Source organism: Mirounga leonina, unplaced genomic scaffold, assembly GCF_011800145.1.
Source record: "Mirounga leonina isolate KUSES-001 unplaced genomic scaffold, KU_Mleo_1.0 Mir_150, whole genome shotgun sequence".
Lineage (NCBI taxonomy): Eukaryota > Metazoa > Chordata > Mammalia > Carnivora > Phocidae > Mirounga > Mirounga leonina.
The window spans coordinates 25,227,196-25,294,304 of NW_023270374.1; the positions used below are offsets into that span (position 1 = coordinate 25,227,196).

Consider the following 67,109-nt stretch of genomic DNA (forward strand, 5'->3'; position numbering starts at 1 on the left):
TAGCTGTGTGTCCTTGGCAAGTGACTCAGCCTCCCTGTGCCTCAGTGTCCCCATCTGTAGCATGGGAATCACCACAACCCCTATCTCACAGAGTCATCATGAGGATTCCGGCAGACATGAAAGTGCTGTGCATGGCATCCTGTTCGCGCTCAATACAAGGGAGCCGCTCTTGCTATGACTCTAGTTTTCTCTTCCTTAGTCCCTGGCCTGACCCTTCTCTCTGTGCTGGTGGCCCAGGTGTGTCCTCTGATCGGTGAAATCCTCAGACAGCTGGACGTGAAACTGCTGAAGAGCCTCATGGGTGAGTGTCTGCATCCAGCCAGGGAGGAGGACTCAGGATTGGCAAATGGAAGCGGTGCCCCAGTGGAGCTCCCAGTGAGGCCTACTGAGGGGCGTCTGCATGTGCTCTGAGAACACTTAGAGGGGACCATATGATGATGACCATTCCTGTCCCCCGAGAGAGCTAGGACAGCAGAGGGCACCCCTACCAAGCAGGCTGTGCCCCGCGAAGTCACCCAAACCTCCAGATTACCAGATTACCACTCAGTCCTTTAGGGAGCACTGCCTCCGCCCCAAACCTGAGACCACCCACCATTTGCAGATAGATACAGTCCCCACCTTCACGGAGCTCACAGTCTAGTAAAAGGAAGAAGGATATAACTACTTATCATTTGGAAAGAATTTTAATGCAAGTGCCTCAGGCACTGGCCCTTGGCTGGCATGGATGGATGAGAGTCCCCTGCAGGGGCTGGACGGGCCGTCACCCTGGTGACTGATCCTGCCTCTTCTCCTTACAGAACAGGCTTCTGCTCATAAACTCAACCAACTATGAGTCCAGCCAACCCTCCGCGTACCAGACTTGAGCATCCTCCGGCTACCTACTGATCCAGAAGGAGATTTCACACCTTGGGACCTTAAGTCTTCCTTAGAGTAGGGTTTCCACTGCCCCCAAAAACCTTTACCATAGGCCCTGTGGAGTCTTTCCTGTTCCATAATAAACTCTAACTCTGAAGGGTACAGAGGCCCCCCTTCCTGGGCCCTGAGGTTAGGGTTCCAGAAGTCAGACTTGATGAAGGTCCATGCTAAGACTAAATATGCCTGGGTTTGCTCATCAGCCTAGAAATACCAGAGAAAACACTGTGTTTTCCTGTAATTTGCAGCCAGAAGCCCATCTCGAGATTTGCTCATCAATGCGGGGAAGGCCCTGTTGAGATTTCCCATTCCCTCATTCATTCGGCCCGTATTTGTTGAGTACCTACTATGTGCCAAGTGCTTTGCCAGGCTCCAAAGGAGTGCAGGGAAAGGATGACAGAGTCGAAAAGCATAAATGTTGGCACTGAACAGATCTGAGTTCAAATTCGAGTCAGCCCAATGAGAAGTCGCATGTGGGTATGAACCATGTACCTCAGAGTGGCTGCGGACCCCCTGGCCCCCATGGGCCCCCATGGGGCTGGCAGAGTGTGAGCTCAGCAAATGCCTGTTGTTGAGTGGTGGATGAATCTGGTTTGAGGACTCACTGGCTGTGTTGGGGACAAGGCACTTTACCTTCAAGTCTCCATCACCTGCAAAGTGGGGATAGAGGCCTTCCAGGATGTGGAGCAACAGGAGGCTTGACACGGCTGGTGGGAGGTAAGGTGCGCCGCCGCTTTACAAGTCTGGGTGGCGGCATCTACAAAAGCGCCACATAGGCCTGGCCTGTGCCCTATAGCAGCGCCATTCCCCAGCAGGCGCCCCACAGAAGCACGCGCCCGTGGACCCACCAGGAGATGTGGACGAGACTGCTCATAGCAGCAGTGGTCCTCATAGTCCCTGAGTAAAAACCCCAAATGCCCATCAAAAAAGTGGGTAAGGGGCGCCTGGGTGGCTCGGTCGTTACGCGTCAGCCTTCGGCTCAGGTCATGATCCCAGGGTCCTGGGATCGAGCCCCGCATCGGGCTCTTGGCTCGGCGGGGAGCCTGCTTCTCCCTCTCCCACTCCCCCTGCTTGTGTTCCCGCTCTCGCTGTGTCTCTCTCTGTCAAATAAATAAAGAAAATCTTAAAAAAAAAAAAAAGAGTGGGTAAATACTGTGGGACAGTCACCCAGGGGAATGCTCTACGGTCATGAAAATGACCTACAACAACACATGACCACGTGGGTGCATCTCAGGCACATAACAAAGCCAGGCATGGAAGAGCACACGCTGCATCTCCCATTTATATGAAGCTCAAAAACAGCAAAAGGAATCCATGCTGTCAGACATGAAGACCGTGGGTAGCCTTGAGGAGAGCGTTAGTGACTGGGAGGGGCTCCGGGCAGGCTTCTGGTTCTTGATCTGCATGCTGGGTGTGGGGAAGGTGTTTAATTTGTGAAAATTCACTGAGCTGTTCACTTATGTGCATTTTTCTTACATACGTTAGACTTTAGCACACATTTTTTAAATAAAAAATATTTACCACAGGGCGCCTGGGTGGCTCAGTTGGTTAAGCGACTGCCTTCGGCTCAGGTCATGATCCTGGAGTCCCTGGATCGAGTCCCGCATCGGGCTCCCTGCTCGGCAGGGAGTCTGCTTCTCCCTCTGACCCTCCCCCCTCTCATGTGCTCTCTCTCTCTCATTCTCTCTGTGTCAAATAAATAAATAAAATCTTTAAAAAAAAAAAAAAATATATATATATATATATATATTTACCACAGGACGCCTGGGCGGCTCAGTCAGTGAAGCGTCTGTCTTCAGCTCAGGTCATGATCCCAGGGTCCTGGGATCGAGCCCTGCATCTGGTTCTCTGCTCAGCAGGGAGCCTGCTTCTCCCTCTGCCTGCCACTCCCCCTGCTTGTGCTCTCTCTCTCTCTCTGACAAATAAATAAATAGAATCTTTTATTTTTTTATTTTTTAAAGATTTATTTCTTTTTATTTATTTGACAGAGAGACAGCGAGAGAGGGAACACAAGCAGGGGGAGTGGGAGAGGGAGAAGCAGGCTTCCCGCTGAGCAGGGGAGCCGGATGCGGGGCTCGATCCCAGGACCCTGGGATATGACCTGAGCCGAAGGCAGTTGCTTAACCAACTGAGCCACCCAGGCGCCCAGTAAATAGAATCTTTAAAAAAAATATATTTACCATGCAGGATGTTTGTAGGAGTATGTGAAAAAATATTTGCAATATGTTTAGCATGCACTAGGTCCATGGGAAATGCTTATGAAAAGTCATTTAAATCATTGTTACTTATCTGATTAATGACTATTCAGTTCTTAAATATTGATTCCCACCCTCTTCCCAAAGAGAGGCAAAGCATACTGAGAAATCAAGGGGAAATAACACATACATATTAATCGTAGTAGCACACACATATTAAGCACTTGGCATGTGCCAAGCTTGGTGCTCAGAGCTTCTATTCAGCGTCTCATCAAATCCTCACAGCAAATCCATGCAGGAGGACCCCGTGGCTCAGAGAGAAAAAGCCCCTAGCCCAACATCACACAGCAAGGAAATGATCAAGCCAACTGCGCTCAGGCAGCCAGACTCTAGAGCCCAGGCTTGGCCCCTGTGGATCCGCCCTCTGGTCCTCCCTCCCTTCCTCCTAACCCCCCTGCCCCCCCACACACACACACACTGAGGGGAAACCGGTGACAGAGGCCATCGGCTGGATTGACAAGTGCAAACAAGGAAGTGTCAACAGCTCAGAGATGAGAATAGGGCGAGAGAGCCTCCTGTCTCCTTTCAATTCAGACCGCCTAATCCGAAATGCTTCGTTGGGGATTTGCAACCCTAAACGCCCATGTTCTCACACACAGGATTCCCCTTGACAGCCTTGGGGGGGGGGGGCGGGCAGGGGTGGTGGTGGTTCTAGCTCATGATTCTAAGAGCAAACATAGGAGGGCTGGGCCCCATCCTCCAGTGAGGTTGCCTGGCCCCTTGCTGAAGGCAGCTTTTGTCTGCCTTCCTCCTGACCCTTCGGAGGGTGACTCGGGGCCTCCTTCCTCAAGGGGACTCCTTGGGTTTCTCAGAATTCTATTTTTGTTTTGAGGTTCATAGAGCCGCGGACTCATCATGTTTTCTCCCAGCAGAGCTTGTTACACAATGGGCTTCTATTATGATACCAGAGCTGGGGTCTGGGGGGGATTTAAGCAGAAATTCAGCCCCAAGTGCCCAAAAGCTTGCTCCAGGCCCCACCTGTCCGTGCCTTTTAACTTCCATGCCCTTCCTATAGGGAGTTCTGATTCTGCACCAGGCACTGGGCTGCAAGCTACATTTGTTTCCAGCTTAGCCCTCTCCACAGCCCCCGGGGTGGGTGCCATTAGCCCCACGTTGTAGGCAAGGGAATCGAGGCTGCAAGAGGGAAAAGTATCTTGCCGAGGCCTCAGCAGAGCCGGGCTTGGGACTCAGGGCAATCTGACGTCACAGCGGTGGGAAGGCTCCAGAGAACATGAGCAGGAACTTTCTGAAGATTCTGTGACATAAACTTGCAAAGTTAAGAGCACTGAAGCTGGACAGCCCGGGATGACGGTCTGACTTCACCTTTTCCTAGCTGGGCTGACCCTGGGCAGGTCACTGTCCTCCCTGAGCCTCAGTGCCCCCACAGGGTTGCTCTGCATGGTATAGAGAGGGTATAGAGCTCTAGGGTCTCATAAAAAACTAGTACTATCATTAGTTGCAAATGTAGGTGGGAAATTCATCTCCGAGGTAAATGGGACTTAAGCAAACTCTGCTTAAGAAAATATATTTTTTCTCTTGCCATTTGCAATGACATGGATGGAGCTAGAGGGTACTATGCTAAGCGAAGTAAGTCAGTCAGAGAAAGACAAATACCATATGATTTCACCCATATGTGGAATATAAGAAACAAAACAGATGAACAGAGGGAAAGGGAAGGAAAAATAAAATAAGATGAAAACAGAGAGGGAGACAAACCATATGAACTCTAGGAAACAAACTGAGGGTTGCTGGAGGGGAGTGGGGTGGGGGGATGGGGCAACTGGGTGATGGGCATTAAGAGGGGGGACGTGATGGAATGAGCAGTGGGTGTTGTGTGCAACTGATGAATCATTAAATTCTACCTCTGAAACTAATAAAAAAATCAAGAGAGTGCTGTGAATTGTGCAAGACTGTTGAATCACAGATCTGTACCTCTGAAACAAATAATGCAATATATGTTTAAGAAAAAGAAGAAGAAGAAGATAGCAGGAGGGGAAGAATGAAGGGGGGGGAAATCAGAGGGGGAGACGAACCATGAGAGACGATGGACTCTGAAAAACAAACAGGGTTCTAGAGGGGAGCAGGGTGGGAGGATGGGTTAGCCTGGTGATGGGTATTGGGGATGACACATTGTGCATGGAGCACTGGGTGTTATGCACAAACAATGAATCATGGAACACTACATCAAAAACTAATGATGTAATGTATGGTGATTAACATAACAATAAAAATTTTAAAAAAGAAAAGTAAGAACACTTCTTTTTCTTTTTTTTTTTTTTTAAAGATTTTATTTATTTGAGAGAGAGCACATGAGAGGGGGGAGGGTCAGAGGGAGAAGCAGACTCCCTGCCAAGCAGGGAGCCTGATGCGGGACTCGATCCAGGGACTCCAGGATCATGACCTGAGCCGAAGGCAGTCGCTTAACCAACTGAGCCACCCAGGTGCCCAAGAACACTTATTTTTCACACAAAAAAAAATCAAGAAAAAAACGAAAACTATTTTCTCATCAAAGTTGGGGCACCCAGCTCCCCGTGAACCCTTTTTGCCTCTGCCCTGCAACAAAACCCCTGGGGTTTCCAAGGCCACCTGAAGATCCCCCCACCAACGCAGCCCCCCAACCTGATCTTGCTCTCGGGCAACAGAACCCAGAACCAACACACCGCCGAGATATAGGACGCAAAGGCCCCCAAAACTAGAACATTCTCCATATTAGGTTGGGGGAGTGTGCAAGTCCAAGAGACACTGAAGAGAACATAGTTCCAGTAGGTCCTGAAAAGTGCCTGGTGCCCTTGCTACTCCCCAGGCAAAACTTGGCAGGAGAGGAGGGACATCAGAAACCCCAAGTCGGTGTGCTGGATTCAAGAACGAGGGCACCTATGCCCATGCCCCTTCCAGAGCCACGAGAGGTGGCAAGACCCCAGGGAGAGAATGCTAACTGGAGGGTCTAGGGGGTCCAGGGAGATGGGCTGGGGTCACCACAGTCCAGCCTGAGGCCCAAGGAATTGAGAAACAGCAGAACAATTCTGAGTCCAGCAAGTAGTAAAAAGTAAATGCTAAACCTAAGGGAGCCTTAGACAGGAGGGAGGCACAGTGAGTGTCCCGGCAATAAGGGGGGCCAGACAGCAAGCAGATGTCTCTCCATTTCCAGTCAAAATAGGGACAGGGCAGCCTCCTTTAGGTGCCTTGATACATTTGAAGCTTCTGGGACAGAACTAAAACCCCAGAGGAAAACGGGGAAGTTTCTGCTACCCAGCAAACTGGCGTTTGGAATGGTAACTAAGCTACAAATACATGAGAAAGAAAAACATAGACACTTAAGATTATGAACTGAGATTCATGCCTGCTCCCCAGACCTCATCCCCCCACAGCCCAGCGAGGTAGATATTTTCCTCCTATTGTACAGATGAGGAAACCAAAGTTCAAGGGATTAGAGTCACTTGCCCGGAGTCACAGGATTTGAATCAGGGCAATCTGCACCCAGACCCATCCCCTCTCTGCCATAATACACGTGCAGCCTCCTGGCTTCAAACCAGAGGCTGTGAGCTGTCCAGAAATTAGCTGCACAAACTTCAATCAGTCCCTCCACTTATCGGCCTCAGTTTCCCCACAAAGATAGTAGCAATCTGAACCAACCCGTAAGAGTTGTACCAAGGTAACAAAAAAAAAATGAGGCCCCTTTGAGGATGGCTGACAACACACAAGCTGTGGGAGTCTAGAGAGCGTTTCAACGGGTAAGTGAGTTCAAAGCCATGGCACGAGCCCCTTGGAGGCACCAGCCAGACTCCAACAGGGAGGAGAGCAGTCCCAGTGAAGGCCTGGCATGAGGGAGGGCAGCATGGCTCATCGATTACCTGGGCGTGAGACACAGAGGTGAGTTTTGACTCCACCATTCACTTCCTGTGTATCCCTGGGAAGATGTCCCCCTCTCTGAACCTCAGTCTCCACATCTGATATTTGAGGGGCAACAATACCAACCACTCCCAAAAAAGATGAGATTCAGATAGGGAGAGCACCTGGCACATAGTAGGTGCTCAATAAATATGCATCTCCTCCTCCTCTTTCTGCTTTTACTCAAAAGGTGTTAGGTTTAGCTGCTCTCGCCTGTCTAAGATCTTGACCTCTCCATGTCTCAATGGTTTCATCTGCAAAACGGATTCAAAGGCCCGAGCAGTGGGGACAAATGGCTTATTAATTACTTCATGTGGGGAAAGGAAGAAGAAAGGGTAAAATAGAGACCAGGATGCCACAGCATCCTTCAGGCCTGACAACCTGGAAAGACTTTTCCAGGGTATAAATGTGAAATTTCATGGGATCACGACATGCAAGAAAGCAAAATGGGCAGTCAGTGTACGGCGTGCAGGGTGTCTTCATGTCCCGGCACAGTGATTCGGAGAACAGACTGCAGGCACTGTGAAGGCATTGGGCCCAGGGCCGCGGTGCGCACCTGGACATGTCTACTTGCACCACAAGCCTCGGTTTTCCTCTTGTAAAAGAGGGGAACTCGTCCCCAGCCCACACCCCTGGGAGGATTCATGGGAATGCCGTCTGTGGCAAACAAAGCTGGGCTGGCATTTGGCAAGGGCTCAGCCAAGTGTTGGCCGTCGACAATGTTTCACTGTGATCGTCCAATGCGCGAAGTTCTGACTCTGCCCCATCTTGTGTCTTTGGGCACTTGCCCCGCTGTGCTCCGTGTCCTGTTCTGCAAAGGGGGAGAACAGCATGCCCTCCCTCCCAGGGTTCTGATGAGGATGGACAGCCCCCTGCACGCCGACTGTCCTGCAAGAGACACCCGATGTAGGAAAGTCAGAGGCAGTTTGAATCTTTTGACGCTTTGGGAGCAAGAATCCTCCAAATGGAGAAAAAGAATTGGACCAGGAATGGTAAAGAGCCTCAATACGAGACTGAGGCCCATTTCCGGGCTCCCACGGGCCACCTCTCCCCACATTCCGAACGTGATCTGCCCGGCCGCCTCGGAGCATAGGCCCCCGGCCTTGGCCCTGCTCAGGAAACCATGAAGTCTTTTTTTTTTTTTTTTAAAGATTTTATTTATTTATTAGACAGCAAGGGAGAGAGAAACAGCATGAGAAGGGAGAGGGTCAGAGGGAGAAGCAGGCCTCCCGCTGAGCAGGGAGCCCGACGTGGGACTCGATCCCAGGACTCCGGGATCATGACCGGAGCCAAAGGCAGTTGCTTAACCAACTGAGCCACCCAGGCGCCCAGGAAACCATGAAGTCTTGAGTAACATCCCCATCTCAAGTTTTTCTGTTTAATTTGTCCATCAAGTGGCTTAACTGTCCCACCTACTAATGTGATTGGCAATTATTTACTTTGGAGAGCCCTGAAAGACACCACCAGATCGCAGAATTCTGAATTATCTAGAAACCCATCACCCAATTGCACATTTCCTGATCTGCACACTATAAAAGACGTTAGCTCCTCGGCAGAAGCAAGCAGGAGAGGGAAGAGGCGAGCAGGAGAGCCACCAGGACCCTCTGAGAAGCCTAGGTGAGACCTGCCTGTCCCACGCCCGCTCTGCCGCCCTGGGTGGTAGGGCTGCTGAGCTCCTTGCTGTGGGGTGGGCACTGGCTGGCTGCATTTAGGATCGCTCATCGGGGGTCTTTTTCAGAGGGATTTTCGGGGGAAGGGGGAACGGCCGTTCACTCTGCTTCTCTGAGAGTCCAGGCGCCATGGCTATCAGGTTTGAATGCGGAAACATAGAAAAGGGGGTTTGCTGAGGATGGGGAGCATGAGGCTGCAGGTGCACACCGTGGAAATCCCATGTTAGGGTTCGCTCGTGAGCATGCTCTTCTTACCCTAAATCCAAATCTCTACGGTGGGAGTTTTAAGTTGAGGTTGCCATTTTGGATTCAGGCCATCATCCACAAACCTCCTAAAATCCACCCCGTTTTGTACATTTTGATGTATTTTTCTGGGATGAGGGTCCTTAGCTTCCATTGCACTCATACAAGGTCTGTTTCCCAAAAGAGATTCAGAGAACGCAATCTAAGTGTACCTCCCCAGGGAGGCCACAACTGGCTCTTTGTACCAAAAAGCCCTTTCAATCCCAGTCAGCCATAGCAGTGACAGTGGGGCTTTGGCTGAATCAGCCAGTTGATGGAATTTTGCCCAAAGAAGCTTTCAGCACCTTTGCTCCCTACCAAATAGACCTAGGAGAGGGTTGGTGATACCTGGGAGGGAACAGTGCAAAAGGTAGCCGGATGTCAGAGGTTGGCTCCCAAATTTTGTTCAAGTTAGCTTGAGGGAGAAGAGAAAGGTATAGAAAAGACAGTGTGTATGTCTGGAGGGGTCAGAGACTTATCTTCAACCACAACTCTACCATCAAGTTACTGTGTGACCTTGGGAAAGTCACTACCCCTCTCTGGCCCCCTGATCTTCTTATGCAATGAAGACTTTGAATGGCCCCAGGATTTCTCCAGCATTGGTCTGGATGAGATGGTGGCTATGGCCATCTGACCTCTAATCAAATCTGTGATTTAAAAGGGCTTCCACAAACCATCACAGGCTAGACCCAGGCCAAAAGACTTAATGGGGATAATGGCAAAACAGTTCAGTCCCTCAGCCTTTTCATTTGCTTTGTCTGAAGAGTGAAAATTAGGGGCAAGGATTCAGGCTATTGCAAGCAAGCCCAGATGAATGGAGAGTAAATGTGATGGTGACTTAATTAAACAGAGGCCTCTGGGTCAGACAGATCTGGCTTCAAATCCTATCCCTACTGTGTGCTTACAACCTTGGGGAAAGTCACTTAAACTCACTAGACTGCCCTTGCCTCACCTGTGCAATTCGGGTGATGAGTGCCCACATCTTAGGGGGCGGTTATGATGAAATCAGTTACTGATCATGGAGTGCTCGGCCTGATGCCTGACCCAGGGGAAATGCTGAGAAGCGTTAGCTATTGTTATGCACTCCCTGGAGTTCTGGAGGTCGGGGGCAGATGGTGGATGAATTCCTCTCTGATAGCCGTGCTACCCACGACTCTATCCACAGACACCGAGAGAGAAGATGTTTCAAATAGGGGGCCTCATTGTCTTCTGTGGGCTGCTGGGCCAGACCACAGCCCTGCTGGACACCTTGCCCTTGCCCCTGGACCAGACCCTGCTTTTGGATGGGACTCCAGCCCAGGACCTAAGCCCCACAGATCTTGCTGGAAGCTTAACGGATGGTAAGTGAGGGTCTGTGACAACCTCTTTCAGGTATGTGTGTGTGTGTCTCTATGTGTCCGCCCAACCGTTCAATGTGGGGAGGAGGCAGGGATGATTGGGGAGAGGGGCTGAGGATCTGGAATTATCAGATTTGACCCCCAAGGATCCACCCTTATACCCATTTTTAGCCCTCAGCAATGGCCTGCTCTCTGAGGGTCTGTTGGGCATTCTTGAAAACCTTCCACTCTTGAACATCCTGAAGACTGGAGGAGGCACTTCTGGTGGCCTGCTTGAGGGCCTGCTTGGCAAAGTGATTTCAGTGGTCCCTCTCCTGAACAATATCATTGAGTGAGTAGTCACAGGCCTTGGTACCCACCCCCACCACAGAACCTCTGATGGAGATCTGGGAGCCCCACACAGTGGCCCTGGAGGAGGGAGAGGGGTGGTCTGAACGGAGAGGGGTGGTCTGAACGGAGGCCAGGACTCAGTGTGAGACCCTTCCCACAGCCTGGCAAGGAACACCAGTCCTCTTGAACCAGTGATTGCCCCCAGTCCTGAAGCATATCTTGAAGCCCCAGCATCATCTATAATCCTCATGACAACCCTTTAAGGTGTAATTAATAATCTCCAATTTACAGATGGCAAAACTGAAGCACAGAAAGGTGCCTGTGCTCACACAACTAGAGTGATGCAGAGCCAGGGACCGAACTCTAATTTACTTAAGTCCAAAGCCAAGGCTTTTCCACCGCACCATGGTAATTCTGTTCTCCTCACCTGTGGAGAGCACAGGTGGCCTCTGATGTAAGCGAGAAAGTGTAAGCTGCTCTCCTCAATGACATCCTCAGTGTAATGGCCAGTGAAGGGTCTGATGTGGGATTTCCCATGAGACACCTGAGAGCTCTCTAAGCAAGTAGCAATTATAGGAAGCTTGATGCCAGGGAGCTGGCAAAGCCTAGGTCCTTGACAGGGCTGGATCAAAGCCATTTCCAAGGCTCCTACCCACCCAGGTGCTTGCCCCTGACTTGAAGACAGACAGATGGCCTTGAGTTTGATTTCCAAATGCACCGTGTACCTGCTGGGTGACAGGGCACAGGGCACTCAGTCTCTCTGGGCTTGGTTTCTCCATCTGTAAAATGGAGATCATGGTGCTCACAGAGAAAAACGATTGAGAGGACTGGAAGCAATGTAATCACCTGGCACAGTGGTTGTGAGGTCGGCTCATGGAAGAGGTTTGCTTCCATCCTCTCTCCATTCTCTCCTACTTCCTGCTCCTTGATCTCCATGGTAACCATTGTTGACTGACCTGCCACTGAAGGTTATGGCAGGATAACTGGTTCCTACCCATAAATGTTTGTGAGGGACTTACTCCACTTGCCCATACCTCATCCACTCATCCATCCCTCCATTTGTCCATCCTCTCTTCCATCTAACCAGTTACTCTCCCATACGTCTGCCTACCCACAAAGTCAACCAATATGGAGTAGGCCCCTTCTCTGAAAGACTCTGAGCTGGCATGCAGCATGCAAATATAGGCCAGACACAGCCTCCACCCTGGCATACCTCAGGGACTTGAGATGAGGAGAGGGCCAGGGTATATCAGGATCTGACCCAGTGCAGAGGTTGGGAAACACTGATGTGTGTTGCCACAAGACGCCCCTCCTGTCTCCCCCTTCCCACCTCATGGGTAGCTCCTCCTCTGGGATGAGTCGAGTTGGGTCAAAGGTGGTCTCTAGGTCTGGGGCTGAAAGAACTAATATTCCTCCCTCCAATGTTGCTCTGGGGGCAGTATCAAGATCACTAATGCCCAGCTGCTGGAACTGGGCCTTGTGCAGAGCTCCGAAGGTCATCGTCTCTATGTCACCATCCCTCTGGGCATAAACCTCAACGTGAATACGTGAGTGGGCCCCAAGGGGGGATGGGGGGTTGGCTCACCAAAGGAAACTCTGAGGACCATGCATAGCCATAAGGGGGGTGTTGGAGTCTGACAGACATGAGCCTTCAACTCAGATGCAGATGCAGCAAACTTTCCTCTGCAGGCTCCTGGTCGGACGTCTGTTAAAGCTGGCTGTGAAGCTAAACATCACTGCAGAAATTTTAGCTGTGAAAAATGAACAGGGGAAGATTCACCTGGTTCTTGGTGACTGCATTCACTCCCCTTGGAGCCTGCAAATCTCCCTGCTTAATGGGTGAGGCCAGAGGGGTGGCTTCTCCTGCCCAGAAACGGTATTAATGGGATGATGGATGGATGACTGGGAAGATGAAACAATGGGAGGATAGAAGGGTGGGAAGATGAATAGGAGGGAGGGAAGATGGATGGATGGATGGATGGATGGGTAAATGGATGGGTAAATAGCCACTATCTCTTCTTAGGCTGGGCTGACCAATTTTATGCTCCTAGGCCATAAAAAATCTGAGTTCAAGCCCACTGACCACAGGGGCATGTGGAAAGGTGGAGCGGTTCTTGTGTGAACTTGGGACAGTGCTTCCCCAGCTAGAGTCTCAGCTTACTCAGATTACTGTATTACGGAGATACATTGCATTCTTGAGTGAATTCACTAAGATAATAGGTGTGAAAGTGCTTTGTCCCAGTATGGGGTAAAATAGCTCTGCAGCCTACCTGGATTCCTTATTTCAGTTACCTGTCACAAGGGACAGTGAGTCACGCATAATATGTTGGAGTCATCCCATCATGTTTAATATTTACTCAATGCATATATTGTGCTTCACATGTATCATCTCGAGGCCTCATGACAACTACATACTAAGCATTGTTCAGCCATTTATAGATTCTACGAAGTCTCACTGAATACCTACTGTATACTGGAACGAAAGGTTTATTCTACACATACCCACAGTGTGCACTGCTGTGTAGGGCGCCTCTCCCTTTGGACAGGCCCCCTGGTGTTTGCCTGCATGGGGGGGTGGGTGGACAAGGCCCCATTTCAGTCATTTAGTACTGAGACTGATGTGGGCACAGTGGCCCCTCTGAAGGCTTCTCCATACCAACCCCAGGCCTCTGCACTGGCCCCTGGATATTCTCTTTCAGATTTGCTCCCCTCCCTGTTCAAAGCCTTGTCAACAGTCTCGGCAGCGTCTTGAACGAAGTCCTTCCTGAGCTGGTACAGGGCGAGGTAAGTGGGTAAACGTGGCAGCTCCTGATCCTTGGGTCTTAGAGCTTCTCAGGCTGAAAGAAGCCCCTGGAGTAAGCTTTTCTGAACCCCTCAGTTTGATACGTATATTCCATCTACCAGTCTATCTGTCCACTGATTCATCTATCCATGTTTCTTCTTTCCATCCTTCCAAATGCATTGATTGGGTCCTGCTCTGGGCCAGGCCCTGTGCATGTCCACCCTACAGCTGAAATGGATTGGACCCAGCCCCCAGAAGCTCCCAGTGCACCCCCACTATGGCTGTCGACAGGCGCTCTTCCAGCCTATGTGTGGGTGCCCCCTACACCCAGAAACTCACCCCTCCCAGAGCAGCTCACCCTATTCAGAAACAGGTGTCACATCCCACAGTGAACACTGGCTCGGTGTGTGATTGGGCACTTCACATACATGCCTTCCATTTCTCTGTCTGCCCCTGTCACTGTGTAAGCATCCATCTGTGATACTGCTTAGAACCAAACACGCTCAGACACAGAAGAATGATAGAAAATCTCCCCCAGAGAATCCTTCCGGGGGTTGCTGCTGCTCCCAGGGCCACCCTCCAGGTGCCGCTTTGCCCAGTACCTCTCTCTGCCCCTGGCTCAGGTGTGCCCTCTGGTCAATGGCGTTCTCAGCCAGTTGGATGTCACCTTGGTGCATTCCATTGCTGGTAAGTCCCCCCTCTCAGGGCCTCTCTCCCTCTTCAGAAGCAGGGATTTCCCCCAAGGAGCTCTGTCCCTGCAGCTCTCCCCATTTCGGGTTTCTTTTTTGCCTTGAATCATCCAGATAATGTTAAGGGCTGAGCCCTGCCTCCCCCACACCCCCATCAGCCCTGACACTGAGAACAGCTGAGCTGATTGGTGGAAGGAGGTCCTGCCCCTGCCAAGCTTCACCTGAGCTTAGCTGGATCACCAGAGTTCCCGTTCCCCAGCCCCCAGCCTCAGGGGGAGTGTGGGACATCCCTCAACTCCTGCACACTGATATCATCATTCTGGTCTGCATCTTCCAGACTTACTGATCCATGGGCTGGAATTTGTCATCAAGGTCTAAGCATTCCAGGAAAGGGACCCAGCCTCTGTTGAACTGGTGAGTGCTGTTCCCCAATTCCCAGGATTCGGGTGCTTCAGCTCTTCCCCTGGGAGGGGGCCGCAGAGGGCTTGGGACAGAGAGGGATAAACAGTCACAGAGACAGCGGCAGAGACACACGGAGAAGTCTACAGAAATGCTGACAGACGTGGAGAGACACAGGCAGCACCACCACCCAGCTACAAAGAGAACACACATGACTGTGGACACACACACACACACACACGGACACGGACGCGTGGATACAAAGACACACACTCAACTCAAACATATGCACAAAGAGCCCCCTGACCCCAGGCCTGGGCTTCCCTTGGGGCTGAGACAAGACCCCTAGCCTGAGGTCTCAGCCCCCTCCCCACCCTCTGGAGGGCAGGTTTGATGATGGGCCAATTACCAACAAGAGTCAGTGACCTCAAGGCTCCATTCTGATCGGGGGCTTCTCCCAACAGAACCATTTCCTGCTGCTCAATCCACTCTCTGCCCAGAAGGCGGACCCATGTCCTGGACAGTGACACGGCCACTATTTGGGGACCAGAGCGCCTTCCCTCCAAGGAAACTGCTCTCCCCCTTCTCCCAGCAGGCATGTGTTACAGTCCATGTTCCTCACCAAATAAAGTTGCTCTTTCTCTGCACAGGGCCCTTGTCATTCTTCACCCTCATTCAAGGGCTAATAGATCGGAAAGAGCCCTGGCCTGGATGGTTGGAGCCAGAGAATCGAGTTCTGACCTTACACTGTAGAACCTGATGGTCTTAAGCTGGATAGGGAGATGTTCAGATGAGTGGGCACTTCCGAGTGACTGCTCTGGGGTCCCTAGGAGGGGTGGACAAGGGCTTGGGGGTAGATGTAACCCTCTAGGCAGATGATGACATGCAAGTCCACCACATAAGAAGTGAAATGGCAGATCTGAGAGATGTTCAGGAGTGGACCTGGGCATAGGTGCGGGAGCAGGTGAGGTGCGAGAGGATGAGCTGATTCCAGCAGGAAGATGATGCCTTCGGCTGTGGCCATGCCGCGTGGAAGTACCCGGGAGGCCCAGGGGGAGACATCCAGGAATCGGATGGACACACAGGTCACCTGCCACTCCTCTTTTGCTCACTGGCATCCACTCAAACTGACTTCTGTTTTCTCAGCAAGAGGATGAGAAAGATGACAAAGAGGAAGTGTAGAAGGAAGGACAAACGGGTCCAAGGTGATCACTGCTCGCAGACATAGAGAAGGGTCAATGGAGAAGCATATGATAAGGTTACTGATGCCATGGGTGAGAGTCCTATTTTTGGAGGAAGATGCCTGATTTTTAGGAAGAGGAAGGGATGAAAGGAAGTTGAGACTGAATGCAAATAAGATTTATGAAAAATTGGAGACAAGAATAAAGAACAGGGCTATCCAAGCTGGGGGAGGTTGTCCCCTTGAATAAAAACTAAATATGCTATCATTGTTTGAGGCCCTTAGAGGACTAGCCCAACTGTTTCACTCTGCAAATGAGGGTACTGAGGCCTTGGGATATATATGTGAATGACTTGCACAAGTTATAGTATGACAAAAAGACAAATCAAGGACTGAAACATCCCAGACGTCACAGAAAGCCTTGTGCTCTGGGAGACCCCACTGACTTTGTGAGAATGAGCAGATTCAGGTTGGTGTTTCTCAACCCCTATCAAACATCTCTCATCCTGTCCAGACCTACCACCATCCCCACCTACTGGGGTCACCAGCCAACCTGGCATTGTGGGAAGACAGTCCCACAGTTCAGAACTGTGAGGTTTATTGCAGGAAACCAGCTCCTGAGTTCTGGTGAGGGGACAGAAGGAAGCACCTTCCACGTTCAGGAAGTGGAATATCTTTGGGCTCGGGAAGAATAGTTACATTTCATAAGCAGCTGAATGATCATCGTGAATGTCTGTCTACCTAGTCGGTGACCTGAAGCACAGAAGGGCCTTCCAGACTGGAAACCAACAATTAGGACGTGACTGGGTTTGAAGAGAGTCCAGGCATTAGGTCAATACTGAGTGTCCCCCTTGGCCTAGGTCCCAAGAATCAAGCTGAATAGGGACAGGCACACATGCCTCGTATCATCAGCCCCGGTCCTGCTGCCCTCTGACCGTGGCACCAAACTGCATTCCTGTCTGGACACACATCTACTGCCCGTCTCTGAGTACCATTTTCCCACTGCTTCCCTGAACTTCTTCCTATGGCCCACAGATGGGTCTTCCCCTCTGCTAACAACCTCAATTCCTAACTAATCTAAATACAAAATAGTCAGACAGGCAGCCAGGTCAATCAGAACACATTCATGGCTTTTAAACAGTGACAACATTTTCACATTTTAAAAACTCTCTAGAAGGATGTCAGTGACAATGGCAGATAAAAGACCTCTGAAAATTCTCTCCTACAGAAAAACAATGAGAAAACTGCCTCCCTAGAACTGTTAGAACCAGCTTTTTCAGAACTCTTGGAAATTCACCAAAGATTTGCAGCAATCTGGGGTGTGTTTATTCAATAAAATTGAATAAAAATTCAATAAAAATTGAATCTTGGTAAGAACAGAGAGCTTTGTGGTGTTTTTAGTTTACCCTAGTCCCATCCCCCACTCTCCACAGAAGACTTGAAAACCCAAAGCCCACACAGTCATGGTGAAAATCAGTAGCCTGGAAGCATCTGGAGACAGGCAGAAGAGTATTAGAACAACTTCAAAGCCTTGTTTCCAGAATACTGTCATTATTTGATCTGCCTTGTTAGTTTCCTGGAAGATCCTACTCTCGAGGCTGTCTTGACTTGACTCAGAGTTCACCTAGTATAAACAGCCTCTTCTCCAAGGATATCTGTCAAAACGATAGACAGAGCTTAAGACTGGGAGCTAGTCTATACTCAGGCTTCGGCAATTTGTCATAATTAAACTTTATGTGTTCTTACCCAGCAGCCTCTGCTTCCGGTAAGCTGATCTTGGCTGTAATTCTATGTGTTTACCTATCTCTCCAGACCTGCAGAAGATAGTTTGCCCTACAACCTCAATCCTCCGACAGGCCTAAGACAGTTGCTGATTGTCCATGTTGCACTCTTTTCTTGTTGTGAGGATGGAAGTGACAACCTCCAAGCTCTTTACATGTTGGTGCTGAGATGGAAAGTCTGGGTTTTTTATAGTTTTCACCAGTTATGTTTGTTTCCCTGGAGGACGGGCCCCCAGGGCTCCTCATACCACCATCTGGAAAGTGAGACTTCGTTGAAAGTCGTCAACCATTATTACTTCAAATTTATTTCCCATACCATTCTTCTCTCCTGAGACTCTCATGGCATGAATGCAGATCTCCTATTATAGTCCCACTGGTCCCTGAGGCTCTGTTCATTTCTTTCAGCTGTTCTTCCTCCTCTTACTCAGATCAGATCCATCTCCAATGTGTTGTTGCACCAGATGCTTTTAACATTATGTTATGAGACTCTGGATCCTGCTTAAATCCACTGCCTTTGAGTCCAGGATGAAAGATATGGGAGGGATAAAAACCCAGGAAACTCACCTGTGGATCACTCATTCTTTCAGTGATGACTTTCCTTCTCGGTCCACCTGCCACCATTTAGTTTTCAGCCTCCTCAAAGAGCCACCTCATTCGCTGTGTCCAGGGTTCTAGTTTCATTCTGGAGAAAAGACAAAGTAGAGTAAGCTTCCTCTATCCATCGCAACTCTCCAATCTGCCAAACCAGTGGCTTATGGCAGATGATGGTGGACTACCAGTAACTTAACCAAGTACCCTCCTGGTCATAGCAGCTTTACTAGAACAGTTGAATGCAGCCTCTGATGCTTGGTATGCAGTTATTTATCTGGAAAATGTGTTCTTCTCAATCCTCATCAGATAACCACTTAGGAGGCCATTTGCACTCACTTGGGATGGACGATGGCACACATTGTCTTGCCCCTGCTCTCTGTCACAAAATATAGTCTGAAGGGGTCACCTCATGTTCATGTTCTAGCTACTATTTCTGTGTCACAAACCACCCCAAGATTAAGTGGCTTACATAGCAATACTTATTTCATGATGTTCCATGGTTTCTGTGGGTCAGAAATTCAGGAAGGCTCAGGGTGAAGTTCTGGCTCATATCCTCTGCCACTGCAGCTTGACTTGTAATCGCTTCTTTAATCTTCCACACGGCCCTGTGAGGGAGGTACTGTCATGATTGGCCTCCCTTTGCAGAGGCACAGAGAAGTTGAATACAATCCCTGAGGCCACCAGCTGGGGGCAGGTGGGGCTGGGGCAGGAGCAAGGCAGCCAGACCCACAGAGGGGAGATCAGAGGAGCGGTCGCTCACTCCCCATCTACCTCCTCCTCCCACAGCCCACTCCGCTCCCCAACACGATCCCACGGCCCCCACAGGCATTGCAAGGAGAGGCAGGAAGAGTACCAGTGGGCTCGTATTGAGTCCCAACTCTGTGCCAGGCTCTGCTCTAAGCATTCACTGTAGATTAATTTCATTAATCCAATAGCCCTGGAGGGTTGTGTTGTTATTGCTGAACTTCACAGATGCAAAGCCTGAGACACAGAGATAGAGTCACTTGCCCAAGGACACGCAGCTGGTAAGCCTGGAGCCAGGATTCAAGCCCAGGCTGTCTAGCTCTGTAGGCTCTGTCTCGTGTCTAGATAAATTCGCCCTTGGGGAGAAGTAGGTCCCCTCTTAAAGGGAGCATCAAAGAATTTGTAGGGAGACAATTTAAAGGGGAACATTAAATAAATAGAGGTAATGGTGGCTCATATGTGGCAGAAGTTGTGGAGGTGAAATGTGAGTGACTGGAATCTAGGGAGCTTGGGGACCCGTCCTGCAGCGCCTGACTAACCTAGCTGCTGGATCCCCTGAAGGCCCCAGGATCCTAGCCTTGCACCTGCCCTCGCACACATGTCCTGTGGCCACTGGGAGACGCTGCTGCAAAGCAACCCAGCCGTCATCTTGAAGATTAACATTTACTTAGCACCTTGCTAAACCCTTTCAATGCAACATTTTATTTAATCCTCACAGAGATGGAACCTCTAAGGCCCAAGATCATAGAGCTTGTGAGCAGTGGATCCAAGACTCTAATCCCAGCAGTCGAACTCTAGAGCCCAATCCCTTTGCCAGGGGTTGCAAATTCACGAGCCTCCAGCCAAATCTGGTACGCTGTTTTTCACTTTTACTTTAAATTACTTTAAATGTTGATTTCTCTCCAACTGAGTGTGACTGTAAATGCATTCACCATTTCCCCGAACCCTGTCACACCAAACCGTCCTATGCTATTAAATGTGTGGTCCCTAAAGTAGGGTTGCCAGATTTACCAATATGGGGCATCTGGGTGGCTCAGTTGGTTGGACTGCCTTCGACTTGGGTCGTGATCCCAGGGCCCTGGGATGGAGCCCTGAGTCGGGCTCCCTGCTCAACAGGGGGCCTGCTTCGCCCTCTCCCTGTGCCACTCCCACTGCTTGTGCTCTCCTGCTCTCCCCCTGCCAAATAAATAATTAAAATCTTAAAAAAAAAAACAAAAAACAGGGCGCCTGGGTGGCTCAGTTGGTTGGGCGACTGCCTTCAGCTCAGGTCATGATCCTGGAGTCCCTGGATCGAGTCCCGCATCGGGCTCCCTGCTCGGCAGGGAGCCTGCTTCTCCCTCTGACCCTCCCCCCTCTCATGTGCTCTCTCTCATTCTCTCTCTCTCAAATAAATAAATAAAATATTAAAAAAAAAAACAACACTAGACACCTAGTTAAGTTTGAATTTCAGATAAACAATGAATAATTTTTATAAGCATATCCCAGATATTGCAAGAAATGTACTTAAACTAAAAAATTATTCATCTAAAATTCAAATTCAAATAAACTTGTATTTTTTTCTGGCCAAAATAATTAAATGGCTTCCTGTATTTTTTCTGGCAACCTCACCCTACAGGCACATGTCCTACAAATACCCTGAAGGCATTTCTAACTCCTGTCCTGTACTTCATTCCCCCACAGCAGGGAATTTATTGAGCATCTACTTCGTGCTAGCTTTGCGCAGGGTCTGGAGCAGTAACAGTCTCTGCCGCGGCTCCAGGCTGCGGTTCCAGCCGCACTACTGCTGGAACCATGTGATCGGCAGACTTCATGGTCCCAGAAGTGTCTGCGAGAGATAAAGATACCTCGCGGAGTTTCCGACAAACCCCAATACAGGAGTCACAGAGAAGATCGCTAGAATTCAGGGTCAAGGCCATGCCATCTTCAGTGCAATCTGTATACTATTAGAAGAACAGCTCCTGGCATGTTCCTGAGCCCTGGTAGAGAAGGGACATCACGTGACTGGGAGAACAGAACTGACCATGCCCTCAGCACGTTATCTACCAAGTCACAGAGTCAGGCAGGACCAACAGCCATCCATCATCAGATAGAAGGATAGAAGCAGTATGTCTAGTTTGGGCTTACAAAGATGCAGTGGGCACAAGTAAGCTGCATGAGCCACACCCCTCATGTCACCTGTGTCACCTCCTCGTGTTGCACCAACACTTCTCCCTCAGTTCACACCTCTGGCCATAGGGGCATTCCCCGTGACCCGCTGATGGGGGAGAGAAAAACCGGAGCTCACGACAGCTCCGCGCAGGGGGCCTTGGAAGAGCAATGAGAGGAAATCCAATGAAGGAAATCCCTTCCAAAGCCCTTGGACGAGCTGCAGGCTACACACTTGGTCATCCACTTTGAGAAAAGAGAAAAATGACTGAATATTTATAGTCTCATGGGCTGAGGCTAGTGACTTAACAGCTTAGTCAGGGACCTGGAAGAAATAAGATTTAAGGATCAGGGACACGGAGGCGGATCTAGTTAACTGCCACTGAATGCATGACCGGCCAATAACAGGGACCAACACTGAGCTCCGGATATGGTAGCGTCCATTCAGGTAACCAGCCAGCCACTTGGGCCAGTGGTAGGGCAATTTCGAACAGATAGGAGAGGAGGGGACTATGCGGAGAGGACTGACTATGTCGGTCAAGGCCTCTGAGCAGCAGTGGCAACGACAGGGCCTCTAGTTAGTATTGTTGAGTTTCCCCTGAGTGATGATTACCTCAGTCTGCTAGGGCAACCATAACAAAATACTACAGACTTGGGGGCCTAAACCACAAAATTCATTTTCTCAAGGTTCTGGAGGCTGGAAGTCCAAGATCAAGGCGCGGGCAGGACTGGTTTCCTCCCGAGGCCTCTCCCCTTGGCTTGGAGATGGCCACCTTCTTGTGGCTGCTTCACATGGTTGTCCTTCTGTGCACACGTGCCCCTGACACCTCTCTGTATGTCCTAATTACCTCTGCCACTAAGGACACCAGTCAGATGGGGTCAGGGCCACCCAATGGCCTCATTTTAACTTAATCACCTATCTAAAGGCATGGTCTCCAAATATAGGAGGAACACGATTTAGCCCATAACAGTGATCACCCAGAATCCTGGAGCAGCCATGCCTGGGTAGAGAGCACTTAGAATGACAATGCAAAACACAATGTCATCTGATTCTTCTACGATTATTGTAAAAGGAGAAGTTCTTTCTGGAAGGATAGACAAGGAAGTGTTTACAGTGAGTAAAGCTCCAGGGTAGAGTGGGTTGAGGGAGAGGAGAGTATATATCTGTGCTTCACTCAATATCCTTCTGTGCTGGTGGAATATTACCCTGTTCGTGTATGACTTTTCCCTCAACATTTCATTACTGTAAAAATATTCAAATGCTTGAAATTTGAAATAACTGCATAAGCACCTACATATCTACCACCTAGTTTCAATAATTAACAGTTTACTATGCTTGCCCTATCACCTGTCAGTCTATCTATCCTTCCATCCATCCAAGCATCTTACTTTTGATGCATTTCAAAGAAAATTGCAGATAGCAGTTCACTTTATCTTTCAACACTTCAGGCTTCATTTCATTAACTAGAGTTCAACATTTGCTTATGTTTTTTAACTTTAAGATAGAAGTTATATAGCATGAAATGCACAAATCTTTAAGTGTATCTATGTATCTTTTTTAATATCTGTTTCTTAATTTTTTTAAAAAAAAGAGTGCGGGTACTGGCCTCCATGATCCACTCTCAGTCAGCACTTATGGAGCCCCTCCTGTCTGCCCTGCAGTGTGGCAGTGTGCTGGGGCGACACAGCGTGACAAAGCTGCAGTTCCCATGAGCTCACCGTCCAGGGTGGGGGACAGACGATCAGCACATAAATGAATAAGGAAGAAGGATCATTGAAGGCTGTGATGGGGGCTCTGAAGGGCAGAAGGTGAGGGGATGTAATGGAGAGAGCTGGTGCTGTGGGTGGAGAGAGGAGGAAGAAAATGCAAGAAGGGGGCGCCTGGGTGGCTCAGTCGTTAAGCGTCTGCCTTCGGCTCAGGTCATGATCCCAGGGTCCTGGGATCGAGCCCGCGTCAGGCTCCCTGCTCGGCAGGAAGCCTGCTTCTCCCTCTCCCACTCCCCCTGCTTCTGTTCCCTCTCTCACTGTGTCTCTCTCTGTCAAATAAATAAATAAAATCTTAAAAAAAAAAAAAAAGGCCATTGGGAAGTCATCAGATGAGCAAGGGCAGGAGCACATTCAGGCTGAAGAGGCAGCCATGGGAAAGCAGAGAAAGCACGTGCTCAGGTGAACGTAGTAGGAAAACGAAAAGGGAGGCTGGACCGAGAGGGGCCGGACCTTGGAGGACTCAGAGCTGAGGCTGAGAGCCGGCCTTTCTCCCAAGAGCCATACCCAGCCAGCGACACGCTTTAGGAAGAGACGGTGTCGACACGCTCCCCAGAAAGACTGAAAGTGAAAGGACAGACGACACCACATGCTGGTGCCACGGTGGAGCTACCAGAACTCTCACACTGCAGGCAGAAATGTAAATGGTACAAATGTTACAGGGAGGCTACCTTGCAGACAGAAAATTTGAGGGGGCCAGGCCAAACCCGGGGAGGCCAGCGAGGAGGCTGCTGCAACTGCCCCAGGCAAGAAGTGATGGGGCCAGAGGTGAGGCCAGGCCAAGCAGGGGAGAGCAGGGAGGCCAGAGACACCGTTGGTGGGGGGACTCAGGAGGCAAGAGGTGGAGAATGAGCGGAAATAGGTCAGAAGCCAGGCCCTCTGTGCAAGGAAACTCTGGAGTAGCCTCTCCCAGGAGCAAAAAATGCTGCAGGTACAGAGAAGCAGGTGGGGGGTGGGGGGGTGCATCCTGAATATCCCTTCCAGTTCAGTGATGCCCCCACCTTCAGGCAGGTCTGCTGGTTCACCTTTCCCCTCTCCTGGAGACTGGGTGACTAAGTGAGTAAATATTAGCACAGGAACCTAATCCACGTGGGTGACTTCGAGCGAGGTGCCCTAAAGGTCCCCCTGCTCCCCCCCGGGCCCCAGGAAGTAGAGATAAGCAAAAAGCAAAATAAGTGAAGGGGATTAAGAGGGACAAACTTACAGTTATAAAATAAATAAGTCACGGAGATAAAAGATACAGCAAAAGGAAAGTAGTCAATAATCTTGTAATAACTTTGTATGGTGAGAGATGATAACTACACTTGTGGTGAGCATTGTGTAATGTAAAAAAATGTTGAATCACTATGTTGTACACCTGAAACTGATATTCTATGTTAACTCTACTTTCATTTTTAAGAAGTGAAAAAAATGTCCCATAGAGGGGCGCCTGGGTGGCTCAGTCGTTAAGCGTCTGCCTTCGGCTCAGGTCATGATCCCAGGGTCCTGGGATCGAGTCCCACATCGGGCTCCCTGCTCAGGGGGAAGCCTGCTTCTCCCTCTCCCACTCCCCCTGCTTGTGTTCCCTCTCTCGCTGTGTCTCTCTCTGTCAAATAAATAAAATCTTTTTTTTTTGAAGATTTATTTATTCATTTGAGAGAGCGAGAATGAGAGAGAGTACATGAGAGGGGGGAGGGTCAGAGGGAGAAGCAGGCTCCTCGCCGAGCAGGGAGCCCGATGCGGGACTCAATCCCGGGACTCCAGGATCATGACCTGAGCCGAAGGCAGTTGCTTAACCAACTGAGCCACCCAGGCGCCCTCAAATAAATAAAATCTTAAAAAAAAAAAAAAAATGTCCCATAGAAACGGTATTCATAATAATCCTGAACTGGAAACAGCTGAACAGGCGGGCGAAGGAATAAACAGGTGGCACACTCATACAGTCTTATTGCATCCGTAAAAAGGAATGGCTCGCCAACGGCTGCAACAGGTGGCTGAGTATCAGCAACGTTAGGCTGAGTGAGACACAGTAGAGGACACACTGTATGTTCCATTTACATGAAGACCAAGGACAGACAAAAGTAAGCTAAGGTGGTAAAAAAAAAAAAAAAAAAAAAATCAGAACCTACCCCCATGGGGGCTCAGGGGGAATTAGCTACAGGGCATAAGGGAAACTTTTGGGGTGATGGTGAAATTCTGTATAATGATAGCGGTTTGGGTTATACGGGTGTATGTAGTTGTCAAATCTCAGTAAATGAAGACTTAAGATCTCTGCTTTTCGTTATATGCTGAAATGTTTTCCACTGCAGCCCACAGACTGGGAAGTCCCCAGGATCTCTTTAATAATTCCAGAGAGTTATCTGGCTAACGGTTGGTGCCGCATCTGTTGGGCAATGTTGACAATCTAATCAAAAGTAATATTCCTATTGGGGCCCCTGGGTGGCTCAGTCTGTTACGCATCCAACTCTTGATTTCAGCTCAGGTCAGGATCTCAGGGTCGTGAGATTGAGCCCCACATCAGGCTCTGCACTGGGCATGAGCCTGATTAAGATTCTCTCTCTCCCTCTCCTTCTGCTGCTCCCCCTCTGCTTACATGCTCTCTCTCTCACTCTCAAAAAAAAAAGGTAACATTCCTATATACTTAATGTTTTTCTGCTTCTTTCTGTGTGTGTACGGTTCCTTGAGGGCTGTGATAATCGGGGCAGAGACAGAAGGTACCCCTCAGTCTGGGCCTGTCTGTTCTGAATAGTCAGTTCCACTGTAATCTTCAGACCCTTCTAGCCCCCAGCTCCCTCGGTGATGTGATCACCAACCTTTTTGGAGACAAACCCAGGGAGCCAATCTTGGGGCTAGCACAGATGTGACACCCATTTCCCCACCAGCACACAACTTCGATCTTGTTGGGTTGAACTTGGGCATCATGGAGGAAGCAGCAGGTGTTGGATGAACCCAGGTGCTGGACGGCCAAAGAAAGGAACACCTTGGCCTTCCTCCTAACTGAAAGCCCATGCACAAACAAACAATGGACTCCAGGTAATGATATACGTGCTGAATTACTTAGTGGGAAAGGGACTGACACCAGCAACTTATGAAATGCATCAAACAAATAAGATGGATGGGCAGGATTTACATGGTGTTACCTGTAAAACTAACTTTGCTAGGGCACCTGGGTGGCTCAGTCAGTTAAGCGTCTGCCTTCTGCCTTCAGCTCAGGTCATGATCCCAGGATCCTGGGATCAAGCCCCACTTCAGGTTCTCTGCTCAGTGGGAAGCCTGCTTCTCCCTCTCCCTCTGCCACTCCCCCTGCTTGTGCTCTCTCTCTGTCAAATAAATAAATAAAATCTTAAAAAAAAAAAGAAAGAAGAGAAAACTTTCATAAGAAAATGTTATGGGGAGGGAAGATGGGTCTGGCTATGGCTACCTTGCAGACAGAAAATTTGAGGGGGCCAGGCCGAACCTGGGGAGGCCAGCGAGGAGGCTGCTGCAACTGCCCCAGGCAAGAAATGATGGGGCCAGAGGTGAGGCCAGGCCGTGCAGGGAGACCAGAGACACCATTGGTGGGGGGACTCAGGAGGCAAGAGGAGGCAGTGAAGAATGAGTGGAAATAGGCCAGAAGCCTATTTGTGCAAGGAAACTGTGGAATGGCCTCTCCCGGGAGCAAAAAAAATGCTGCAAACATTGTTCAAATGTACAGAGAAGCAGGGTGGGAAGCAGGTGGGGGGAGTGCATCCTGAATATCCCTTTCCCATTCAGTAATACCCCCACCTTCAGGCAGGTCTGCTGGTTCACCTTTCCCCTCTCCTGGAGACTGGGTGACTAAGTGAGTAAATGTTAGCACAGGAACCTAATCCATGTGGGTGACTTCGACCGAGGTACCCGATGGGTCCCCCTGCTCTCCTCCCAGGCCCCAGGAAGTAGAGATAAGCAAAAAGCAAGACACTGTCAGTTCAGAGAGATTGTGAGTCCAGAAAAGGTGCAAAGATGTTCAAGAATTCACGTCGTTTGGCTTCTAGAGCCTCTCCTGGTACCAGTGGATATAACTGCCACATGGTAAGACATTTGTAATCTGGCTTGCCCACACTCAGAAAGCCCTCCAAAGCACTTCTTGATATGTGATCGATTGCTTGGTGCAGGTCTTCCCGAAGCTGGGCTGCCTCCCACACCATCAAAAGGAATGAGAAAGTCATTCACCTTCCTACTCTTTCTCAATCCTTCCAATACGAAGGGCTCAGCAGAATGCTAGAATGCCTTCAACACCTCTCCACTGGGCACTCTCTCCAGTTGCATTGAGCACTCTCTCCAGGTGCTGAGCAGGCAGCATGGCGAGCCAGAGTTCAACGTGTTTGTTTGTTTTCACTGTGACTTTAGAAAAAAATATGTCGCCTCTCTGAAGGGGACTCATCCAAACCTTATCCGAAAAATGAGGATAAAACAGTGCCCACCTGCGGGCATCGGTGTGGGGTTAAATTATTAAACTGGTTAATAATGCAAGCAAAGAGTGCATGAGTGCTCAATAAGCTTAACTATAGCCATTAATATCCTCTGTAGCCCTATCGTCGTGCTGTCACCTCCGATTTATGGGAAGCAGTGTTGCTTTTGCACTTTGGGTACTGTTATACAATTTCATGTCAGAAATAGAAAATCAAACGTGATTCCACTTACCAAAATGCATGTTGAGTAGACAGGAATCGTAGGCCTTGGCAGATACCGCACCATGTGAAGGCAGATGCGGCAGGCAGGTGAGGACAGGACACGGACAACAGGCGTGTGGGAGATGGTGGCGGAAAGATGGAGCACAAGTTCGTTGTCAGATGGACCAGAGATCAGATCCGGGCCTCTTGTCCTGCTAGCTGTGTGACCTTGAGCAAGTCACCCCACCTTCCTGCACCGCCATTTCCTTATCTGTCCAATGAGGGGAGTAGGAGTGATCGGGCTGGCTGGAGGCGCAGTCTGGAAGGGCGTGAGCACTCAGAAATGGGAGGGCCATGCCTATTCCATACCTCAGGCAGCCCCTCCTTCCATATATAATTAGGCCCCCAAGTTGTGTCCAAGGTCAAACACGTGAAATGTGGAAGCTGAACAAGGGGAGAGTTTCCTGGGGCGCATGTGCGCCTGCGTGTACGTGTGTGCGTGCGCGTGCGCGCGTGCGTGCGCGCGTTCATGCGCGCGGTGCTGAGAGAGGGCCTCGAGTTCCCAGGACACTAAAGCCGCTCAAACCCTCACGATGCTCTGTGGTAGAGTTCCAGCATTTATTTATTTTTTTTTTTTTAAAGATTTTATTTATTTATTTGACAGAGAGAGACACAGCGAGAGAGGGAACACAAGCAGGGGGAGAGGGAGAAGCAGGCTTCCCGCCGAGCAGGGAGCCCGATGCGGGGCTCGATCCCAAGACCCTGGGATCATGACCTGAGCCGAAGGCAGCCGCTGAACGACTGAGCCACCCAGGCGCCCCCAGCATTTATTTTTTATTCTCTGTCCTCGCGGCTGGGACAAGTGAGCGCTGTGTTTTTTACATTTCCTTGTCCGTTTCTGGCTCACGCTCTTTCTCCCCAGGAGAATGTGAGCCCCGGGAAGGCAGGGGGGCACTCTGTTTGCTCCCTGCTATGCCCAAAGCACCCAGAATTGTGTCCACACACAGAAGATGTGTAATACAGTTAGCTGCCGGCCAACTGACCTGCTGGCTGACTGCGTCTGTCTGTCCCGCCAGTCCTGCGCCAGTAAAGAGAGGGAGTCAGGAAGAAATATTGAGGACAGACCCCTAAACTGCACAGCCCCCTTCCCCCCCAGCAAGTCTTCAGCTGCAGGTGTAGGCGCCTCCCGGGGTCTGCCCCACCCTCCTGACCGGGCCACCCCTGAGACTCTGTCTCCGACGATGACCATTTGGGGAAAGAAAGGCTGAACCTCTGAGCCCCCCAAAGTGAGGCTCCCCTTTTGCATACTCAGCTGCTCCCGGAGGTCTGATTCAGGGCCCCCATCTCCCAGGCGAACCCTCATTTTCCAGCCTCCCCCCCACACACACACACAGCCAGACCCTGTTGCTAAGGACAGATGGAAATTCCAAAGGACAGTTCTCATAACATTCCCCAGCTTGTAAAACCACTCGGTTTTTCCTTTATCCAGGTATAGCTACACAGCGTCCATAATAACGACTACAATAATCCTAATAGAAAGCTTCGTGTTAAGAGCGCCCTCAGGCGGCCCTGGCTCTGCTTGAAGTAAGCGCTCGTCAAGCTGTCTCAGCTCAGCTTCCCAGCGGCACTGCGACGGGGCGGGCGGGGCGGGGGGAATTAACGGGGCTAGAGCAGGGCCTGGAAAGGGAGGGAGCGCTGATATGGTCGGCAGGGAGGGTGCCTTTCAACGTCCACAGCTGGCCAAGCTCGGTGCCGAGGGCAGGGCCCCTCTGGCCACACGCACATTGGGCCGAGGCCACACGTGTGTAGCGGGGTATCACCTCTCAAAGCGCCAACACCTGCGCTCTCCACAGGGCTCCCCCAGCGCCCCCCTGGGCCCCTGAGGTGGCACACAAGAGACGGACAAAGACAGAGGGAAGAGGACAGAAAAAAAGAGACAAAGACATACAGAAACCAACTTGGGTGTGTGAGAGAGAGAGAGGGAAGCCCCAGGACAGCTGGGGCCAGGGCGTTCAGACAAGCAGGGTCCCGGAGGCCTGATTTCGGAGCGCAGACCAGACTGGACCCCTGCCTGAGGTTGGCTCCACTGCAGCCTGCAGCATGCTGGGGCGTGCCAAGGGGCTACCAGGACCCCAGCACCACTTCACCTCCAACCGATGGTCAGGTTTCTGGTGCAAATGGCCCCAGCCCACTTCCCTGCCACCTACTCTCTGTTCCATCGCTTAGATGAGCCCCCAAACTCACCCTCCAAAACCCACCTCTTTCTTTTCCTCTCCTCCCAGAAAGCTTTCCTCTCCTAGCCCTCATTCTTAGCCTCTTACTCTTCTCCCTGGAGCCCAGATCAAATGTCACTCTTTCCATGAAGGCTTCTCTGATCTACCCTCCTTCCCAGTTAAATAGCACATGCCCTCTGGGCTATTGGCAACTGTCCCACACTAGGTGGGTGTGGACCCCCATTGCAGCGCCAATCACCTACCTGCTCTACCATTTGACGCCCTTTGCCTGTGTCCCACCCTCGGCCCTGATGACAAGCTCTGGGCTGACCTCCATCACAACACTTGCCCCAGCGGGCCTGGGTTCACCTCACTTACGGCACTATCATCATGGGCTGCCCCTTCTTAGAGCACTGACCAACATCTAGCTGACCTCCACCCTATCCCCTGCTGCCAGAGTCAGTGGGGGGGGGGCGGGGTGGAGGGTGGGGTGGAGGGTGAATCATTGTGCTTGGCCCTCTGCCTGCGTTGACCCTGATCATGACCCAAAGCCTGACCTCTCTGTCCCTCTAGGACACACACACAACCCCCACCTTGACTGTGAGCCCTACAAGGGCAGGGCATATCTGCTCTTTGTCTCCCGCAAAGAGCTAGATGTCTGGCCTAGCCAGTGCATGTTTGCACTGAATCTAACCTATTCCTGTCCCACAAAAGAGGGATTATGCTCAGGAGGCTGCGGTGGCAGTTCCGGGACCAGCATGACTGGGCTTTTGTTGCAGAAGTGCCCTCTCTGCCCATTTGCCGGCCAGCCTGCACCCTGCTTCCCTGGAACCCTGTGCAGCGGGGCCTGTGGGTGGCCCTGGGAAAGGAGTCCAGCGCTCTCCATAACCTTGTTCTCTGCCCAACCTTTATTTACTCATTTTCAAGCCATTTCATGGGGCTGTTTGCTGATCAAAAAATGCATTCAGTGTAAAAATTTTTAAATTCTGCAAACACAAAGAAAATGGTACAAGTCACCTATGATGACACTTCCAAGAACTAAGCATTGTTCCCCTTTTGGTGAGTTTCCTTCCAGTATTTTTTCTAGACGAAAAAAAAAATTTTTTTTTTTTCTTAAAAATAGAAGAAACTTTCCTTTTTTCACTTGCTAAGAGCCTTCAGTTTCTCTACATTATTTTGTGACAGCTGCCTGGTGGCCCACAATTTATTTGATGAGTCCCCTGTTGCTGGACATTTAAGCTTGGTCCCACCTTAGGGCTGTTATACAGAATGCTGTCCTTGAGGACTCCAATGGCCATTTCTAAGCAACAGAATTGGCACCAGAGGTGAAATCTTTCTGCCATTCTGGTGGCATCTTTGGTGCCAACAAAAGCCTTTTTAAATCGAGGGCCTGAGCCCACCTAAGTGAATTCTTCAAGGAGGCTTCCTTCTTGTCTTCTGAGAGAGTAAAAGTCCTCTGGATTTTCACCTGTCCAGCATGTCCTCAGAGACCCACAGGACCATGGACTTCTCAGAAAAGGATGCCGCTGTCCCAGCTGCAGGTGATGGGGTGGGCTGGGACAAAGGAGCAGGTCATAGACTCCACAATCAGAACGGAGTTCAAATCCTGACTCCACCTTTCATGGCTGTGGGACCTTGGACACATTACTTCCCTTCTTCAAGAACCCCATGCATCTTGGGGCGCCTGGGTGGCTCAGTCGTTAAGCTCCTACCTTTGGCTCAGGTCATGATCCCAGGGTCCTGGGATTGAGCCCTGCATTGCGCTCCCTGCTTGGCAGGAGGCCTGCTTCTCCCTCTCCCACTCCCCCTCCCCCTGCTTGTGTTCCCTCTCTCGCTGTCTCTCTCTCTGTCAAATAAATAAATAAAATCTTAAAAAAAAAAAAAAAAACAAACCATGCATCTGGAAAATGGGAGTGATCTTTTCTACTTTGACACTTTGCCATGTCTGTGTGTCTGGTTTGATTTAACTCTCTGATTTCACACTTTCTCCCCACCCCTAACCAAGGCTTCTATGGACTGGCTTAGGGGAGGAGAGGCTCGTGCTCATATTCTCTCTCTCTCCCTCTCTCCCTCTCTCTCTCTCTCTCTCTCACACACACACACATACCTTTTCCCTCTCTCTTTGGCTGCATCCAGGGATGGAGCACAGGCAGAAAGGAGACGAAAAGGGGGCAGATTTCCCTTGGCTGATAATATTGCAAGATGGCTCTCTAGTCTCTGGGAAGCCAAATAATGTTTAGAGCTCTCTTGGGCACCCTCCTGGGGATTTTCAAACCTTCCTGCCAGGCCTCTCAAGCTGCAACCCCAAACGAGGGCAGAGCTCTTCCAATGGCTGACCACCCTGCGTGCCACCCCCAGCCTCTGGCTCTCTGGAAACTTTTCCTCACCTGCCCAGGAGAGGGTGTTGCAAAGGACTTAAACCAGTGCCAGACCAGATCGCTGTCCTGCAGGGTCTTTGGAAAAACATACACACAAGCTTTGACCCTGTTCAGAGCCATAATTTTCCTCAGAAGCAACTCTGCCCATTATGACTTCAGCTCATCAGCCTCTTTCTCTCAGGCAAAAGATAGAATCCAGTCCATTGTATGCCCCAACTCCAGAGGACATACCCCTCAAGCCCCTAAATGGTCCCTGGAAAGCCCCCTCCCGCTAGGCCCGCCGTAGGGGCAGACACCCCCGCTCTCATTACTGGGAGAGTGGGAGGAGGGACCACAGCTGTAGCCGTCTTGTCAGAAATATCTTCACAGGGGACCTGAGTGGCTCAGTCAGTTGGGTGTCTGACCTCACTCTTGATCTCAGCTCAGGTTTTGACCTCAGGGTCATGAGTTCAAGCCCCACATTGGGCTCTGCGCTGGGTGTGGAGCCTACTTAAAAAAAAAAAAATCTTCACAGACCTTCCTTCTTTGCCCATGATCCTTTATCACCTCGATCTGGGTCAGAAACCTCCATATAGCAGTCCCGAGGGTGGTACCACTGGTTCTTGGCTATCTGCTTGCACTGTGGTCTGGCCCCTCTTCTTGGCATGATCTGTGGAACCGTGGTGCCTCAGACAACACTTGAGTTTTCAGATTGGAGTGCTAGGGAGGACCCCCATCTGTGGCTGTGAGAGAGAAGAACAAGAAGAGCCCTTTTTTAGCAAGGGTGGCCAGGAAAGACCTTTCCAAAGAAGGGATACTGAAGCTGAGACTTGGTGAATGAGAAGGAGCCAAGCTGGGAGAAGACCCCACTCTCTTGGGAGAAGGCTCAGAAAGTGCAAAGGCCCTGAGTAGGAGTGAGAGGAGAAAGGAGCAAAGTGATGAGAGATGAGGGCTGAAAGGGGGGCAGCAGCCAACCATGCAGGACCTTGTAAAGCTTGCCTTTTCATGCAAGAGCCACAGGGGCCCTTGGAGGGTTTTAACAAGCAGAGCTGTGACAAAGTCTGAGTCATTTTTCTAAAGTTAACTTGGGCTGTTGCGTGGAAAGTGGATTTTGGTAGGCGGGACTCAGGGTGGAAAGAGGGAGACCAGAGAGGAGACTAGAATGAATGAATGAATACATGGATGGATTGACGGAATGCATGGATGGATGGATGGATAGACTGGACATCTCTCAAGGCAGAAGAGGATCCAAACCCCTAAGAGAGTAAATAGTTGGTGCTTTGGGGGCCCCCAGGAGGGCACAAAGACATCAGGACAGAGTCAGGCAGCTTTATGCAGACCCTACCTTCTGAATTAAGCCTTAAAGATCAGTGGTGTTAATATTCCAGTAATAATGGTAGCATTTACCATTTACTGAGTTCTCTGACGTCCCAAGTATTTCACATTATCTTATGTGACCCTCAAAACAGTCCTGTTTTATACCTGAGGAAACAGAGGCTCACAGAGAGAAAGCGATTTTCCCACCACCTCACAGTTGATGAACCCAAGAACAAGGATTGAACCACATCTGTCAGACTCCAGAGGCTACCCCCTGACCTACCGCCCAGACAGGGCAAGATGGATGTTTCGGGAGAGTGATCCAGGCATTCCAGAAATAGGACACAGCACAAGCAAGGCCCTGGGTGCTGGAAAGACGTAAGGGTGGGACAAAAAGTCCCTCAGCAGCCTGATGGGGACAACTGAGGGACACCGAGGACAGGGCTCCGCTGGCTCTGGGTTCCAGGGTGTGCCAGGCCAACAGAGAGCAATTGTGCGTGTTGAGCCCAGCAAGTCAGGGCCAAGCGGCAGGAAGCAGGAGTTGATGCAGGCCCAGGCCCTGGCACCGGGCTCAGATCTCCCACAGAGGGGCATTGTCCCCGGGCAGCAGAACTAACCAGCTGGGGAGCTCAGGAGGAGGCATTCGCCTCTCTGGAGACACGCCCAAGGGACCGGCAGTTCCCTACCAGGAGGCCTCCCCGCCCCCTGCCGAGCATCTCATCTTCAGGTGTTTGGTACATTTTGTACACATGGCAGGATGGCAAATGCTCTCACCTTTTTCCTTTTGACAACTCCAGGAAGGGGAGACTGACCAGGGCCAGGCCACACACTGAGGGGCCTCAGGGCACTCAGTGTCCCTCTTCTGTCCCACTGCATGTGGAGACAGGATTCAGCAATGGACCGCTCAGCTCTGAACCACAAGCCCAGCTTCTAGACTGGAGCAGAGCAGCAAGAATGACTCCCCAGATCATATCCAGAGGCCATGTTTGCCTCCCCCGCCCCCCTGGACACTGACCTGGAGTCACGGGGGGAAAGGACAGTGGGTGGTAAAGAGCTTATGGTTGGGACTAGACAGATTGGACCCAAGTCCCAGCTCTGGCAGCCCTGGCTGCGGGAGCTGGAGCAAGTCGGTCACCTCTCTGAGCCTCAGATGCCCTTGGGAACCCAGGCCTGCTGACACCACCTCTGAGTGACTTGTGCAGGTTAAAAGAGGCAAGGCTTGCACCCAGGCGGGGGGGGTGATGGGGGTCCTGGGGGACCGCTCATTTGTTCCCTTGGTTCACAGTCATGCCTCATTACTCATTCGTTCCATGACTATTCACTGAGATTCCGGAAGGCAGAGGCAAGGCCAAGTGGGTACTAATTATTGCAGAACGAATGACTAAAAGCACTTGCTAAGTGCTATGTGAGCACACACCTCAGTTCATGCTCTCAGCAGCCTCTGAGAGAGCAGCTATGATTATCCCCATTTTACAGATGAGGACGTTGAGACCCAGAGAGGTGAAGTACTTTGCCCAGGATCACACAGCAAAGCGACCCAAATGGGATTCAAACCTATTCTCTGGAGGGAATTAATTAATGGAGATGTGTATCCTTGGATACATTTAGGAATAAGCGATGCGCAAGGCTATCACTTCCTTCCCCCGGGTCAATTATCTGGACCTAACTATCATCATTACCTCTCTGCAAAGGCCCACACTATTACAAGCAGTAATAACAACAGCAACAACCACTCACATTTATTGAGCACATACCCTGTGCTGGGACCTGTGCTCTAAGCACGTCCACCGTGTTCCTCTTAGCCCACTGGCAGGTAGGTGCTACCACTATTCCCATTTCACAGATGAAAAACTGAGACTTGGAAAGGTTAGGGAATGCATTGCCAGGGAATGTGCCCCAAGTCACACAGCATGCAAATGGTAGAGCTAGGGCTTGGACCCAGACTGTCGCCAGGACCTTGTGCATCTGCCAAGCTGTAGAGACATCCCCAGATAGGTTTTGAAGTCCAAGTTCTGGTTTGAATCCTGGTTCCGCCATTTGCTGACCGTGCGAGGCGGGTTCCTCCATGGTCACGTTGGGATAATGATCCTGATTCTGGTGGGGATGAGCCTCCACTGACATGACCAACATAAGGCCCGGGGCGTCACATGCCATGTTGTAGGTGCTTAATACATCGTCACTGCTACCGTCCCCATCAGCGTCCCCCTGGGAATGACTCTGTCCTGAAGGCAGGGAGCCCCTTCCACAGGCCACACTGTGCCCGGTCAGGCTCCTCTGCCACTTGCCCCCATGCCCCGCCCACCCCTCCTGCTGGCCCAGACCCTCCTTTCTCCAAACCCCAGGAAGCTGCCTCCAGGCAGGGATGTGGTTCAGCAGAAGCAACAAATATTTACCTTGGAGACCTCAGCCCAGCCAAGTCCTCCCCAAATGCAAAGGGTGACTTCCCAGACTGGGGTGTGCAGGATATAAGGCTAGACTTCCAGACCCACTGTCCAGATGAGGAGAGGAGCAGACTGAGGACTCCGGCGTGTCCAGGTAAAAGTGTAAGAAAGGGGCTGAAAGCCTAGGGCTCCAGGAAGGTTCTAAGCTGGAGACACTTGTTGCAGTCAGGTCAAGAGCAAGACAGAGGCTTGGGCCTGAGGTAAGCCCCCTTAGTCCACTAGGACTCTCTGAGGTCAGGACCAGGGGTAGAGAGGCACTCAGCCCCCTTCGCCCAGAAGACCAAAGAACAGTGATGAAGGAATTGGACTGGCTGAGTCTTTCCCTGACCTGATCCCAGTGACATAAACCCACCCTGCACACACCAATTGCTCTGGGCCCAGCCCATGCTGGGGTGATTCTGGGGACAAGGAAGAGTATCAGACTAACCTGGCCCTCAGGTTATTCCCAGTATGGGCCAGTGTGGTACATGCTGTGCTCAAGGAAAGACCAGGGACACTGTGGTAAAGGGCAGTCAGGGAAAGCTTCCTGGAAGAGGTGGCATGCCAGTTGAGAAGCCAAGCAGAAGTTGGCTGGACAAAGGAAGAGAGAAAGGCATCCCATTGGAAAGGGGACAGCATAAGCAAAGGCCAGGAGGTGGGATATGATGTGGTGAATGTGTATATGGTGCTTGGATTTGAGGAGGAAACACTTCTCCCCAGGAGGGGATGCTACCATACCGTTGGCTCCCTGAGCAGCTCTGACCAGAGGACAGAGTGGTGTGCAAAGATAACGAAGGGCAAATAGGGTCAAGGTGCTTGAAAGAAAAAGACTATGGAGTGGAGGTGAGGGGCTTCCTGGGCAGAAGAGCAGGGCGCAGGGCACTACCTCTGTCTTCTGGCTTTGACTGCAAGGTGGTTCCTTCTGACCCCAGTATTAGTGATACCAACTGTCGTGATCATAATAATAGCTAACACTCATTGAGCTCCTGTGGCTCATTTAATCCTCCCCAGAACCCTGTGATATAAGTACTATAATTATCCCTTATTTTACAGATGGGAAAACTGAGGCTCAGAGAGCGTAAGTCATTTGCCCCAGATCACACAGCAAGTGGTAGAGGCAGGCCTCCAGCTCGGGTTTATCTGACCCTGAGGCCCATGATATTTCTCCTCCACTCTCAGTCCCCATGGCCCAGACGTGCTCAGTGTAGCAGGCTTAGATTTCCCATTCTTCCAGGGCTCCCAGAGGCCATTCATTCATTCATTCATTCATCCAGCAGCCATGTATTTATTAAACACACATTGTGTGCCATGCACTATGGCAGGTGCTTGGGACACAATGGGGAACAGCTAGACCCAACACGCCCCACCTGGAGCTCACAGCCCAGTCAGGTAGACAGATGTTGAATCACGATAGCAAGTGTCTCGGAGAGCTCATGATGCTCCTGCTGAGAGACACATGGCATCCAGATGCCATGTTTGCCTTTGGCAACAAGAAACCCACATGCTGAGCCAAGCAAGGGCTCAGAGCTCCAGCTCAGCATCTTCCCTCCCTCCAAGCAGGACAGTCCACAGGAGGCAGAAGCTTCCCTGGAGTTTGGAGGCTGAGCCAGGGTTTATAAGCTGGAGACCTCGGGACCAGCTTACAGGGGCTGATGCTCTGCTCCATGGCAGGGACAGAACAGCCAAGGAACAAGTATCCCCCAAGGTCCTCTGCCAGGAGGCACCCACAGGCCTCTTCCTCTCTCTGCCTTTCTCTCCTCGGCTCCAAGAAACCACCTCTTTCCTTCTCAAGCCTCTTAGTATCAGGCAAACAGCTTTCCTGCCACTTGGTGTCCTACCTGAAAACGCATTTCCCTCCTGCATCCAAACGTCCTGTCCTGGGCAGACAGCAGCCCCTAAGGCAACACTTCTCCAAGTTTGGTCCAGGGTCTCTGGCTGCAGGAGAGGGAAACCTTGACAGAGAAAGGAAAGTGTGGGCAGGGTTCTAAAGGATGAATAAGAGTCCAGCAGGCAGATAAGGAAGGGGGAAAGCACCACAGGAAGCAGGAAGAGTTAGGACAAAGGCACAGACAATAGGACAGAACGGGGTATGTTCTGGGAACTTCAAGCAGTTTGGAATGATCGGAACCTTATAGAGCAAGAGGGAAATAAGCAGGAGGTGAAGTTGGCTGAGGTTGGACTATGGAGGGTTTTAAGTGCCAGGCTCTATGAAGTAGGGCACTGCTTCATTATGCCCATTTGCCAGATGAGAAAACTGAGGCCTAGCGAGGCTAAGCTGCTGGTCCAAGGCCATACAACTAGACCTAGCGGCAGAGGCAGGACACAGACCCAAATGGTCGGGCTCCACAGCCCACACTCTTTTTCTTTTTTTAAGATTTTATTTATTTATTTGACAGAGAGAGACAGCGAGAGAGGGAATGCAAGCAGGGGGAGAGGGAGAAGGAGAAGCAGGCTTCCCGCCAAGCAGGGAGCCCGATGCGGGGCTCGATCCCAGGACCCTGGGATCGTGACCTGAGCTGAAGGCAGAGGCCTAATGACTGAGCCACCCAGGCGCCCCTCACCGCCCACACTCTTAACCACTTCACTAAACAGCCTCTTCTGGACTTTGTGCCCCTAGTCACCAGGCATGGCGGGCCTGCCCTTGACCTCTCTGCCCAGCTAACAGGTTCCTTCACCTGTGCTCACCCCAGGTTCCTTCCCCTGCCACCTGCTGCTCACCGATCCCCAAAAAGATGGCTGGCCCATTCACCTTCACCCTCCTCTGTGGTTTGCTGGCAGCTACTTTGGCTGGAGCCACCCTCAATCCCCCTGCAGTTCTTAGCCTCGGCCGAGAAATCATCAAAGAAAGTAAGTCTTGGGGGGCCTCCCTCTCCCTCTACCCCCCTAAAAAAAAGCAAATCTCGGTCACCCAGGCCTCACCACCATAAGGCAAGAGGGCAGGTGGAACAGCCCTCCAAAGGAGGGAGGGAGTTCCCCATCACTGGAAGTGTGCAAGGCATAGCTGGAATCCCAGCTCTAGGGTGAGACTCAAGTGGATGAGTTGTAAAGGCTGGGAGTGCCTATGATCTCAAGACTCCGTGATTCTAAGATCCTCCCTTCAATTCCATGATTCCACTGGGCCCCATCCTTCTTTATGTCCCTCCAGAGCCTCCACTGACAAGTCTTAACATTTGCCAGCTGGCAAAGGAGGAATATTTACAAGTCCCACCTCCATTATCACGGAGCAAAGGAGCAACACACGGGGACTCTGGGACACGGTGGGGGACACATACCCGGGTCATCCTGCCAGAGGGCTGAGGGAGCTGGGGTATTTATACACCAATTCCCCTCAGTCATGGGCTGCAGGCTGCTTCCAGAGCTGCTTCTGGAGCACCCAGCACTTCTGACCTGCTCTTCACACAAGCCAAATGGGCTCTGGTTGCCAGGGGAAAAGTCCAGCAGGGACCAGAACCCAGGACTCCTGGCTTCTCCTATCTCAGCTCAGCACCCGAGGCTCTCTGGACAACAGGTCCATATGATGTGGGTGTCAGAGAGTTGTTAGCAAGTATGTTTTGGCAGCAAAACAGCCCCCAACAAAGCCTTGTGGCTCCCCTGCCTCTTGGCTCCAGAGGGTTTGCTGCTGGCTGGTGGGAGGGATGCAGGCCCATATGCCCACATTCCGGCCAATGCTCCCACAGAGGCTGGCAATGCTCAGAGGGGTGAATGGTCCCACCTATGCCCCCACCTTAGTCCTTATGTGCAAATGACCTATCTGGACCAATATCCTCAAAGCCACATCTCCACAGTAGATGGTCAGGATGGAGCCATCCATCCCCTGGCCTCATGTCCGGGTCCAGGCAGCCCTGGGTGATGCCACCTCCAGGCCTGAAGCCACTGCCAAGCCATTCATCTCGCCCCTCCTGCTGGCCCCTAATCTCTGGGATCTGCCTCCAGGGCTGACACAGGAGCTGAACGACCACGATGCCATCAGCATCCTCCAGCAGCTGTCACTGCTCAGCACCATACGGGAGAAGCCAGCCAGGGGCATCCCCATACTAGGCAGTGTGGTCAACTCCATCCTCAACCATATCATCTGGTAAGTGGAGCAGGACCAAGCTGGGCGCTAGCTCCTTCCCCACCCCTCTGCCCAGGACACACTTGGCATATTCAATCGACCAGTCAACAAGCAACAGTTGGTGTCAACTCTGCGTGACCAAGAAAAACGGGTCAAAGTCCCTCCCTCAGGAGCTCCCAGAGGAGTTAACAATAACCATAAGAGAGCGACACAGGAACCCTAACGGGGTGACCCCAGAGGAAGGTTGCCTGGGGAAGGACAGTGAAGGGGAAAAGTGACACTTCTCAGTGGAGGCAGCAGGTGAGCCAGTGACTCCATGCTCAGCAGGAGACAAGAAGAAAATGGCATTCCAGGGATTGGGAACAGCCTGAGCAAGGCACAGGGTGGTGAGAGTCACTCAGACCCCAAGGTATGGAACTGAGAGGTCAGTGGGGCCAGTACAGAGGGTCTTCCACGTCAGCCCAAGGATCTGGGATTCATCTCTTAAGAGGCAGGGAGCCATGGAAGCCTTTTTAGCAGTGGTGGAGGGAGGGTTGGGGGCCAGACCATGCTGGGGAGGAGTCAGTGGACAGGGCTCAGGTCCAGCTGCTCGCTGGACACCCCTGGCTGGGCACCAGGGGAGACAGGAAATAGTCAGGGGGCCAGTTCGGGGATGATATTCAGTTGAGCATGAGGCATGAATCTCCTCTCTCCTGTGTCCCATCCAGGCTGAAAGTCACCTCAGCCAACATCCTGCAGCTGCAGGTGGATCCCTCAGATGAAGGCCAGGGGCTGGCGGTCAAGATCCCCCTGGACATGGTGGCTGGACTCAACACGTGAGTGTCCCCTCAGTTAGATACAGCAGGCCTGACAGGTTCATTCACACATTGCCCTTTTTCTCCACACGGGATCTGGTAAAGAGAGTCCCAAGCAGAGGGAAGAGCAAGTGCAAAGGTCCTGAGGCAAGAGTCCTTTGCCCTGAGGCACTTGCTTTGTCCAAAGGATGGCAAAGAGAATAGGGAGAGAGAGGGAGAATGGTGGGAGGTGAGGTCCTTGTGGGGCCTGTGGGCCAAGGTGAAGACTTCGCTTTTACTGAGTGAAATGGGAGCCATGGAGGGTTCTGAGCAGAGGAGAGACATGACATGACTGAACTTTTAAAGAAGGCCTCTGCTGTGTTTGAAGGCAGAGAGGCCATCCAGAAGCACCTGTTATAATCTGGGGGGAGATGGAGATGACTTGGACCAAGGTTTGGGGGCAGGAAGGTGGTGAGAAGTGGTCAGATTCTGAATACGTTTCAGAGGTAGGTAGAGGCAACAGGATTTCCTGATGGATTGAATGCTGGAGAAAGAGAGAGAGGTCAAGGCTGACTCCAAGGGCTTTTCCTGGGTAGGATGGAGTGGCTAGCAACAAGATGGGAAAGATCATGAGAGGAGCAGGTTTGGGGAAGAAGCCTAAGTTCAGTGTGTGTGAAAAAAAAAAAAAAAAGTTCAGTGTGTGTGTGTGTTAGAGAGAGTGCTCAAGAGGGGGGTGGTGGAGGGGCGCCTGGGTGGCTCAGTCGTTAAGCGTCTGCCTTTGGCTCAGGTCATGATCCCAGGGTCCTGGGATCGAGCCCCGCATCGGGCTCCCTGCTCCGCAGGAAGCCTGCTTCTCCCTCTCCCACTCCCCCTGCTTGTGTTCCTGCTCTCACTGCGTCTCTCTCTGTCAAATAAATAAATAAAATCTTTAAAAAAAAAAAAAAAGAGGGGGGTGCTGGAGTAGAGGGAGAAAGAGAATCTTAAGCAGGCTCCACGCCCAGCTCAGAGCCCAACTCTGAGATCATGACCTGAGCCGAAATCAAGAGTTGGACACTTAATCGACTGACCCCCCCAGGTGCCCCCAGAGTTTGGTTTTGTACATGTTAAATTTAAGGCACCTGTAAGACATCTGGGTAAGGAGTTGGGTATAAGTTTGGGAACTGTTGACAGAGGATTTAAACCGGGACAGGAATCCCAAACCTGAACCTGGTGGGGTGACACCCGGGGGAGATGAGGAGAAGCCATCAGAGGAGCTGGGAGGGGAGAGAACCTGCAGACTGAGATAGACAGCAGGTTTGCTCCGACCTGGGGCTGAGACAGTGCGGGCACATCCATTCCCAGGCCCCTGGTCAAGACCATCGTGGAGATACACATGGAAACAGAGGTACAAGCCATCATCCGAGTGAACACCAGGGAGAACACCCACCTCGTCCTCGACGGCTGCTCGAACAGCCCGGGGAGCCTGCGCATCAGCCTGCTGCATACGTGAGTGTGGCCACCTCCCGCCGGGCTCCCAGCACGCCTGGGAGGGAAGCCAGGTGGTGACGGGGAACACTGAGGCCCAGAGAAAGAAAGGGACTGATCCCTCCTGGCTCTTGAGCTGGGCTCCTTTCGGGGAATCTGTGATGCCAAAGAACGTTCAGGACATCAAGGGCAGAAACAAGGATGGTGGGATTTCAGGCATCCTGCCAGGAAGTGGGGCAAAGATTTGAAGGTGGAGAGGAGCCGCATTCCTAGGGCCCCTCAAACCACCTGGGGCAGGCCTGAGTGGAGCTTTGGGTAAAAACATGCTTTGGAGTCAAGCAAATGCATCACCTTCATTTACTGTCCGAGTGCTGCTGGTGACCTGCGTCCCTGGGGCTCAGCTTGGAGGCCACGGTGAGGGGATGAGCTACAGCTCCGGCTACGGCCATAAGCACTCAGCACATGGCACGGCGCTTCCCTCCACTCCTCCTTATCGGGAGGATGGGGAGAAATGCCAACGCTATCGTCCCAGTCTCCAGCACGCATTTCTAAAGACAACCCCCAGCTTCTACTCCCTGAGAACTCTCTGCCACCATCCACACCTGGCTGGGGCTCTACCCCCAGCCCTGTCTGGAACAGGCTGTGTGACCTTGAGCAAGCGCCTTCTTCCCCTGGGCCGTCCGTCTTCCCTTCGGTAAAACAGCGTCATCTCTGACCCTTCCTAATCTCTCTCCCCTTCTCCTCTCCGGAAGGCTCTCCTTCCTGGTCAACTCCTTAGCCCACACGGTCATGAGCCTCCTGGTGCCAGCCCTGCCCAAGCTGGTGAAAACTCAGGTGAGTGGACTCAGGGCCTCTCGGCCTGCAAAGATTGCTCCCCCTGTGGGGCTGGGGTGGAACTGCGAGCTGGTGCTCAGGGCCCTGCGTCGCCTTGAGTGGGAAACTTCTGGGCCTGACCATTCTTTAAGTAGATCGTTGAGGTAAAGTAATGGAACTGCCAAAAGTCACCCAGGAGACCTTGAACAGTGATGTGCTGATAAATTATTAACAACTGGCTCTGGGAAGGTTGAGTGGAAGGAACCCTGATTTGTAGCACTTGCTGATTTCTCTGGTATAAACTCGGGCTCCAACGACAATTTCAAGCTACTCATGCGAGGTCACTGAGCAGAGCTGGTAAGAAACACAGAGCAGCACCTCATTGTATGGTGTTTCCACCACCCAGATGCAACTGACATAAATAACCTCAAGGGCAATAGGGAAGAATAAAATATAACAAAATAATTAGGGAGTAATGAGTTTTGAGTTATTAGCTTTGCATTTAGTATAACTTATTTAGTCATAAGTTTATATAATTTAATTTTTAAAACTGTCTGGGTCTACCACATGGCTCAGAAATTCCTGAAAATTTAACACTTGGCCCTCGCAAAGTGGTCCGAGCTGGGTCTAGCATACCGCTGTGTCACATCAACCTGTGGTCTTCAGGGGCCGGTCACCCACCAGGCCCTGCTGGATTTATTTTTCTGAGTCAATAAACACAAGTTAATCTCAATTTATATGTCCCTTGTATGTCACAGGGGAACTAAAACTATAACTCTGACCATTGCTTTCCACTGTAAATTCCAAGATGGGTTCACCACAGTGGGCCTCCTGGGGTTCGAAACAGCTTGCCAGATGACTAATGTTTTTTTATAATAACATTTTTTGGATTGAAAAGATGATATAATAACTCAAACGACTTTGGGGGAAAAATGCCCATAATCCTTCCACCTTAACTTGGCAGCCATTTTTTTCTTTTGTATATATATGCCTTCCAATCTCTACCCACATGCATTCATCTTTGTATGTGGCTGTGCTCAGTGTCAATATAATTTGATATTCCTTATGTTCTATGCCACTGTATAATATTCATAATTATTATAATAGCGGCATCACATTAGTACTTTACTACACCATTCCAGAGAGACTTCTAAAAGGAATCTGAAAGTGAAGAATTCTGTAAAATTTGTCTTTTCTTACATGAGGTATTTTTTAAGAATTTTTTTTTCTATTTAAAGGTGGAAGTTTCTTTATTATTTTAGAGAGAGAAAGAAAGTGAGAGCATAGTCGGGAAGGACAGGGGGAAAGGGAGGGAGAAAAACTCAAGTAGACTCCGCACTACACGTGGAGCCCAAAGCGGGGCTCGATCTCCCAACCTGGAGATCACTACCTGAGCTGAAACCAAGAGTCCGACACTTAACCGACTGAGCCACCCAGGCGCCCCTAAAGGTGGGAGTTTCTTAAAGTAGGGCCCAGCTGGAAATGTTTTCCCAGCCTCAGCAAAATCATATTTTAATTGGCACCATACTTCACTAGCTAAAAAATGTATTTTCCACTAGAAAATAGAGCATAAAAATGCTGTTTGGATAATATCTGTTTTTAAGGGTGAAAGTATATGAGTGCAATGAATGATATGAGAAAACGGGCATTCCATTAATCACCATGGTTTCCCACCATGAGTCAGTGGATTTGATACAATGGTCATATGAATATTTTAAGTGAAATGAAGGGAAAAGGCAGACCATGTTTAAATCTGTCAGGAACCCATCTAGAAAATGCCAAAGCCCTTTTCAGTGGAAATATGTGTGTCCCAACCCTAGCTGCACATCAGAACCACCTGGGGAAGCTTTTACAAATCCTGATGGAGATTCTAATGTAATGAGGCTGGGCAGGGCCTTAGTATCCCAGGGAATTCTAGCTGGTTTCCTGGAGGATTCTAATGTGTAGTCAGGGTTGAGAGCCACTGGTGAAAGTGAAAGAAGGGGAATTGTGAGAGACAATGCCAAGTTTGCCAGCAACACCTTTCCCATGAGGAACACGCCAGCCCTTGGTAGCGAATGCTGGGGGTCTCCAAGCCCAAGTCCTCCAACCCTGGGTTCTGGGTTGGCAAAGCAGCTAGAAGCAGGGAATGGATTTTTCATAGAAAAAGTTAACTGTTCATAGAAAACTTTCATAGAAAAAGTTTCTCAAAGTGCACTGTTCTTTCTCAAGAGTAGCAGTGGGTGGTCAACCAGAAGATTCTTTCACTGGGGATGTTGTATCTAAGACAAATGACAAAATCTCAGCGCACTGACCTAGAAAATGGGCTGCCTAGAACAGAGAACAAGACTCTGGGTTTTGCGGTTTGTTTGTTTGTTTTAAGATTGATTTATTTATTTGAGAGAGAGAGAGAGAGAGCATGAGCAGGAGGGGCTGAGGGGGAGGGAGAGAGAATCCCAACGAGAACCCACGCTGAGTGCTGAGCCCGACGTGGGGCTTGATCTCACAACCCTGAGATCACGACCTGAGCCAAACCCAAGAGTCGGACGATTAACCAACTACGCCACCCAGGCGTCCGAGAACAAGGCTCTTGAGTCCCACGAGCAAGTGAGTCAGAGGTTTAACCTCCTCCTTAAGCAAAACAGGCGAGGCCAGGATTACGTGAGGCCAGGGTTTCTTACCTTTCACATTATCGACATTCGGGTCATAGAATTCCTTGTTGTGGGAGCTGTCTGTCCTACATGCTGTGGGGTGTTTAGTGGCCTCCCTGGCCTCTAGCCACTAGATGCCAATAACACCTCCCCCAAGTTGTGACAACTAAAAGCGTCTCCAGAAATTTCCAAGTATCTCCTAGGCAAAAGAATCAGCCCCCTGCTGAGAACTGCTAGCTGTTTTAGGGAAAGAAGAGCTGAGTAGGCAATGGGATGTGTTGGAATTAAAACCCACAAAAGGCACAGAGATTGTGCACGAGTCTGGCTGGGTCTGCCTTGCCCGCCCTGTTCTAGAGTCTGACGTGCAGAAGGAACTCAGTCGACTAAGTAAGTGAATGAAGAAATACATTCTCCATTTCCCTCTTATGGAAAACATGGGCTCTCGTGAACAGCACAAGGAGTGCGATGGGGAGGGCAGCTGGCCGGCTAGGTGCCCCCTGGGCATAGGGTAAGGAACAAACCATTGCAAAAAAACCCAGGCGACGCCGGGGGCCGGGGTGGGCTCTGAACGGCAGGGATGGCTGACTGGAGTGGACACAACACCAAGCCCTCAATCTCATGGACAAAAGCCTGGCTGGCCATGGACTCATGGGCTCGGGCTGGGTGGGCCAGGCATGGGTCGCTGTGAAGCTGTGTTCTGGCCCCCCGATCATGGAGCCTCTGTATTTGTGCTGTTGCAGCTGTGTCCCGTGATCCAGGCGGCCTTTGAGGACATGCATGCAGACCTCCTGCACCTGGTGAGGGGTAGGTGCTCTGCTCTCTCCCACCTTTTTCCTTTACTGCTGAGCCAGCCTCCACACCCTGGCTCTGCCCAGGAGAGGCCTCCCAGGTCAAGCCTGAGCAGCAACTTAGCCCAGCAGCAAGTGCAATGAGCATCCGTGAATCCCTCCCAAAGATGAGCAGACAGGAATTCACCACATCTGTGACTTCACAAGGGCCTACTATGTGCAAGTTTCTATGTGAGTCAGATTTCCCAGTTCAAATACCAGCTCTGCCATTGACTGGCTCTGTCACTTTGGGAAAGCCACTCCACCTCCTCCTCAGTTTCCTCACCTGTAAAATGGGGTTTCTACATCCCTACATCACAAGATTATTAGTGAGGATTATTTCCAGGGAGGTTCCAGGCACATAGGCGCTTTGCCCGCACAGAGAAGGGCTTACAAACAGGAACTGAATGGATGAACGAATGAATGTGTGGATGAGACAGCAGTTACTGTGGGCTATTAGAAAAGAGAAAACAGGGGAAGAGGCAAGATGTGTGCTCAGGAAGGAGACCATTTCTCCCTCCCCAATAATAGCAGAGTTGGACAGACTCAGGCTTCTGCCCGACTTCACAACTGTGCTGTGCTCAGAGGTCTCAGAGTGGGAATTAGCAGGAAGAAGAAAATGCTACCATCCACTGTTTCGGGATCTGAAGAAGCTCACTCAGAGGGTGACCAGGGTGGGGGGGAAGAGGAGAATGGAATCAGTTCGCAGTGAGCACCCAAAGAGCTCCTACTGGGCTGGGTCTCAGATAACTCCATGAAGTAGCCATCATCAGCCCACTTCACAGATAAGAAAACTGAGGCTCAGAGAAACTAAGTTATTTGTCCAAGCACACAGAGGAAATTAGTGATAAGAGAAGGCTTGAACCCACTTCTGCAAGTTCCAAGTCTGGTGTAATTCAGATATGAGCCAACTTAAATAGGGATCAGTCCTGTACAACCCATGAGGCAGGTATTACTATGGTATCTACCCCTATTTTAAGATGGGAAAAATTGAGGTTCAGAGGTAGGAATAGAGTAGCCAAGGCTACTGGGGCTCGAACAGAAGTCTGTCTGGCTCCTGTGCTCCTCAGGGGCAGGGCAGGAGGTCTCCCTAGGGGAGCAGGTGGTCCAAGGATTCACTCCCTGCCTGTCCCTGAACCTATCTCTCAGCAGCCCTCCCCAGTCTCGGCCCAGGAGCCAGGGCAGGTGAGACACCACTGCCACCTGGCGGCCAAGTGGGGAATCCTCAGGCGAACACAAGCGATCCAATGCACAGATGGGTGTGCACCAGGTACTCTGTCCTGGTGAGGGGTGCGGATCACGGTCCCCTGGAGGAGGCAGAGAGTTATAAATAATAGTTCAGTCTTGTTCCAAGCCAGGACCTTGGCAGCAGACCGACTGGGCTCAAATCTGTTCACAATATGACCTTGAGCAAGTCATTTTGCATTTCTGAGCCTGTTTCCCCGTCTGTAAAAGGAGGGTAATAATAGGACCCACCTCCTAAGGTTATTGTGAAGACTAAGTAAGTGTAAAGTGTAAGTGTAAAGGTTTAACACAGCACGTGGAGCTTGACAGATGCTCAATAAATGTCATTCTCATCATCATTCTCATTGTCAACATCGTTATTCCTTCTCCTCCCTACCAACCCCCAGGCAATAATGCAGCTCCAGCCAAAAGCAGCCCCCAAGGCGCCCCATCCAATACTGCCCTCCTCCCTCACAGAACTTTCTTCTTGTCCCCGAGCAGTGCCCGTTTCCCTCAGCTCTGACCGCCTGGAGTTTGACCTTCTGTCTCCTGCCATCAAGGGTGATGTCATCCAGCTCGAGCTGGGGGTGAGTGTCATGGGACCTCAAAAGGAAAGTGGAGACACCACTGTCCTTCTCTGACTGCCAAGGACCAAACACCATGGGTCTGTTTTAGGGGAGAAAACACCACTCACGGTTAGGACACACAGGCTGATTTAGGAACTCAACGGGCCGAACCTGTCCCATGTAAACCATCCTGATGGAGGAACCCAGCAGATGGAATCCAAGGGCAACACACAGAGTATCAGCCCCAGCAACCTGGCCTCTGCCTCTGGTTTTCCCAGTCAGAGGCCAGCGTATGCACTGGGGCTCTTGGCCTTCCTCTGAGGCGAGCCCCTGCCAAACCCCAAATATCTGATGACCTTGAAACTAGAGCCCAGGATCAAGACCCATCCCTGGAGATCACACAGACCTGAGTGTCTCTCCCAGCTTCACAACTCCCTGGCTGTGTAACTTTGGGCAAGTTCTGTCACTTCTCTGAGCCTCAGTTTCCTCATCTGTAAATGCAGACAGTACTAGTCACAAAGGGGAAGACAGAGTGAGGCTGCACAGGGCCTGGCAGGCAGGAGGAGCCAGAAACTGTCAGCGCTCTGTGAAATGTGGGGCCGCCCGCTCATACTGGGGCTGGGCTCCCTGAAGGACCAGGCGAACCTGGACAGCAGGAGACCCAGCGCAGTTTTCACGGATCCTTTGGGAAATGGCAGCAATCAAACATTTTCATCAATTTTGTTGCAATTTTGAATTTTCCCTTCATCCAAAGGGTTTGTGAGGTGTCTGAGAAGTCAAAACCTAAATGCCAAAGAAGACATCTAGGTTTTAAAAAGTCAGACTGAGGGGTGCTGGAGGAGTAGACGTTGCCGGCCACGTGAGATCACTCATCACCTTAGGGAAGGCACTGAATTCCAGGCTAAGCGTCCTGTCAGCAAAGGCACAAAGGGAAACAGGCTGAATGCTGTCATTTTCTTCTAGGTCGTTATTGGGTAAGTTTTTGGAGTTAAGGTCCCCAGCCAACTGTCTGCTTTGTGTCTTCTTAGGCCAAGTTGTTGGACTCCCATGGAGACGTGACCAAGTGGTTCAACAAGTCTGCAATTTCCCTAACAGTGCCCTACCTGGACAGCACCCCCTTCAGCCTCACTGTGAGGCAGGACGTGGTGAACGCTGCAGTAACTGCCTTGCTTCCTCCAGAGGAAATCGTAGTCCTGTTGGACTATGTGGTCAGTCTCAGCATGAGAGAATGGGGCCCCCTCTGCGGCATCATGGGAATTTCCTGAATTGAGGGGGCTCAAGGGCTGCCCTAAGCCTCTGAGCAGTAATCCCCTGTCAGGCTCAGCTTAAATCCCTCCAGTAATAGAGAGCTCACTCCCTCCTCTCAGACCCTGCCTCTGACATAGAGCTCTAAAGCTGCAAATTTCCTTGTAACATCCAGCGCCAGTCCCAGGTCTGCCCTCTGGAACCTGATACACCTGCTTCCTCTACCAAATAACGGGTCAAAGGGCATCTTAGATAGTGAGTGGTCTAAGGATAGCAGTCGTGCCCCTGCTGTCCACTGTGGGACTCACGGCAGACCTCACTAATCGATCAGGATCCTCCTTACTAGTGAGCCTAGATGCCGACATGGTCTCGGAATCCTTATCAACCCAGCACAGCAGACAACCACCACCAGTCAACTGGAGTGTACCACCTCTTCTAGAGTGACCAATGGGGAAACTGAGGCCCGGAGGGGGAAGGGGTTGGCCCAAAGTTAGTATGATGAGAAAAGGGGAATGGTCACCGGCAACCACATTCATGACTATAGTAAGAATTGGCTCATGTCTCCATGTCCTCGGGGAGCGGGGAGCTGCCCAAGATCCACAACCACCAACAACCCGCAGTAAAAGTCCAGGCCAGTGAGGACCCCATGCCCCACAGCAGTTGACACAGGGGCTGGTTTCCACCAGGGACAGTCATGGGGCCTGGTCCATCAGGCCCACCCAGCTTTTCTGGGGTCCTGGGGATCCGGGCAGTAGGCGGCTGGAGGTGCGTCTCCCCTCTCCCCTCAGGCTGACCTGCTCTGCCTTCCCCTCATCCTCAGCTTCCTGAACTGGCCCACCGGTTGAAGTCAAACATCAAGGTGATCAGTGAACAGGTTGGTCCACTTGCCGTCTGCAGTGCTTGTTGTGGTCTGTCCACTGACCCCTGGGGAGTGAAATACGTGTAGGACTGACCCCTGGGGAGTCGGGCTAACAGGGCAGTGCGACCTGGATCAAGTACACAGATGCGATTTCCGCTACAAGTGTGGACAGAGGATAGATTCTAGGGGTTGTGAGGGCATTACGGGGGCGCCTAATGTAACCCAGGAAATGAGAGAGAGCTTCCCTGAAGAAAAGGGTATCCCAGACAGAGGGAGAAGCAAAACCAAAGGCTGTGAGATGGGGACAACAAAAATCCACTCCAGGATCGGAGAGAAGGACGGTGGCTGGAGTAGGAGAGGAAGGAGGGAGGCCAGGAGGGGGGCCAGGGCCCAGGCCGCAAGGGCTACATGGGGCCTGTGGGTCATGGTGAGGCACTCGGGAGGCCTCCCGCGGATCTGATGTCCTTCCAGGCTGCGAATCAGCTGGGGCCCACACAGATGGTGAAGATCCTAACTCGGGAGACCCCAGAGCTCCTTCTGGACCAGGGCAGTGCCAGGGTGGCCCAGTTGATCGTGCTGGAAGTCTTCGCCACCAATGAAGCCCACTACCCCTTCTTTACCCTGGGCATCGTGAGTTCAACTGTCTGTGGCATGAGCAGTAACCTGGGGGACCCTCCAGTTCACTGTTCCTGTTCACCCCTCTTGCTTTCTTAACCGTTTCCACCACTCTTGTCACCCAGCTGGAGGCCCAGCTCTGGTCCTGTGACTTTAATAGTTACGCTCTTTGGGCAGACACTTAATTCACATGCACAGAAGGAATTGCACTCACTCATGTAACTGAGAAGTCCAGATGGTCTAGCTTCAAAAATAGCTGGATCCAGGTGCTCAAACAATGTCATCTTCACTCTTCTCTTCCCATCTGGCAACTTTGTTTTCTGCCTTCAGCCTCAGAGAGATTAGCCCCTCATGGAAGTGCCCCAAGCTGATAATATCCTATCAGGTTGGCAACATCAGCTGGAAGAGCCTTTCTCCCCCTGTGCTTGACACAACCCCTGAAAGAAACGGGCTTCTCTCCTTGCAGGAAGCCAGCTCAGAAGCCCAGTTTTACACCAAAGATGACCGACTTATGCTCAACTTTAATGAAATCAGGTAAACATGTAAATCATTGTCTCACCTTGTGACCACTGGGTTGCTTTAAACACCAAGTGTTTTGAACCTCTGGGGTATAAGCATGGAGTAAAGGCTACTCTGGAACGTGCAGAAAGGTGACCTAGTCTGGACTGTCCCGCTTTGGGGACCAAACATCAGAGAAAGGGAAGGAAAGAAGAGTGGTTTTGCAGCAGCCTTGGAACAGGCTGACCTTGGCCATGGGAACAGCATGCCCAGCACCATCCCCTCAGCCCATCCTGGAGGACTCCAAGACAGTGGCAGTGACCGTCAGTCCACCCATGAGCCCAGGCAGGAAGCACAGCTCTCCAGCTGCCTTTTGCACCTCTGCCCACTTTCTCCCCACATCCCACAGCCCTCCTGCTACCCCAAAGGGAGTTCAGGGGTTGCTAACTGGAGCCTCTTGGGATAAGTCAAACCCTACATAGTAGGTGCTCCATAAATAGTTGTCGAATGAATGAATGAATGAGCGAGCCTCTGAGAGGCCATTCTCAAGGGCATCTTCCTTTGCAGCTCTGATCGGATCCACTTGATGAACTCAAGCATTGGCCTGTTCCGCGTGAGTATTAATAGATTGTCCCTGGGGCACAGGGGCAGCCCAGGATGGTCCATTTAAAAAAAGAGTCACTGACCAAGATTTGCTTGGAACAAGGTCACCCTAGGCAGCCCCATGGTGGGCTGGCCATTCTCCACATTATCAGCCACAAAGTCCAACCTCCCCGCTCTGGTGTTTACTGAGCACCTGCTATATGCCGGACATGGCTGAGAACACATGCATACTCACAGATACACAGATACACATTCACTTTTCTTCTGTAACATCTTGATTCTTAATGAGAAAACATATCCCTTCCCTTTTTGCAAATCTCATTTTGCTCACGTAGACTCATCTCAGTGACCCTGGATAGCCCCTTCCCTCTGGTCCTCCGTTTCCCCAGCTGAGTTAGAGTGGATCAGAGATCCCAGACCGGCTGAATTCTGTCTTCTGCCATGGTTTTTTTTGTTTTGTTTTTTGGTCCACATGTTTTGTGCTTTTTTTCTTTTGTTTTTTTTGGTTTTGGCTAATTTTTAAGTGGAGAGGTTCCCGCATGAAAATCAGAACTTTGACTTCACTGGAGAAGTCAAAATTCAGGAAACAGGGAGAAATTCCCTCAGGGCAAATTCAGCTAGAACACAGCAGTGGAGCCCCTGAGGGTGGGGGGTGCATCCCTCTAATCCCCAACACCCGCCCCCATGCCCTGGGACTCAGGGCCCAGCTGGATTTGTACTGGCCCTGGCCTGGCTGGTCCTGGGAACCCTCAGTTCTGACTGGCAGGAGCCTGGGATTCCAGCATCTCCCTGGCTGCTCTGGCCAAGGGGTAGGGCTTGGGGGACTTTGGATCCTCAGCCAGGGTAACAATGCCCCTCTCTTTCACAGCCTGAACTTCTGAAAAACATCACCACTGAGATCCTCGTCTCTGTCCTACTGCCAAATGAGAACAGTGCGTCCCTTTGCTATTCATCCCCCATTCCCCTGGGCTTTGAGGGTGGGTGCTTCACTCCTCCTGCCTGCATCTCACTTTCCATCCATCCTCAGAACCTACTCCAAATTCTACCTCCTCCAGGAAGCCTTCCGGTCACCCAACTAGAAATGACCTCTTCCATCTCCAACTTCCCTGGCCAGTTCCTTTACTAGTGCAGAACCTAGGCATGCAAGGTGAACCAGGCAATGCCCCCACCTCACAGGGCTGATGGCGGGAGAGAGACAGAGTTGTAAACAGCTGGAGCACATTCGAGGTGCCTCAGGGAGACCTGGGTTCAAGGGCTGATTCCCCTTCTTGTTGGCTACCTGGCCTCAAACAAGCTGCCTTATCATGCGAACTCAGTTTCTCCATCTGTAAAATGGGAAAATAAAAGTACCTTCCTCCGGCACATAAAGGAGATGATGTTTATAAGGGGCTGAAGGAGGAGCCTGGCACAGTTGGGTCTCAACATCTCTTAACCATTGCTGATGTTTGCGTTGTTATTTGTGTTACTAGTGGAGGAAGCTGAGAGAAATGGTAGACGTACTCTGATTAAGCCCCAGGTTGCGGGGGTGGCGAGAATTAGTAACCTACGCCAACTACCTCTTTTTCACTTATTTTATTAGAATAGACACCTCTGTTGTGAATGACAGGAGCCCCTGAGGGCTCTTGAGCAGAAGTGTGAGAGGAGTGAGGGGTGCCCTTGGGAGGAGCCAGCAGCTGGTGCTGGAAGCATGGGGCGGGGAGATGAGGCTGGGTGGTGCTGGGGCCAGAGGGCAACTGAGCAGAGGTAGGAGGGACAGTCCGAACTGGGTGTGCTGGGCCCTGAGTTCCCTGCCCATGGCTGCTCAACCCCACCCCAAGCCCAGTGGTCTCTGACCACATTTATTATTTCAGGCAAATTAAGATCTGGGATCCCAATATCGATGGTGAAGGCCTGGGGATTCAAGGAAGCTTCATTCTTTCTTACCAAGGTGAGTGGGCTTAAACGTCCTGCCCCAGGGAAGGCACAGTTGCTGGGGGAGTCCTGGGCTGGGAGGCAGGGCCTGCACTCCAATGCTGACCCAGCCGGCCACTCATGGGGGGGCCCTGGACCAGCCCCTTCTTTTCTCCAGACCTCACTTCCTCATCTGTAAGTGTAAGAGTGCGACTGTCCTAGCCTGGGGAGCATTCCCCTCCAGCCCTCCCCAGTCTACCCGTTATTCATTCATTCACTTGTTCCTTCATTCAGTAAGGCCTGGCCCACGGTAAGTGCTCAAGAGATGCTCGCTGAGCATTGACCCTCCTTGACAGCTGCTAGGGAGGGGGGCTGTAGCAGCATCACTCCCACCCCCCAAATATTAGCATTAATAGTACTCAATAGCCCATCATCGTTTTGTGCCACTGAACAGCATCTTGTTCAGTCTTCACACCCATTGATGTGGCAGATCCTGCTGTAATCCCCATTTTACAGATAGGGAAACTGAGACTCAAAAACGGCAAATCCAATTCCAAGGACATGCATGCAGTAGGCGGCAAAGTTGGGATTCGCACTCTGCACCTGCCCCCATAACACCTGCTTTGGGTCCCAACTTCTGCAGGAGCCAGTGACAGTGAGGTGGGCCCGTCTCAGTCAGCCAGCCAGCAGGTATTTCCTAAGCACCTACTGTATACCAGGCACTGACCACAACGGTGAACAAAACTCCTACCTTCTTGAAGTTTCTAGTCCACTCTAGGTAGGGGAGACATTGGAAGTAGAATTATTTAGAATTAAGAAAACCCACAGGTGATTGCCTACCCTTCCATGGCCAAGGTGTCCAACCCAAGGACAGAAGGCACTTTGGGCCAAACCTTTAACTCATATTAGTCCTGATTTGCCCAAAGCTGTGGATTGGTATCACTGACTTCCTGAGCTGTTTCGTTCCGGAGAAATTCAGAGAGGAAACGAAGTATCAAAAATGCCTCCCCACGCCACAAGGTCACATTCGGTGTAAGGGTAGGAGGCTTTGTTAACTAGCTTCAAAGGCAAGTGGATGTATAATATGAGTGGCCCACCCTCAAAATCTGTGTCCCACCCTTCAGCTGGCTGTGATGGAGAATAATGAGAACAGTGCTGTGGACAGTACGGAGAGAGGCTGAAAGTCAAAACTTGGGAACCAGAGCCCCAGTGCAATCCCGGCTCTGCCTCTCTCTAGCCATGACCTCAGGCAGGTCCTCTGGCCTGAGCCCAGCTTCCTCCTCTGTAAAACCCAGCCACTGTATGAATACCCGGGTCATACCCTAATAGACTACATTACAATGATCCAGTTATAATATAAGCAGTTTATCTAAAATACATGGTACACTTGATTCATGTTGGATGAACAAGTGTCCATACAACTGGATGGCTAGAGCTTGATTTATTTCACATATCTCTTAAGAAGGGGCATTTAGGTACTTTCCTCCATTTTTTTTTTTTTACTCAGCTTGCATTGCATAATCCATCATTTGCACTTTGGGTTGGAAAGGTATCGTGTCATTCTTTGGATCTGTTTCCAAGTTTCCTGTTTTGCTCTGTTCATTTATTTTGAGTTAGCAGCTCATTGATTTCCTTTTTATAGCTTTGTAATATATGTTTTAAAAGCTAGCTGAAGGAATGAATAAATGGACAGATATGAGGTAAAACAAGTATGGTTTAGATAGAGCTAATGGTAGAATCTAGATGCTTAGTATACAAGTGGTCACTGGGAAATTCTTTCCACTTTACTCTCTGTTTAAAAATTATCATAATAAAATATTGCGGGAAATCTAATAGGTTAAGTTCCTTGCATAAAAAAAAAAGCAGGGCGATGTTATTAAAAAGTTAGCTGGTTGGGGCGCCTGGGTGGCTCAGTCGTTAAGCGTCTGCCTTCGGCTCAGGTCATGATCTCAGGGTCCTGGGATCGAGCCCCGCATCGGGCTCCCTGCTCCGCGGGAAGCCTGTTTCTCCCTCTCCCACTCCCCCTGCTTGTGTTCCTGCTCTCGCTATCTCTCTCTCTCTGTCAAATAAATAAATAAAATCTTAAAAAAAAAAAAAGTTAGCTGGCTGGGACCTAGTGAATACAGCCAGGAATCTGCATTTTATGAAACCTCTTGGGGAGTTTGGTGATCACCTGGACTTGAGGACAACGCTCCTACACAATCCCATCCTCTGCATGCAGATACTTTACCTGTAGCCCAGACCCCTGCACCACATCACCGTTCACACACACACACTCTACTCCTCTGACCCTTCCAAGAATTCTGTGAGTGAGTTCAGGGTCATGATCCCCAGGTCCAGTGGCCACCCTGTGGAGGACCACCTGCATAAACCACATCAAGGCAGGAGGTAAAACACTGAATTGACTTTTTTCCTCCAACTCCAGGATTCCCTTGTGGTCACCCCAGCCTCCTCGTAGACCCCAGGACTGCTCTCCTCTCTCCCATGAAGACTTGGATGGTGGCCATCCAGAGTAGGCTGGGTCCCAGAGGGAGTATGTAGACTGTCTCTCTGCAATAAATAAATATTTGTCTGTGACTCCCACGGTCTGGAGTGTATCTTTGTCCTAACTCAGGAGTCATTTTGCTTCTGGCAGGCTTGGGAACTGGACATCCAAGCCATATCTGCGTCATGTTTAGGGACCTCTGAGCCAATCTGGGCCATGCCCGAGCTATGTCTGGGCCATATACAGACTATATACGGACTATATATGTCCAGGGTCGTGGCTGCCTCTCTGGGCTTCAGGAATAAGAAAGCCAACACTGCCCACCTACCTTCTGTGTCAGCCTCAATAGCACCTAGTGTGGGACAACCTCTTAGGTGGGGGACACATGTTTTGTCGATCTAGATAGTGTGGTGACTTGAGGGCTCTCGGAACAGGGTGACTCTGGAGGCAAATGAACTAGGCTTTGAGTTCTGGCATGACCCCTCAAGAGTAGTTTGACCCTGGGATGTGGCTTCCCCTCTGTGGGCCTCCTTTTCCTTCTCTATAAAATGGGGAGAATCATAGTCCCCACCTTGGAGGAGGCAAGGGGATGAGGATGAAATGCGACAGCAGGGTTCCTGGCACATGGGAGGACCCGGATAATATCATCGGTGGGTGATGTCATTGTCACTATTAATCCCCGGCCTTCAGGATGTCACGACTCATCACTAAAGGCCCTTCCCACTTGGACAGTCATTGTTTCCTGGCCTCCCTGAACCCGGCAGTTTCAGGACAAACAACAGGGCCCCTGTTCTCCAGACTCCGGGCCTGCCCCAGTACACAGAGCCCTTCAGTTACACAAGGGACCACAGGAAGGGACAGGTGGGTGTTTCAGGAAAAGGCATGACCCAACTTCAGGGCATAAACTGGCATAAGACCAGGTGACTGCCTGGGAATGCAGCCCAGAAGGAGCTTCTCCTGTCTACCAGACATGGGCTAGGCCGAGAGGGACACAGAAGAGACAGGACAAGCCCTGCACGAGGTGCTTACATAGGATCAGCCAACACTTATGGGGCCAGGCCCCGTGTGGCAGCTTCCTCACGCATCCCCTACTCCCAGACACACTTTGCGTCGACATCCCCACACATCACATTCCATTATTTTCTTAAATCATAACTGAGTCTGAATTTGAACCCTCTCTCACCATGAAGATGAGAAAGCCAATCTCCCCCTTGTCGGTCGGTGGCAGGTCTCTTCTGGTTCCCTAGGGTTGTACGAGGGTCTGAGGGGAAGGGGCGCTTCCAGGATCCTGGAAGATGGGGCAGGGCCTCTAAGTCTTTGGTTCCATCTTCTCCAAAACAGCCTTGGCTCCCGAGTTCTGGCCACCCATGATCTCTTCCTGGAGGAGGGGTATCCTGGAGGTTGGTGGATAAAGAACCTGTTTACTCAGCCACTGGGGCAGGGGAGCAACTCCACGCTGGCTCCCACAGCACCCCAGAGGACCAAGCCCATGGGGGTCACCTGCTTACTACCACACCTTTAAGGGCCGTCTCCTTCCCGGCCTCTCTTTCCCCCTCTACCGGCATCTCCTGGGATCACCTCTCCGACCCGCTACGTGCACGGGCAGCAGTTAATGAAGGAGGCTGGGCTGATGGGGCCAGCCGCGCCTGCTCCCAACAGGGGCACCAGGATCCCCACGTAAGAGGACCCTTGCACACCGAATTTCCCTTTCACTGGGTAGCCAGTCCCTTCTCTGGGCCCTGATTTCAAATCCTACTTTTGCCACGGAGGACAAGCTGTGTGACCTTGAGCAAATCACTTAACCTCTCTTAGCCTCAATGTTCTCCTCTCTAAGATGGAAATTAAAATAAGTAGCTTTTTTGAACCCTTCCCATGGATCTGGCCCTGTGCTGACATCTATTTGAGTTACCTCAGTGAATCTTCACAAATACCACAAAAACATACGTGGGGTTATTATTCCCACTTTACAGACATGAAAAGAAGAAAAAGTAACTTGCCCACAGTTACACAGCTACTGAGTGACGGTGGGCATTTGAACCCAGGCCTGGCCGGCTGCTGAGGCATGGCACAGAACCATGTATGGAAAGGACTGGCTCTACCACTCACCTGCTCTCCTCCATACACCCCCAACACACTCCCTTACTCACTTAGGTTCTGAGACTGCCAAATCCTGTATTGGGAGCTTCCTCGGCTCTCTCCCAAGAGCTGAAGGCCCTGCCCCAGGCTCCGCACCTCTGATGTCATTCCTAAGGTAAAGGACCCACCCCCAAACCCACAGAGCCCCCTCCCCTCCTCCCCCGCTGAGGTCTGTTGGCCCTGGACCCAGTGCCTGCCACTCAGGCCTCAGTGATGAGCCCTATCAGTTTTGGCCAGAAGCCCCTTGCCGCCTGATGCCAAGGGGACCCCTTCCTCCACTGAAGAGCTCCTCTGAGCACAAGCCCTGGCCCCACCCAGCCAGGCTTCTGAGCTCAGGTTATAAAAGTTGTGCCTTTCTGGGAGGCTGGAGACAGAGACCAGGGAGATGTCGGGCAATCCTGTGACTGGAGAGGTAAGGACAAGGAGGGCACTTCTCAAACGTTTCTTGAGCACCTACAAGAATGTAAAGTGGTGCACAGGTTTTAAGTGGTTCGAATCCAAGCTCTGCCACCTGTGTGACCCTGGGCAATTCGTCTTTCCTCTCTGAGCCTCAGTTTTGTCATCTGTAAACTGGACTTGAGATCCGTGATCCCAGACCATTGTGGTGGGGACTCAGTGATGTGATGAAGCTTTACAACATTCTTGGCATGGTGCCTGCCCCATAGTAAGCACTCAAGTAGAAGTTGGGGCTGGTAAGGATGATTTAAGGCAAGAGGGGGAGAGAGCTGGGAGGCGGTGTGATGTACAAAGGGCAGGAAGGGAGGGGAGACCCGACTTGGGTGAACTGATTGAGAAAAGTGCCAAAATAGGGACCAACTAAACTCTGGTGGGATGAATCGTGGGTGAATTTCAGATCAGCCTGGAAGCAAAATATGAATATTTAATGCCATGAGAACAAATTTTCCAGTCCAAAACTCACATATGCAAACGAACAAATACATTTTTTATTACCCAATGTAATCACTGTTCTGAGCTCCTATGACACCAAGCAACAAAAAATTGGATGCTACTAATTCCAGGCATTGGCAGGATTTTCTCAGGTACTTCAGAGTAGGCTCAGCCTTTGAGGGCTTCCTGTCCTCGCTCAGGGGCAGCATTTACACTCTGGGTGGCTGCTTCATGGGTGCAGCATGTCGGGGGCCGGGGGGGCTGCTAATGGTCTCTGCATGCAGTTTCAGAGGTGGGCCCTGCTAATGGTCTCTGCACGCAGTTCCAGAGGCTGAATCTGCTGGGGACACCCCCTTGCCCACCCGGAGGGACCCCTGCCTGTGAGCTCCAGGGTCCCGACTATGTCCTTGGGCCACCTGGGCAGGGCTGAAGTTCAGCTGTAAGAACCTGTACAAACATTTTGGTTGAAATACTGAAATATTTCCCTACTAGCTGGTAAAGAGCTGGGGTTTCAGGCCCCTCTCCCTGGTGCCCACCCCAGCCAATCTAACACCTCCCCCAGGACCCTCATCCCCTGTCCTCCATCAAGATCCAGAAACCTCCACAGTTCAAAGGGAGTACTACATCTTCTAACATCTCACAATGTCGCCCAGCCACATAAACAAGCTGTTGAGCACCCTGCTTGCTAAGTGCTCTGCATATACTGTTGAATGTGTTCCTCACAACAACCTATGCTTATCCCCATTTTACAGATGAGAACATTGAGGCGCGGAGAGGTCAAGTAAGTTGCTCAGGGTCACACAGTCAGGAAGTAGCAGAGCCTGGATTTGAAAGCAGTCCACACGACTCAGAAGGGCATTCCAGGAAGAAGGAACCAAAAGCATTAGTGTGAGGTGGCGAGGGTTGCAGGCGGTGTTCAAGGACTAGCAGATCTGGAGCTGGGGGAAAGGCAAGGAGAGGAAAGCTGGAGAGAGGTTCTAGGGGAGGCAGAGCTAGGAGACCCTATACAATGGGTCCCCAGTGGGCACATGGAGGTGGCCACTGGGGTTCCCAGTTGTATGTCCACAGGTCTTGACTGGGAGGATGCTGCTGGTCTGGGGGTCACTGCTATGTTGGGGGCTGCTGCTACTTCAGGCTCAAGGGAAGGCCCAACATCTGCTCTTCCTGCGAATCAGCAAGAATTAGCTGGAAACAGGTAAAATTTAAGGGGTGGGCTTCAGGAGGCAAGATCTCAGGGAAGGGCAGGGGTGGGAGACGGTACCATCTCCCTCCCCAAGGCTTCTCCTCTTCTGGCATCCCCAACACCAGCAGCAGAATTTGCCTTCCTGGGGCGCCTGGGTGGCTCAGTCGTTAAGCATCAGGCTTCGGCTCAGGGGTGATCCCAGGGTCCTGGGATCGAGCCCCACATTGGGCTCCCTGCTCAGCAGGAAGCCTGCTTCTCCCTCTCCCACTCCCCCTGCTTGTGTTCCCTCTCGCTGTGTCTCTGTCTGTCAAATAAATAAATAAAATCTTTAAAAAAAAAAAAAAACATGGATTCTTAAAAACAAACAAACAAACATGGGTTCTTGTTATTTCCTTGGAATATATTCATTCCTAAAATCAGAGTCTCTGAGGTGGAACGCCTGGGTGCCTCAGTTCGTTAAGTGTCTGCCTTGGGCTCAGGTCATGATCTCAGGGTCCTGGGATCTAGCCCCGCATCGGGCTCCCTGCTCAGCAGGGAGCCTGCTTCTCCCTCTCCCACTCCCCCTGCTTGTGTTCCCTCTCTCACTGTCTCTCTCTATCAAATAAATAAATAATCTTAAAAAAAAAATGCAAGAAGGCATGAAGGGGACAAAACAGAAAAGGAAAGGGTAGGGGTGGGGGAGGAGAAGAGAGACACCAGGAAGGAAGCAGCCACTCTAGAGTTTCCATGTCACACAGTCCCTCCAGCCCTGCCCTGGACTCCTGCCTGTGGCCTCAGTTTCCCCTTCCATGGTGTCTCAGACCCCACCTACCCTCCCCCACCACTAGGATGGACCCCCTCCTGGCAAACGCAGCTCTGGAGTTGGTGACAAGTGTCTTGGATGAGGCATTGCCCTTCCTCCTGCAGAAGGTAGTATGTTTTTTATCCTCCTCTGCCTCCTGGGAGAGGGGTGTGACCCCGAGGGAGAGCCCCTCAACCTGACAAGGACCCCTTCATGCCTTCCCTGCAGGTATGCCCCCTGGCCATGACCCTACTCAACTCACTGCTGGAAGGCCTGCTGCATGTCACTCTGTGTACGTAGCCCCTGACCAAGGAAGGGGCTTATTTTCCATTCCCCTACTGTGTGCCAAGAACGATGCTCTAGGCTCTAAGAATATAACAGGAAACAAAACAAAGCCTACCCACAGGGAGCCTCCTTTTAGTGAGAGTGAGAAAGTGCACTGTGTCTTACGACCTCAGCGAGTCATTTTCCCCTGGAGCCTCAGTCTCCCAATCTGTAAAATGGGACTAATCCTAGGCCTACAGAGTGGACCGCACTGCTGCAATAATACATATAACCTGGCGCAAAGCTATTGCTCAATAAATGTTCTTTGTCACAAGAAGCACAGACCTAGCCCGCAAGGAACTTCAAACTAAGCAGAGACAGAGGGCAAATTTCTGCCTGCTTCGCTGCCTCCCCACACCCATCCACCCTCCCCCAGGGGAAGCTGAGTCCTGGTTTCGTTGCAGCCCCGGCCATCTTTGGGCCCTGAAGACTTCCAATACTATGTCACCACCACGGAGCTCACAGACGAGGCCATCCTGATGAACGTCCCGATATGCCACCCCCCACACCCCCCGGCCAGGGCAGACCCTCCAGGGACTTCCACTGGCCTGGGGGAGGATGGGCAAAGAGGAAAGTGAGGTGGGGCTTCTCTGGATAGGAGGCATGAAGAAGAGAAGGAGGAGAAGGAGCAGGTAAAAGGCGGTAGGCAAAAGAGGAGGAGAGAGAGGAGGAGGGAGAAGGAAGGGGGCACCTGGCGGCCCCCGGCCTCGGGAGCTGGTGCTGAGCCCGGAGAGTCCCGCCTCAGCGCTGGAGAGCAGGGGTGGCCACAGGGCTACGTGTCCTGTGAGCGGGCATCAGGCTCCAACAAGAGGGCAAGTGGGGCATTTCAGGGGTGCAGGGTCATGAGTAACGCCCAGCTGGAACGGACCCCTCAGATGGGGAAACTGAGGCCCACAGAAGGGATGAGGCTGGCTGCCCAACTCCCATTCAATGCTCCCTCCTCCTTCCCATGGAATGGTCAGAGGTGGGTCAGGTGGGCAAGAAGGGTACGAGAGCATAGGAAGAAGGCGCTGTTAACAAAGGCACAGAGGAGGGAATGGGGTCAGATGAGGGAGAAGCAAGGAGAGGGGGCTCGTGCGTTCAAAACCCAGCTCCACCTCTTAGAATGTGTAGGACCTTGAGCAAGTCACTTTACCGCTCCGGGCTTCCCGGCTTCTGTTTCCTCATCTGTCAAATAGGGACAGTTGGAGTTCCCATCTCACGGCACCCTTGCAAGGCTGAAATGAGAGTGCACGCATGCGCACGTGTGTTCAGCGCTGCCTAGCACGTAGTGAGCCCGTGATATTGGTTACAGCTGGAACCGGTTGTTGGCCAGGGAAACTGTTCCCGCTGAATTTCTCCTTCTTCATTTTTCTGAAGCTTGTGACACCCTGCAGCCCCAGCCAGAGACCCCGAAGGCCTGCCCGCCTAACCCCCCCAACCCCTTCCAAAATTAGCCCAAGGCAGCATAGCGGACCTGGCATTTGGGCTAGAAACCTACAATGACATCCTATCCTGCCTCTACACCGGCAAGGAGATCCTTGTGGACCCCCAGGACTCCAAAGTGAGTGCTCGAGAAAGGGCACTACATAACTTTATTGCTCTACTTTTCACATGAAGAAACCAAGGCCCAGCCCAGCTGGCAGAGTGCCTTTCTGGGTGGACCTAAGTAAGTCACTTCCCTCTGGACCTCCCTGGAGAACTCCTATTCAGCCTTCAGAACCCAGCACAAAAGTCCCCTCCTCTAGGAAGACTTCCTTGAACATCCAGGTCCGTTTATTGTTTCTCTCTCCATAACACTTATCCATTCATTCATGCCACAGATATTTATTGAAAGCCTACTATGTGCCAGGCCCTGTGCACCCAGGGTCCCTGCCCTTGCAGAGTTCAAAGTCAAGGGGGAGAATAGAAACTGAACAAGGAAACAGCCAGAAAAATAAAATAATTTATCTTATTTAAAATAAGAGCAATGGATCAGCAAGTGACTAGTGGGGATGACAGGGCTGCCCTGGGTGCTGCAGTCAGTGAAGACATCTCTGAGGAGGTGGCCGGAATGGGGACGAGGAGGCATACCCAAAGAAGTCTGCAAGAAGAGCAAGTGCCCAGGGTCAATGAGGGGATCAAATGAGGGAGAAATCCAGGTACGTCATCACCTAAAAGCCCGTAGCAGCTCCTCACCACACTGTGGACAAAAGCCAGGCTCCTCTCTGCAGCTCCCTGCTAACCTCTCCAGCTCTGTCTCCTTACCTGCCACACTCCAGCCACACAGGCTGAGCTGCTACCCACACCCACCTCAGGGCCTTTGTACATGCTGGTCTCTCTGCCTGGAACATTCTTCCTGCCACTGTTGGTCTCAGTGCAAATGTCATCTCCTCAGAGACCATGTGGTTAGAATGTTCTCATCTATGCATGCTTACATGTGTGTAGAAAACAGTCAGGATGTACTCCAAAATGCCAATAGTAGTTACCCCTGAAAATAGAACTTGGAGGAAAAGGGAAAGAGGTGTTGGGGTAGACTTGTACTTTTTACTTTATACATTTTTTTTTACTATTTTCTATCATGATTGATGATTTTCAAAACCAATGGAGTATGGATAGATGGATAGAAATGTGATAAAGCGAGTATAGGAAATGCTCATTGAAGAATCTAGGTGATGAGTATACAAATGTTCCTATAAAATTCTTTTATCTTTGAGGAATATGTGGAAATCTTCACAGTAAAATACTGGGGGGAGGAAATCACTGCAACAACAAAATGTTAACATTTCTAAATATATCATGGTGAGAAACCAGGTGAATGGCCCCTCCCATGCTGACAACGGGGGTCGTCATTCAGTTGGGGGCAATTATACCTCATTGAACCACACTGACACCCCTGCCCCCAAAGCTGCTCAGAACAGATCTACAGGATTCTAAATGCCACACATTTTGCCCTTTTTCCAGGCTACCGAGCTCATTCAACTGTTGTCCCTGGGAGAGTGGGAGCCTGGGCCCCAGGTGGGTGTGTTGCCAGCTTCCTTCCCCTCCAGCACGGCAGCCAGGATCTCAGGAAGGAGTCTGGGATCGGGGCAGGGTTGGGCCGCAGAAGCAGATTCCATTTGGCCAGAGTTTTCTACTGTGGACTCCAAAATTCAATGCAGCTACTTCACAGGTGCCGTGAGGGTTAGAGGAGTGGACCCAAGTAAGGCGCTTAGCTCGTCGCCCCGATCAGGTGGCCCATGGCCAGGTGGCTGGCATCATTACTCACTACTGAACCAGGCCCTGACCCCACTAAGGCATACCTACTGAGGCAGACAGAGGTGTGCATGGGGGCAACAGTGAGCAGTGACTATGTGCTAGTCCCCTCCACCTACATCAACATAACCCCCAGACACTCCATGCTTCATTCCATTTTCATACATCAGCAAACTGAGGCACAGCAAGGTGAATTCAGCTGCCCAAGCTCATATTGCTCAGTAGGCGGCAGAACCAGGATTTGAACCCAGTCCTGGACTCCAAAATGCTCAGTGTCCTCTCTCCAAAGGCTATTAGAATATGGCATCCGATGAACAAACCACAATCGCAACAGGTAACAATAGCACGACGAGCTGCCGGGCTCTGTCCTAAGCACTCTACACGACTGAATTCATCTAATCCCCACAACAACCTTATGGAGGAGACACGCTTATCCTTATTTTACAAGTATGAAAACAGAGAGATGAAGAAATTTGTCTCAGTCCACACAGCCTACAAGTGGGGGAGCTGGGATTCTGGCTCCAAAATCTATGCTCTTACTTCCTACACATGCCCAAGAAAAGGAGGATGTCACTTCACCTTAAAGGACCTCAGGGAGGTTTAAGTAAACTTCCCAAGGTCATGCAGCAAGTTTCGGCAGAGCGAGAATACAAACTCGGAGGCCCGACTCCTAAGATGATCCTGGTCCCGTTCCTCCAAGCTGGAAGTTAAGGAACTCCATCCTCTCTACCTGTCTGCACCTTTTCTGCTTTAACTTCATTCAGACTCCTAATCAGTCCAGACCGAGTGTGAGACTGACCATCAGCGCTCCCGACCCTCCCACCGTCCACATTGATGGCCACACCGCCATGGTCGCCCAGCCAGGTTTCCTGGTGCTGCTGGGGCCCAGCAACACCTCCTCTGTCTCAGTTTCCTGGGTGAGTAAGCCTTGAAATTCTTTGTTCCTCAGGGGCCCTGGATCCACTTGGGGGCCCCTCCAGGGCCGGCTGACTGAGGCAGCGGTAGACCTCACCGCCAAACCTCAGCGTTGAGTCTCCTGCTAATATTTGATCAAGTCACACCCAAAGAGCTGCACCTGTTGTCAGCACATTAAAATGCTTGAGCACCAGCTCCCCTGAGCGCAGCTCCCAGCGCTCCCCAAGGACCTCCTCAACAACTAAAGGGTTTTGCCTCCGACACCCTCTGCTCAGTGCCTTGCAGATAGTTGTCAAGTCTTCTGACTGTCTTCCCTGGACATGGCTGCATCAGAAGTCCTTGTCCACAAAGCCAGGAGAAAGATCAGAGAAACAGTTCATGAGGGGCTCAGCGTGTGTGTTCTCTACTCTATTTCTGGGGAAATACAGCTTCCCCCAAAGTCTCCCCTTCTCTATTCTGAGACCCCTTGGGACTCCTATTTCCCATTCCACAGAACTTAAAGTTGGGAAAGTATCTCAGATAAGAGGGACCGGATGGTTGCTCCACCAGAGGTGAGCCCAGCAGCATCCGATGCACACACAGGACCTTGGGATCTGCCACAGGAGTTGGCATGACTCTGGTCAAGAAACTGGTCATCTCTGGGGCACCTGGCTGGCTCAGTCGGAAGAGCATGAGACTCTTGATCTCGGGGTTGTGAGTTCAAGCCCCATATTGGTGTAGAGATGACTTAAATAAATAAATAAAAACTTCAAAAAAAAAATGAAATGGGTCATCTTTGGTAGTGAAAAGTCCTATTTCGGGCGCCTGGGTGGCTCAGTCGGTTAAGCCACTGCCTTCGGCTCAGGTCATGATCCTGGAGTCCCGGGATCGAGTCCTGCATCGGGCTCCCTGCTCAGCAGGGAGTCTGCTTCTCCCTCTGACCCTCCTCCCTCTCATGCTCTCTGTATCTCATTCTCTCTGTCTCAAATAAATAAATAAAATCTTTAAAAAAAAAAAGAAAAGAAAAGAAAAGTCCTATTTCTGGTCTATAAGGTGACTGTGTGAATCACGGAGGCCCATAGACAACCCCCTCAAAACCAAGACATTATCTGGCTTCCAGCAACAGTGATTCTATGGCCAAGTGCCTCATTGTCCAAGGTTTCCATTCCACTGGGCTGAGCCTCGTACCCAGCCCCAGCCTGCCCTGGCTTCTGGGAGCACCCAGCATCGCCAGTGCCTTCTCCCACGGCAACCCACACGGGCATGATCTGAACACACCTGACCAGCAGTTGGGTGGGGGGAGGACCGCGTTAGAGGGGCCAGCCCTCTCACAAGCATTCATGGGGGTCAGGGTGAAGGGAATCCCTCTAGCTGGAACATAAACTCCTCTCCTGTTCTGATCTAATTTCAACTCCCATAGAATCTCCTTTCGAAGGCTGTGTTTTCCTCGAGAAATCAGGAGTTAAAACTCCAGTTCA

General features: G+C 51.1%; 3 protein-coding genes across 4 annotated transcripts in view; all 3 read left to right on the top strand.

The window, feature by feature from the left end:
• Nucleotides 1–832, top strand: part of BPIFA3 (BPI fold containing family A member 3) — a 10,334-nt gene extending 9,502 nt beyond the window's left edge. For both annotated transcript variants that reach the window (XM_035005687.1, XM_035005688.1), the window contains 2 exons: nucleotides 238–301; nucleotides 798–832. In XM_035005687.1, the coding sequence (XP_034861578.1) occupies nucleotides 238–301; nucleotides 798–832 (99 nt within the window). The remainder of the gene's footprint in view (nucleotides 1–237; nucleotides 302–797) is intronic.
• A 9,350-nt stretch (nucleotides 833–10,182) lies between these two features.
• BPIFA1 (BPI fold containing family A member 1) lies at nucleotides 10,183–14,538 on the top strand. The gene is made up of 7 exons (XM_035005689.1): nucleotides 10,183–10,347; nucleotides 10,516–10,675; nucleotides 12,114–12,221; nucleotides 12,364–12,513; nucleotides 13,374–13,458; nucleotides 14,080–14,143; nucleotides 14,483–14,538. The coding sequence occupies exons 1-7, from the start codon at nucleotides 10,188–10,190 to the stop codon at nucleotides 14,521–14,523; spliced, it is 768 nt and encodes a 255-aa protein (XP_034861580.1). The 5' UTR covers nucleotides 10,183–10,187; the 3' UTR covers nucleotides 14,524–14,538.
• Nucleotides 14,539–37,721: 23,183 nt separating this feature from the next.
• BPIFB1 (BPI fold containing family B member 1) lies at nucleotides 37,722–56,185 on the top strand. Its single transcript, XM_035005624.1, has 15 exons — nucleotides 37,722–38,513; nucleotides 39,600–39,741; nucleotides 40,428–40,535; nucleotides 41,835–41,978; nucleotides 42,710–42,791; nucleotides 46,141–46,204; nucleotides 47,953–48,038; nucleotides 49,046–49,225; nucleotides 50,083–50,136; nucleotides 50,593–50,751; nucleotides 51,203–51,270; nucleotides 51,802–51,847; nucleotides 52,706–52,769; nucleotides 53,688–53,764; nucleotides 56,153–56,185. The coding sequence occupies exons 1-15, from the start codon at nucleotides 38,399–38,401 to the stop codon at nucleotides 56,183–56,185; spliced, it is 1,422 nt and encodes a 473-aa protein (XP_034861515.1). The 5' UTR covers nucleotides 37,722–38,398.
• Nucleotides 56,186–67,109: the final 10,924 nt, after the last annotated feature.

Excerpts from the sequence above, each read along its gene's own strand:
- BPIFA1 (XM_035005689.1), top strand. The coding sequence starts at position 10,188 with ATGTTTCAAATAGGGGGCCTCATTGTCTTCTGTGGGCTGCTGGGCCAG. Across the intron at positions 10,676-12,113 it reads CTCCTGAACAATATCATTGA|TATCAAGATCACTAATGCCC; the intron begins GTGAGTAGTCAC and ends CTCTGGGGGCAG. Across the intron at positions 13,459-14,079 it reads CTGAGCTGGTACAGGGCGAG|GTGTGCCCTCTGGTCAATGG; the intron begins GTAAGTGGGTAA and ends CCCCTGGCTCAG.
- BPIFB1 (XM_035005624.1), top strand. The coding sequence starts at position 38,399 with ATGGCTGGCCCATTCACCTTCACCCTCCTCTGTGGTTTGCTGGCAGCT. Across the intron at positions 38,514-39,599 it reads CCGAGAAATCATCAAAGAAA|GGCTGACACAGGAGCTGAAC; the intron begins GTAAGTCTTGGG and ends ATCTGCCTCCAG. Across the intron at positions 50,137-50,592 it reads TCAAGGTGATCAGTGAACAG|GCTGCGAATCAGCTGGGGCC; the intron begins GTTGGTCCACTT and ends ATGTCCTTCCAG.